The sequence below is a fragment of the Neomonachus schauinslandi genome, chromosome 6 (assembly GCF_002201575.2).
Source record: "Neomonachus schauinslandi chromosome 6, ASM220157v2, whole genome shotgun sequence".
Classification (NCBI taxonomy): domain Eukaryota; kingdom Metazoa; phylum Chordata; class Mammalia; order Carnivora; family Phocidae; genus Neomonachus; species Neomonachus schauinslandi.
In genome coordinates, this window is record NC_058408.1 from 246,077 (window position 1) to 317,481 (window position 71,405).

The 71,405-nt window shown below is 47.3% G+C and overlaps 1 protein-coding gene and 1 pseudogene across 1 annotated transcript; both read right to left on the minus strand.

Annotated features, from left to right (window-relative positions):
- Nucleotides 1-23,113: 23,113 nt before the first annotated feature.
- Nucleotides 23,114-34,991, minus strand: GATAD2B (GATA zinc finger domain containing 2B). The gene is made up of 10 exons (XM_021682029.1): nt 34,624-34,991; nt 30,719-30,848; nt 29,121-29,252; nt 28,712-28,843; nt 28,094-28,264; nt 27,284-27,599; nt 26,115-26,317; nt 25,086-25,196; nt 24,813-24,930; nt 23,114-24,184 (listed from the first exon to the last, which is right to left on the minus strand). Exons 1-10 carry the CDS (start codon nt 34,956-34,958, stop codon nt 24,051-24,053), a joined length of 1,782 nt encoding a protein of 593 aa, XP_021537704.1. The 5' UTR covers nt 34,959-34,991; the 3' UTR covers nt 23,114-24,050.
- Nucleotides 29,799-29,964, minus strand: LOC123325258 (annotated as a pseudogene).
- Nucleotides 34,992-71,405: the final 36,414 nt, after the last annotated feature.

Below are 71,405 nucleotides of genomic sequence, written 5' to 3' on the forward strand. Positions count from 1 at the left end.
TGGAATCACACACATTTTTTTCTCCACAATCCCTGTTTCATTTCACCTAAGTCTGCGATGTCCAATATGGTGGCCACTAGACCTGCCTACAGAGTGCCTGAAATGTGGCTAGTCTAAAGCAAGATGTGCTGTAAGTGTAAAACACACACCAGGTTTCAAAGACTTAGTACCCCCCAATATGCATTTTTTAATTTTATATTCTTATTTGATATTCCTTACATGTTGAAATTGCATTTTGGATGTATTGAGTTAAATAAAACATTAAAATTAAACTTGTTGGGCGCCTGGGTGGCTCAGTCGGTTAAGCAACTGCCTTCGGCTCAGGTCATGGTCCTGGAGTCCCGGGATCGAGTCCTGCATCGGGCTCCCCGCTCAGCGGGGAGTCTGCTTCTCCCTCTGACCCTCCTCCCTCTCATGCTCTCTGTCTCTCATTCTCTCTCTCGCAAATAAATAAAATCTTAAAAAAAAAATTAAAAAAAATTAAACTTGTTTATTTTTACTTCTGTAAATGTGGCTACTAGCAAATTTTAAATTACGTATGAGTCACGTATTTCCAGTGAACAGTGGCTGGCCTAAATCCTGTCCCCAGGCCTCACTCTTCAGACCCACAAATACCAAGCAGAGCGTCAGTGGTACCTGGCTGGTGCACGCCCTTGAGCCACCACTTTGCAAAGACAGCCGGAGGAGAGCATTCTGTCCCCAGGCTCAGGCAGGTGACGGGGACCAGCATCTGTCTTCAAGATGCAGCCTCTGCAGATGTGATCAGCAGTAGAAACGGACAGCTGCAAAAAGGCATGCTTTAAGTCCAAAAGAACTAAGTTGTCCACTTACCACAAGTAAAAATATAAAATCTTAGAAGAATTAGGTTCTTTAAAAAAAAATCCACTGAAATAAATGGGAATGGGATGCTGAGACAGCTTGCAAAGAGGAACCAGGCTAAGCCTCTAGCGCTTCCCTCTCCGGGCGGCCGGAGGGGAGGGCGGTGGACACGGAGCCCCAGCCCGCCCCCGGCCGCGCCCCGGCTGTGGGCGCGGGTGCCGGGGGCTGCCCAGCCAGGGGGTCAAGCATGGATTTTGCATTTTACGCGACTGAAGAGATGAAAGGAGAGTTCAGGACGTGTGAAGACCGCGTGGGATTCCGAGGTCTGCGGCCGCCTTCCTGCACCGAGCCAAGGCGGGCCGTCGTGAAAGACCGCACGGCCCGCACGGCCCAAGACCAGCCTGTGCCGCGGGACGCACCGGGTCACCGCCCGCGCTCGGCGCTGGGCTCCCGGCCCGGGGCCCCCTCCCACGCTCCGCTCGGGAAAGGCCGGAAGCGCCGGCGGCGCGGCCACTTCCGGGCGCCCCGGGCCTGCAGGCTGCCTGGGCGCGCTCGCGTCTCGGCGCAAGCGCGAACTGGCGCCCACGGCTGGCCGCCAGGCACGTGCCCGGGCTCGAGGGAGGTGGAGCAGGCCTGACAAGTGGGAGGAGTCCTCTGGCGTGGGCGGGGCGAGCCGCGGGCGCCTTCCGACCAAGAATGGCGCCTGCGCATTGGTGCCGGTGCTGCTTAGGCTCCCTATGAAACTCCAGGAGGAGAGGGCGGTGGGGGCGACGTATCCGCAGTTCTCTTCTTTGGGCCTCTAGGGACAAAAGCGGGGAGAAATGTTGACTTGGGGGGCGCCTGGGTGGCTCAGTGGGTTGAGCCTCTGACTCTTGGCTTTGGCTCAGGTCCTGATCTCAGGGTCATGGGATGGAGCCTCCCGTGGGGCTCCGTGCTCAGTGCCAGGTCTGCTTGTCCTCCCCCTCACGTGTGTGTTCTCTCTCTCTCTCAAATAAGTAAAATCTTTTTAAAAGTTTTTGGGGGGCGCTTGGGTGGCTCAGTCGGTTAAGCGACTGCCTTCGGCTCAGGTCATGATCCTGGAGTCCCGGGATCAAGTCCCGCATCGGGCTCCCTGCTCGGCGGGGAGTCTGCTTCATCCTCTGACCCTCCTCCCTCTCATGTGCTCTCTCTCTCTCATTCTCTCTGTCTCAAATAAATAAATAAAATCTTTAAAAAAAAAAACAAAAAACCCCAAAACATAATTAAGGTTAAAAGACTTGAAGAAAAAAAAAAAACAAAAAACCTGCCAATCAGTCAGTTAAGCGTCTGCCTTCCGCTCAGGTCATGATCCCGGGGTCCTCGGATCGAGCCCCGCATCGGGCTCCCTGCTCAGCGGGAAGCCTGCTTCTCCCTCTCCCACTCCCCCTGCTTGTGTTCCCTCTCTCGCTGTGTCTCTCTCTGTCAAATAAATAAAATCTTTAAAAAAAATAAAAGTATTGGGGCACCTGGGTGGCTCAGTCGTTAAGCGTCTGCCTTCGGCTCAGGTCATGATCCCACGGTCCTGGGATCGAGCCCCGCATCGGGCTCCCTGCTCATCAGGGAGTCTGCTTCTCCCTCTCCCTCTGCTGCTCCCCCTGCTTGTGCTCTCTCTCTCTCTGACAAATAAATAAAACCTTAAAAAAAAAAAAAAAGATTTCCATGCTACTGCGGAAAGTCCCTTGACAATCCTCTTTGTCATTCCCCATACTCTTGTGGATTATTCTAATTGTCTTAGCATCTATAAGACCAAAAAAGGGGGTGGGTGCCTGGGTGGCTCAGTCGTTAAGCATCTGCCTTCGGCTCAGGTCATGATCCCGGGGTCCTGGGATCGAGCCCCGCATCGGGCTCCCCGCTCAGCGGGAAGCCTGCTTCTCCCTCTCCCACTCCCCCTGCTTGTGTTCCCTCTCTTGCTGTGTCTCTCTCTGTCAAATAAATAAAGTCTTTTAAAAAAAAATTAAAAATTAAAAAAATAGGGCGCCTGGGTAGCTCAGATGGTTGAGCGTCTGCCTTCGGCTCAGGTCATGATCCCAGAGTCCTGGGATTGAGTCCCGCATCGGGCTCTCTGCTCCTTGGGAGCCTGCTTCTCCCTCTGCCTCTCTCTCTCTCTCTGTCTCTCATGAATAAATAAATAAAAATCTTTAAAAAAATAAAATTAAAAAAATTAAAAGTTTGTATTTTTAAAAAGATACATGTAAGTATACAGGTGTGGAATAAGATGATGTCTGAAATTGATTTAGAAATGCTTCAGCAAAGCAAGAGGGAAGACAAGGTAAGATGCACCCAACAGATGGGAACAGACCCTGCGAAGCCCCAGTGACTGATTAGTGAGGCCCAGGGAGGTGGGAGTGCCTGCGACTGGGTCCTGCAGACCCTTGGAAGGAACTTCGCAGAGTTGGGACATTACCCTGAGGGTGTGGAGAGCCCAGAGGGAGAGGGACTCTTCCTGAGAGACAAGTGTCAGCCCACAGGCTCAGGCTGCACTGGGGGTGGGGTGGGGGGGGGGTTGTGCAAAACTGTAAGAAGGCAGCTTTCCACTTCAGTCCGCACTGGGGAGTGGCGTTGCAGTCCAAAAAAGGAAAGTTCTGGGATTGAGTTTTCTTTCTTTTTTTTAAAAGATTTTATTTATTTGACAGAGAGAGACACAGTGAGAGAGGAAACACAAGCAGGGGGAGTGGGAGAGGGAGAAGCAGACTTCCCTCCAAGCAGGGAGCCCGACGTGGGGCTCGACATGGGGCTCGACGTGGGGCTCGACCCCAGGACCCTGGGACCATGACCTGAGCCGAAGGCAGACGCTTAACGACTGAGCCACCCAGGCGCCCCTGGGATTGAGTTTTCAAGGCTGGTTGGCTCTCCTTCCATCTTCCCCTTATCAGACATCCTGTGCTCCAGGCTTTGGGCTTATGGCAGCAACACACAGAGTCCCTGACCTCATGGAACTCACACGCTGGTGGCAGAGAGGAAAAACCAAACCAGATGTGAAATGAAACAGAATAGACAGCAATCCTGCTGAGTTCTGTTTGCTGCTGTAACAAATGGCTTGGAACAGGGCAGGGTATTGTCCTGCAGCCTGGACGTCAGACACAGGTTTCCCAGGGCTAAGATCAGGGTGTCAGCAGGGCTGTGTTCCCTTCCGGATGCTCAGGGGTCAATCTATTCCTAGTCTTCTCCAGCTTCTAGAGGTCACCCGCATGCGCTGGCTCCCTCCCCACTTTCCTCTGCAAAGTCAGCCACCTTAGGTTAGGTCCTTCTCGAATCACACCACTCTGACTATTTTCCCTGACTGCCACCAGCCTCTTCTATGTTTAACGACCCTTGCAATTACCTTGTGCCCATCTGAAGAACCAGGATAATGTGATCATCTCCTTACTTTAAGGTCAGGTGATGAGTCACCTTTATTTCATTCGCAACCTGAATTCCCCCTTGCCATGTCACCTAACATATTCATTAGTTCCAGGGATTAGGACATGGATCTCTTCAGGGCCCATTCCTGTACCTGCCACAGATGGGGAGGCAGAGAAAGAAGGGCAGGAAAAGGGGTGTGGGGAGAGACAGAGGTCCTGGCTGAGAGGAGAGAAGAGGAGACAAGGTGCCAATGCCCTGGAGGCCTCCTCAGAGGGTTTCACCTGCTGCAGAGACCTTCCAGGGAAGTTTTTCCAGGGTTGGGCAGTTGTTAACTGTTGGGGAGGGAGGAAAATAGGGGCAGCTCTGGCCAATCAATCCTGCCAACATTTCCTAAACGTGGAGGGTGTTGGGACTCTATCCCTGAGACAGCACCTCCCAACCCGGGGCAAATACAAACGCGGGTGGATGTGAGCACATCTCCTTGGTGGGGCGGGGGTTGGAGGAAGGTCTCATCAAATTCTCAAAGGGGCTGGGACCAATAAAAAGTTAGCTCTTGGGGCGCCTGGGTGGCTCAGTGGTTAAGCGTCTGCCTTCGGCTCAGGTCATGATCCCGGGGTCCTGGGATGAGTCCCGCATCGGGCTCCTTGCTCAGCAGGGAGCCTGCTTCTTCCTCTGCCTCTGACCCTCCCCTGCTCCCCACTCGTACTTTCTCTCTGTCTCTCAAATAAAATCTTTTTTTTTTTAAGATTTTTATTTATTTATTTGACAGAGAGAGAGAGAGACAGCGAGAGAGGGAACACAAGCAGGGGGAGTGGGAGAGGGAGAAGCAGGCTTCCCGCTGAGCAGGGAGCCCCAGACACCTAACGACTGAGCCACCCAGGCGCCTCTCTCAAAATCTTAAAAAAAAAAAAAAAAAGTTAAGTCTTATCTTAAGGGGTATAAAAAGAAGTGCTTAGAATGTAAAATGGTGGGACGCCTGAGTGGCTCAGATGGTTAAGCGTCTGCCTTCGGCTCAGGTCATGATCCCAGGGTCTTGGGATCGAGCCCCGCATCGAGCCCCGCATCGGGCTCCCTGCTCCTCCAGAAGCTTGCTTCTCCCCCCGCCGCCAACTTCCCCTGCTTGCGTTCCCTCTCTCGCTGTGTCTCTCTCTGTCAAATAAATAAATAAAATCTTTAAAAAAAAAAAAAAAGAATGTAAAATGCCGCAGCCACTTTGGAAAATGGTTTAGCAGTTCCTCAAAATGCAGAGTTTATGACCCAGAAATTCCATCCCTAGGTATATACCTAAGAGCGTGGAAAGCATATCTTCATGCAAAAACTTACACACTAATGTTCACAGCACCATTAGTAATAATAGCCAAAAAGTGGGAACACCCCAAGTATGCATGTGGTGAGCGGATAAACAAGCTGCAGTGTCCGCATATGATGGACTCTTCAGCCAGGAAGTGCTATTACAGTCATAGGTAGAGGAGCAGTGAGAAAAGCCAGACACAAAAGACCACAGGAAGTAGATTAGTGGTTGCCTGGGGCAAGGGGTGCAGATGGGGAGGGAATGTTAATGGGTACGTCTCTTTTGGGAGTGATGAAAATATTCTTTTTTAAAAAAAGATTTTATTTTTATTTATTTGATACAGAGAGAGAAAGAGCACAATCAGGGGGAGCGGCAGGCAGAGGGAGAAGCAGGCTTCCCGCCGAGCAGGGAGCCCGATGAGGGGCTCAGTCCCAGGACCCCGGGATCACGACCGGAGCTAAAGGCAGACGCTCAACAACTGAGCCACCCAGGCGCCCCTGATGAAAATATTCTAAAAAGATTACAGTGGTAGTCATGAGTCTCCGTAAAAATAGTGACACTTTGTGCCGCTGACGCAGGTGAACTTCATGGTATATAATTATATCTCAGTCAAACAATTATTTTTTTTAAGATTTTATTTATTTATTTGACACAGAGAGAGAGAGAGAGCACAAGCAGGGAGATCGGCAGGCAGAGGGAGAGGGAGGCTCCCCGCTGACACAGGGTTCGATCCCAGGACCCCACGATCATGAACTGAGCAGAAGGCAGATCCTTAACTGACTGAGCCACCCAGGCGCCCCTCAGTCAAACAAGTCTTAAGAAGAAGGGGAGAGGCACCTGGTCGGCTCCATCGCATAGCAGCAGCTCTTGGTCTGAGGGTCGTGAGTTCAAGCCCCATGCTGGGGATAGAGCTGACTTAGCAGATGATAGATGATAGACAGACAGATGATAGATAGATAGATATAGATAGATAGATAGATAGATATAGATAGATGATAGACAGATATAGATAGATAGATATAGATAGATGATAAATATAGATAGATGATAGATAGATAGATGATGATAGATAGATAGATAGATGATAGGAGAAGGGGAAGGAGGAGACGAAGAGGTGGTTGCTTGGCACTTGAAGTCCATGGTCCTCCCACACTCCTCACTGACTCTGAAGGCAGGTGTCCTCCTTCCTAGGTGGGCAATCTCGGAGGTGAGGGATGCCAGCCCAAGGCAAGATGGCTGGTTACTGACTTGTACCCAGGTCTTCTGCACTGGTCGTTTTTTGTTCTGTGGGCCCTGCCGGAGGGTGAAGTCAGAGGCAAAGAGGTGGGTGCTGCAGAGGGGCATCTTCTCTAGGTGCAAGGAAGCAAGGGAGTGAGGGAGACCCGAAGGAGGAGAGGCCCTGAGCAAACACTCACTGCTCACCAGGCCACACTCTGTCCCCAGCCTCACCTCAAGTAACCCTCCCAGGCATGAGGAGAAGCTGTTTCTATCACATATCAGTCCCCGTTTTATTGAAGGACACACAGCTGGTAAGTGATTTGGACCATGTCTGTCTCCCTGACGTCTGAGTGAGAAGTCTGCCCGCTCCCGCTCCCCACCAAGGGGCAGGAGCCACAGGAAGGCTCTGGGACAGAGATGCAGGGCTGGGTGAGGAAGGCCTTGGGGGGAGGCTGCAAGCTCTCTTGCTACCAGACAGTCCCTTTTCAGGGGTAGCCCAGGCCTCGGAGGCTGGTCTAGGAGAGGAGAGCCAGAGAGGAGGCTGAGCAAGTCGGTGAAGTCTGTGGATGGGGGCCTGTGCAGGAAAGGGGACCAGCTTGAGCTGGGAAGGGCAGCTCCCATACCAGAGGAAGCCGAAGGGAGAGAGGCAGGGGAGGGGGCTCAGGGCCAGAAGGGCTGGAGCTTCTGGGGTTGAGTTCTGCCCCAACATGATTCACTCACCGCTGTTTCTTCTCCTTAACCTCTCTCACAGAGACTCCCTTGCACCCCGTCACCCCTCACCTCCATCATCTTTCCAGAAGCTCTGCTCTTTGGGGGAGGCTGCAGTTTAGGGGAGGGAGGTCTTGCAGAGTCAAAATCAGCCCCTTTCTGAGTCCCAGCTCCTTTGGCAGAAGGGTAGCCCCATTTTTTGCATGTTTTAAATGGTCAGATGGGCAAGGAGAGGGGGTCTGGGCCTCCTTTTTCTCTTTAGAATGGGGCAGTGGAGGCTGCGGCTGGTCACCTCCTGGCGCCTGATGGCCTCAATCCATCGTTCCCACAAGAATAGACACAACAGCTTTGGAAAGTTACATGGTGACCAGAGAGGGTGGGGGTGTGACCACACTGATGGGATGAGCCCCCCATGCTGGGCCCTGGCTCAGCACCTGGGATAGCACTCTGCTGGGAGGGTGAGGTCTTGCACCCTTCCCTGGACCCCCAAATCAGACTCCAAGCCACTCCTGTTTGGACACTGGGTCCCAGAGATGGCTTTGAGGGGCAGATACCTCAGCTCCCTGGAACTCCAGTCTCATTCAGCAAAGTTGGGGAGGGAAAAGGGGGTGTCTAATGGGCTGGGAGAAGGTTCTGGAGGCTGGGAAAGGGGCGGGCTTGACTTACCCAAATTTTCCCTTCTGTCATTGGCCCCTGCCTCCTCTCCTTTCCCTGCCCCAATTGTCTGGGTGTCTGGGTCCTGGCCCCAGGGGGAGGAGATAGTACAGATGGGAGTGGGGTGGGGGTGCAGGCTGAAAACAAGGAGACCCAGCTCCAGGGAGGACCTACCAAGGACAGCAGCCTCCAGCTTTTACCCCAGACCTGGGGGTTGTGGGGTGGGGGGAGCAGATCCCAGGCTTCCAAAGCAAGGCCAGAGCCCCCTCAGTGTGCCCCCTGGGGTGGGGGTGGGGGATGCCCACAGCCCAGAGGCCCCCAGGCTGAAGACAGAAGACCAGGGCTATTTGGGGAGTAGCCAGGGGCTGAGGGTCTGGAAGTGCTCCTGCTGTGGCTCCAAGGCTGGGGTTAGGGGAGAAGGGAGATGAGGGCTCTGGGAGAGTGGGGGGCGCCGAGGGACAGCTGAGGTGCAGAAACCCTGGAGGGTGTCGGTGGAGGGGGGGCAAGCTGGAAGGACAGATGCGTGCAGGGAGGAGCTGTGTGGAGGGAGGGCCTCTGGGGAGTGGGGACTTTGGCTCCAGGGCTGGGGTGGCCAGGTGGAAGGAGAGCTGGGGGTCCTGCTGGTGAGTGGTTGGGAGGGGCTGTCAGACAGAAGGTCTTGGAGAGGCAGGGACCAAGAGGTTTCCCCACAGAGGTCCCTGAGGGTATCGAGGTTGGCTGAGTCCTGGGCCTGCAGGCTCTGGCCCCTTAAAGGCCACCGTCTGCCTGTCCATCCACCCGCGAGTCTGCTGGGTGGGTTGCAGCCCAGCCTTGCAGGCTGTTATGTTTGAGGGTGTGTATGATAAGGGGCCCATGCATGTGGGTTCAGAGCTCTGCTCCTGTGGTTCTGAGGTCCTGACATTGGTGTCTGTTACCCTGTTCTTGTGTACTTGTGACTTTGAATCTGGAGGGAAATCTGTATGTGACGTGTGTGCGCTGTCCATGGAAGTATGTATCTGGGATGGAACCCACCTGTGTCTAGAACATGGAGTGGCCTATGAGGTTGGGATTCCAGTCCAAGTGTGTGTCTATGAACGTGTGAGTGTATGTGTGTTCCTTCTTTATTTGGGGGCCAGGGTCCTGGCAGTGGGAGGGGGAGGGGAGGAGGAGGGGCCAGGGGAGGGGAAGAGTCAGGAGTCCTGGGAAGCTGACCCTGCTGGGAGACAGGCAGATGGGGTGGCAGGAGTGGGGGGAGAGGCGACCCCCTTGTGCCCCAGGGAGCACAATGCCCGCGCCGGGGCCCCTGACCTCAGCATTGTGCCTGTCCCACCCGCTCTGCGTTGCCAGGGCCGGATGAAAGAGGCCATCTATCATGGCAGCCTGCCAGGCCTGGCTTTTACCGCCAGCTGGGCAGTGGCTGGCCTGGTCCCGCTTCTCCAGACGGCCAGGCCCTGCTCCCCTCCCCTGCTGCCCCAAGGCCCCCAGCGGAAGTCCGACGTCCTCTCCCTTCACCCAGGCTGGGAGGCAGTCAAAACTAAGAGGAGGCAGTGGGCCCCAGGAGGCCACCATGCCCAGGCCTCTCCCGCGGTCCCCTCAGGCCACACCGCAGGCTCGGAGCTGGCCTTCGTGCGGGAGCAACCTGCTGCCCTGCCAGGGGAGGGTGAGTCGCCCCTGTCCATTTCCCGGCAGCGGGATGGGCTGGTCCAGTGCCGTCCCGATGTCAGAGGGCCCCCCGCTTCTGGCCGTCCTGCCCCCATGTTGGAGCCCCCTTCCCGAGCCCACGGGTACCCCTGCGTGGCCCAGAACCATCATGGCGGCTGGGGAGCCGACGGGCCGGGTACAGCGGGCAAGTAAGTGATGGGACAGTGCAGGGGCATCCAAGGGGCACAGAGTTGCCCAGAGTGGGTCCAGGCAGCACCGACTTAGCTGTTAGATCCAGTATGCCCAGTGCCTAGGGCCCAGAGTACTTGCGGGGGCCCAGCAAAATGTTTTATTCTAAGTATCTTTTAAACCAGAAGAAAAAAAATGAACATAATAGCGAATGTATAATAATGATGAATATAATATTGAATATATAAACATGGATTATATTTGTTTTTATGCCATTGCAATTATAAAATATAATTATGTATATGTGTATATATACATATATATATTTTTTTTTTTTTAAGTAAGCTTTCCTCCCAGCATAGGGCTTGAACTCACAACCCTGAAATAAGAGTCATAGGCTCTACAGACTGAGCCAGCCAGGCACTCCTATAAAAAACAATTTTAAATTATTTTTTTAAAGATTTATTTATTTAGGGCGCCTGGGTGGCTCAGTTGGTTAAGCGACCGCCTTCGGCTCAGGTCATGGTCCTGGAGTCCCGGGATCGAGTCCCGCATCGGGCTCCCTGCTTGGCAGGGAGTCTGCTTCTCCCTCTGACCCTCCTCCCTCTCGTGCTCTCTGTCTCTCATTCTCTCTGTCTCAAATAAATAAATAAAATCTTAAAAAAAAATTATTTATTTATTTTAGAGAGAGAGAGAGTGCGTGTGTGCATGAGTGGGGGGAGGGGCAGAGAGAGAGAGAGAGAGAGGAAGAGAGAATCTCCAGCAGACTCCCCACTGAGCACAGAGCTCACCCTAAGATCGTGACCTGAGCTGAAACCAAGAGTGGGACACTTAACCAATTGAGCCACCGAGTCACCCACAATTTTATTTTATTTTTTTAAATACTTAAAAAAAAAGATTTTATTTATTTATCTGACAGAGAGAGACACAGCGAGAGAGGGAACACAAGCAGGGGGAGTGGGAGAGGGAGAAGCAGGCTTCCCATGGAGCAGGGAACCCGGTGCGGGGCTCGATCCCAGGGCCCTGGGATCATGACCTGAGCCTAAGGCAGATGCTTAACGACTGAGCCACCCAGGTGCCCGCCCCCCCCCCCATTTTAAGTGTTTTTTATGGAGAAAGGCAAAGTGCTCACGGCTCACGAAAATCACAGACAGGCGACTGCAGGGGTGAAGAGTGGAGAGGTCAGCAGGAGCTGGGGCTCTGGGATATAGTTGCTGGGGCAGAGCCCAGGGCTGGTTCTGTGGGTGGTCCCCCTGCCCTGGTCTGTCCCACTTCTGCCCACATCCAGAATCCATTGAGGTGGAGTGGAGTGGCGTCACCGGCTTCTAGTGCCTGATCCGGGGGGGTGCCAGAACCCTCCATTTCTGGGCGTGTGTGGCCCGCCGCAGCCAAGATGCCCAGCTGAGGCCGAGCTGTACACAAGGGCCAGGGGTCAGAGTGTGCACTGGGCGGAGAGGAGGGGCTGGGTGCTGGGAGTGGGTGTGGCTGGCGGTGCAGGTAGAGTTTGGAGCAGAGACGTTCTGAGCTGCTCCCATCGGCTGTGCTGGGGTTGGGAGCAGAGCAGTAAGCAGATGATACGGGTTTGGTCAGTCGTGGGCTTCCAGAGCTTCCACCCTCCCAGGGCAGGGCTTGAACTCAGCCTTGGGCTCTGGCAAGGGATGGGCAGCGGCTTCAGGGGTGAGCTCTCCGAGCCTGAGTGTTGGAGGGGGAGCAGAGAGACGCCGCGGTCAGGGAGGTCGGAAGGGTGGCAGTCCCTGCACTTCCTGGTGCAGAAGGGCGGGGATGTGGGCAGTTGCCGGGCCGCAGAGCACGCAGAGTTCAGGGTAACAAAGACATGACGTAGGCAAGCCCATCATGGCAAAGGGGTTGGACTTGACCCAGAGGACTGTGGGAGCCCTTGATGGGTTTGGAGTGGGGGATTTGGAGTCAGCCTCTGTCTCAGCTGGGAGTGCAGGCTTGGGGGCGCTTCTGCACTTACATGGAAGTGTGTGTGCTCCTTGGGGTGAAGACGAAACACCCAGATGACCCCAAATGCAGGCCGAGGGGCTGTGAGGGCTGAAGCAGAGCCCAGAGGACAAGCCTGAGGCCATTCGGATCCCACAGCCTGAAGCCAGGTCAGCCCTGGTGCCCCTGGCGGAGGGCCTACCGGTTTGTCCACTAGGGGGCCCCACAGTACAACTAACGACGGCCCTGGGGCGGCACCGGGCGCATCTGCGTCCACGTCCAAAACACCGCTCATGTCACCAAAGGATGTATAATTTTTAAGTGGAAGACTGAGAGGGGCAGGTCTCTGATCCAGAGCTATTTAGAAACTGAAAGCACGGGGTGGGCAAGGGCAGGGGAAGGCCCGGCGGTGTGTGTGGGGGGGTTCTTCCCGCCTCCCATTTCCTGCTGGTCAAGCATCTGGGGCAGGAGGGCGGGGCAGGGTACCATGCCTCCAGATGCTCGGTGCTCCGAGCCAGTGCCGGCCGTCGGGGCAGAGGCAGGAAGCTTCCAGGACGTCAGCAGGAGGAGGCACCTGTTGGGAAAGTTCAGGAAAGGAGCTGGAGTCAGTGTGGACCCTTCCCCAGGGGCAGGAGCTGAGGACCGAGGCCCCAGACTATTCCCTGCTGCTCACACACTCCCCTGGGGCAGGCCTTGCACTTGAGAGGCAGCAGGGGGAGGGGGCTTCCCAAACTTCCAGCTCAGAGCGGCGGGAGGGTGTGCTGCCCGCTGTGGACCCTTCCAGGACCCAGTCTCAGCCCCTTTCCGGCTAGTCCCTCTGCCATCGGACAAGTTACTTTCCCTCTCTGACGCTGGTTTTCTCTCCTCTGTAAGCTTGGAGAAATAAAAGCACTTGCCTCACAGTCTGCAATGAGGATTAGATGTGGGCAGGGGTCACAGCACAAGTCTTGGCAGGTGCAAGGGCTCAGGCGGGGGCTGCAGTGTCTCCTGGGGTCCGGGCTCTGCCTCCACGAACAGCGTGACCAGAAGGAGCACAGCCTCCGTGGCCAAGGCCAGGACATTGGATGGTCTCGCCTGAACGAGAGATCGTGAGAGGCAATTTGAGGGGTGCCTGGCCTGGAATAGGTCCTCGATATCTAGTTGTGGGATAGATGGATGAAGGAAAGAAAGGAGGGAAGGAGGGAGGAGGAAAGGAGGGAGGGAAAGAGAGGGAGGAAGAAAGGGAAAACTATTCTAGGTCTCAAGGAGTATTTAAAGGTGTGTAAGACTTTATACCAGTTCTTGAGACTCAACTTTCACTTTAGAGAGACAAAATTTTGTATGAGACTTTTTCTTTTCTTTTAAGATTTTATTTATTTGACAGAGAGAGACACAGCGAGAGAGAGAACACAAGCAGGGGGAGTGGGAGAGGGAGAAGCAGGCTTCCCGCGGAGCAGGGAGCCCGATGCGGGGCTCGATCCCAGGACCCTGGGATCATGACCTGAGCCGAAGGCAGACGCTTAACGACTGAGCCACACAGACGCCCCGTGTATGAGACTTTCTTAAGAAAGGACATTTATGAAAGGGTTTAAGATATGTTACAAAGTTGCATAAATTAAAAAGTACAAAATAGGAATGGGGTGACCAGGTGAGGGAAAACAAAGGTGCATTTTCTGCAAGTTCGTAGCCATGTTCCAGGGTGAGGACGGGGCTCACAGCAGCCCCCACTGATTTGCTGAATCACCTAATAAAATGGCAGAGGGTGGTATAAAGACATGGTTTAAACCCAAATGGCAGTGAGTTTCAAACATGTTTACATCCCTCCTGAGCAGTTGGGACATCACTGAGTTCTCAGGAGGGCCTGGCTTGCTTCCTGAGGGAGGGTCTCCTGCCAGCCCGGGGAGAGCCATCTGGGGCTGGTGGGGGGGGGAGGCGCGCTTAGCCGTCCCTCTCCCCCCCACCTGTTGAACCTCAGCGCTGGTTTTCCCAGCACAATACCTGGGCGAGCCGTCTTCTCTATCCATGAACCAGGAACGAGGCCCAGCTGCCCAGCACCGCTCTGAGGCCTGGTCCCTCGAGGGCTGGGAGCAGCAGGGTGGACTGGGCACAGAGTGGTCCAGTTCTGCTTCACTCCCTGCTTGCTGTTTGCACCTCACAGTGGGATCCCCACGGCTGCTGCAGGAGCCTCAGATCCTGTCCGGGCCTCAGGACCTGACGCCCGCTGCGCATCAGACGGTGGCTGGAGTGCGTTGACCCTGGCCACCCACAGCCGCTCATCTCCCGAAGCTGCTGGGTATGCAGCCGCCCCCCCCAGAGCCCTCAGCCCTTGGCCCTCTCCCAGCCCTGACCCCCGGCCTCTCCGCAGATGGCCGCTCCATCGGTGGGGGGCTTATCCAAGTCCTGGGCACCGGGAACCTCATGATTTCTGAAGGGTCTGTCCAGCACTGGGGCATCTATGTCTGTGCTGCCAATCGGCCGGGCACCTGTGTCCAGCGCATGGCACAGAGCGTCCTGCTGGTGAGTCCTGAGGCCGGGAGGGGAGGGCCCTGGGCTCCCTCTCCCCGCATGGGAACCTGCGTGGGGGAGAGGGAGGGCAGGAGGGGACAAGACGCAGGGCCTTACGGTGCCGTCCACCCCTTGGCCCAGCACTGCCCTCCCCTCTGCCTCCCCGCCACCCCCCACCCCCGGTTTGTCCAGTGGCCACGGTCCTTGTTCAAGCCTCCAGGCAGCACTGCCATGTTCACCTGCGTGGCCCGGGGCGTCCCTGATGGGAAGGTGCTGAGTCCTGGGGAAAACACTCGGCTGGCCCACGACAACACGTGCCCCAGGTTCCTGTGTCCCACCCCCGCGCAAAGTGGGTGCCTTAGCCACCCCAGGCACGTGTGCCCACCTACACCAAACACCAAACACACTACCTCCCTCTAAAGTCCCCACAAAGCCCCGGCAAGTGCACCCCCAGGCAGCTCCGCTGTAGGTAAGACCCACACACAGGGGGCGGGTCCTGCTCCTGGACAGGTCTGCGGTGTCTGAGAGAGAAAGTCCCCTCCTTAGGGCCACCTAACCGGGGCAGGGGGCTTGGCAGGAAGGAGCCCCTGGCTGCCATGTCTTTCCCTAGCACATTGATGCTGGCGGGGCTCTCAGAGGAGGACAAGGCCATCTACCAATGCGTGGCCGGGAACAGCGCAGGCTCCCATCTGGCTGTGACAGGGGACCCAGGGCAACCCCCTGCCCCAAGGGGGCTGCAGGGGATGGCCCTCTCCATCTCTGTCATTCCAGTGTCCTGGGAACCACCTGCCCCCCAACAGGGACATTATTGGCTATGTGCCGAACCTCCGGCCTGTGGGAGGTGGGGTGTGGGTGGCAGCCAGGAATCCCTGGCGACCCCTGCGCCTGATGGGTGGTACCCCTGGGCAAGTTCCTTCCACTCCTTGCGATCCCCAGACCTGGCTGGGCCCTTGCTGGGCTTCTGGGTCTGTGGCTCCCTGGTGTCTCCTCATGCCCGGTGCCCCTTCTCATCCTAGCTCCAATTTCTGCAGCCCCTTCCCTGCTCTCGGTGGAGACCTGGCTGGCCCAGCCAGGCACCAGGAGGGGCTTCATGCCCCCTTTGTGGAGTGGGGGCTGTTTGTGTTGAGGAAGAGGGGTGCTAAGCTGCCAAGCCGCTCTGCTCCTCAGAGACAGCTGGCCCAGAGCTCCACGAGGCCGTGGGCGAAGGCAGCTTTGAGTATGTCTCCTCCAGCCTGGAGCCCACCACAACCGACTCCACCCACGTGCGGGCCTCCTCAGCGGAGGGTGCCAGCCGGGACTCCGCCTCCAGGGACGCCTCCACCATGGGCCGCGGTGGGTGGCAGCCTCCCCAGCCCCGCAGACCGGCTCATACCATGTCCTCTGCAGCTTCCGCCGCCCTAGGCTTCTCCACCGACGTGCTCAGTGGCACTGGCGTGCAGGCCTCCCAGCGGCTGCCACCCAGCCAGGGGCCCATCCACGGCCTCAAACCCTTCCCCCACCTGCTTGTTTCGAGGGACCCCTGCTCCTGCCTCACAGTGTCACCCTTTCCTCTGCACAGACCTGGGTGAGGCCCTGACCCTTCTTCGGCCCCCTGGCCCCCTTCTCCGTGTCCTTCGCCAGGCACTGAGCTTTGCAGCCCAGAAAAGCCTGCGGCCTTCCCCGCGTCCTGCTCCCTGTGTGAGATCCAGCTCCAGGCATTCAGTGGCTACGGGCAGGGTCCCAGCAGCTGTCTCCTTGCGTGAGGTGGGGTCCAGTGAGAGGGTGGCAGGCCGGGGCACAGCAGGCCCCTCCCATAGGACCCACGGAGGTCAGTCTTCAGGGAGGCGGAGGGGCTGGGCTTTGACGGACGGCACTGTGTCCAGAGTTCAAGGCTGGGTGCTCCTGCAGTCGGGATGGGAGCCCCCCGCTGCCTGGGGCTGTGGTGTCCCCGCGGGCCTTGCGGCCCTGCTGCCCACAGCACCTGCAAAGCTGCTAGGAGACCATCCGCATACTGTGGCCGGGGGCCGCAGAGCAGAGAGGCAGAGCAGAGAGGCAGAGCCGGCCGCCCCTCCCAGAGCTGCGGAGCAGGGCCGGCCTGGTGGGCAGAGAGCGTGCCCCGCCCAGGCAGAGGACAGGGGGCAGAAGCGGGCCAGAGCCAGGCGGCTGCCACCTGCGCCCTCTGCCCACGGGGAGTGTGCTAAGCCGGAGGGAGGCCCCAGGCAGGTCCCTATCCGGGCAGCCTGCTCTGCAGACAGGGTCCCAAGGGTGCTCCTCGGCACTGCCTCCGCCTGCCTCCGACCGCACTGGGGACCGCTGAGGCCAGGCTCCAGGGAGAGAAGACTGCACTCATCCTGCAGGTGAGGGGGGTTCACCGGAGAGGCGTGGGTGGGGCAAGTGGTGTGCTTGAGGCCCGGCGCTGAGGCCTGACCGTGGCTGGGACAGCGTCCCTTAGCCTAGGGCTCTCCAAGCAGGCTCCCCCCCGATGGCACCAACTGGCCCACCAGAGAATACCTCACCTGTCCCGTCACCCTAGAGTCTGGAAAGAACCCCGGGTCCCTCCGCTCCTCTCCACGGAAGTGCAGGCCTGACCACAGAGGGAGAGAAGACCGTGTGGTTTCTTTGTTCCTCTCTCCTCCTCAGGAAATGTCATTCTCCCCAACACACTAAAGAGCCTCAGATTAAACCAAGCTCAGCTGGGAGTCATCCCTGACACTTACACCTGCCTCATAACCCCATCCAGGATATGCTCTTGATCCAAATATGAACCTACCCAAAGATGTATAGTTTTAGGGGTCTCTCCTAGGCGGGGAGCAGGGCAAGGGGCTCACCTCTACCTCATGGCCAGAACCCCTAGTCTGATATCGGCCTCCTTGTGCCCAAGCTGAGCTCTGCCCCAGGGACAGGCAGCCTGCACTTCTCATAGTCTTGAGTGGGCAGGTGGGCAAAGGGAGCTCCCTGCCCCTTTGTCCCAACACCACGAACGTCCTGAACATCTGAGCTGACGGGAGCTGCTTCTCTGAGCAACCGAACAGCCATCTCCCTCTTTCCAGATCCACAGCCCTGGCCCCGCTGTGGGCGGCAGAGCACTCCTCCCCGTTTGATTTCTATTTTTGAGAGGAGACAGCGGCTGGCGTTGGGCCTGTGGTGGCTGTGAATCCTTCGTGGAGAGAGCAGAGAGGCTGTGGAGCACCCCACCCCTCGGTGCCCCTCGAATGCAGGTGTTGAAGAGCACGTCCTCCTCCCCTCCGCTCTCTGCCCGCCTGTGGCACCCAGGGCCCCGCTGTCCCGCCTCACCCAGCCCTACCACACCCCGAAGCCAAAGCCCCAGAATGGCCCTCCATGGCTATCCTGTACGGTACCGAAGGAGGGAGGATCTTGGAGGAAGGAAAACCCAGGGTTTAGAGGAGGACCCTGAACCCTGCCTCTCTCTGTGCCCCTGCAGAATGCAGAATGATGGCAAGACCTCGGCAAGGCTGGTCCTGCCGCGGCGCGTCTGCGCCTTCTGCAGAAGGGACGGGCCGGTTTAGACCAGACGTGTGGCAGGGGACCCAGGGGTTAAGAACAGCCCCAAACTTTCTCCGCATCCCCGCCAATACCTGTCGTTTCCTGACTTGTTAGTTTTAGCCATTCTGACTGGTTTGAGGTGGGATCTCACGGTGGGTTTCATTTGCATTTCCCTGATGCCGAGTCTCACGTGGAGCACTTTTTCATGTGTCTGTAGGCCATTTGTATGTGTTCTTCGGAGAAATGTCTGTTCATGTCTTCTGCCCAATTCCTTGACTGGATTATTTGTTCTTTGGGTGTTGAGTGCGGTGTGAAATTTAAGAAACAAAACAGGATCACAGGGGAAGGGAGGCAAAAATAAAACAAGACGAAATCAGAGAGAGGGAGACAAACCATGAGAGACTCTTAACTGTAGGGAACCAAACGGAGGGCTGCTGGAGGGGAGGGGGTGGGGGGTACGGTCCCTGGGTGATGGGCATTAAGGAGGACACGGGATGGGATGCGCACCGGGTGTTGTACATTAAGTGATGAATCACTGAACTCTAGCTCTGAAACTAATAATACATAGTATGTTAATTGGATTTAAATTTAAGTGCATAGTTAAAAGAAAAAAAACCAAATAGCCCCAAACTTCAACATCCTGTCCTCTGGGTGGACCTGACCGAAGTGCTCTGTTGGAAATAAAAAGCCAAATGGAAAAAAATTAGGATCTGGTCAATATTCTGGGTTGGAAGGAGAACTCGGGGGACGCTGTGTGTCGATGAGGGAGCTGCCGCAGGGCAGTGTAGGTGCTCCGAAGGTCGCCACCCCGGAAACCAGCACATTACGGAGGGTCCAGTGACCAGGAGAGATGGGAGCAGTATGATGGGAAGGACCAAGGACAGCTGGGGACCCAGCCTCCTTCCCAACAGTGTCAGACCCTCCGTCACCAGGTCAGTGGCTTCTAGAACACCAGCTCCACATGAAGGTGTCAATAACCACTGGCAGGAAAGGGGGCACCCAGAGCTACCCCGTCCCTGTAGGGGGCACAGGCAGAGCTCCTCCCCCAATCACCCCTGGAACGCCCCCGCCAAACTGCCGCCCCCATGCCTGCCAGGACTAAAGCACGAGCCACAGGGAAGTTTAGAAACCATTCCTTTCTTTATTAAACATAGCTTGCAAGTGATAAATATTACAAAGTTTTTTCTTTTAATCCTTTCTCCAAAAATTAGCTTATTACTTGAATCTGTTACTGCTGAAATGCTCAGCAGCATCTGAAACAGATGGGAGTGTATTTGCCTTTTTGAAAACCAGTTTCCGTTGGTCTTGGTTTTTTCATTTCAATTTCCAAACACAATGCAGAAAATCAGAATGAGTTAAAAAAAGGAAACTTAGGGCCTGTGCAAAAGGGTCTTGCCCCCCCACCCCCACTCAGAGAGGCCCGTCCCGCCCCAGCCCCGCTCCCGCCCCAACCCCTCTGCCCCAGCCTTCGCCAGGCCTCGGCCACCTTCCCAGATGCTCTCCAGGCTTCCCCGGCCGGGAGCCTGGAGTGTGGGAGCCTCAGCCAGGCTGTGGGGAGCCCCCACAAGGGCTGGCGTGAGTTCTGAAGGGCACAGGAACTGGGGTGCATCTGAGCTCCGCTACGCTGTCGCCAAGAAGATGGGCAAGTTCTGCACCCTGCAGCCCACAAGGGTGTGCGTGACTAGACCGCCAGCCGGGCACCACCGCTCAAGCACCCCGGGGAGCCCTGTGGGTCTGAGGGCAAAGCAGTCACAGGCCTCCTGATGTCCAGACATCACTCTGCCGCCTCTCCCAAAACCAAAGTAATGGCAGGGGCCTGGCAGCCCTCATGGGCCCGGTCGCACACACTGCACCTCAACACGTAGGTGTCCTCCCTGCATCTTCAGCCCCACACCTTCCCCACCTCAAGCTGTTGTTTTGCAGGTGAGGAAGGAAGCATAAGGTCGAATTTTACACGTGGTGGCCAGGTGATCGCCCCTGTCACTTCGCAAGTAAGAAAACGGAGACCCGGAAGATGAACTCTACCGAAGGTCACAAAGCAAGTTAGTGGGAGAGCCTGGGGCCAGACCCCCGGTCTCCCGGACGGTGCTGCCACCCCCACCCCGCGTGCTGCAGCACTCCACTCTCCACGGCCCAGACCAGGAGCTCTGGCTTTCACGGGGAACCACCTCACCCCAATTTACGAAGCCGAAAACCGTGTGCAGATACACGTGGCTCCGTCCGTGAGGCTTTCTTAGGATGACTTGTTAAAATCCTTTCCTTCTATCACCCCTGATGATCTACTCTCAAAGACCCGTGGAACTAGGTTCTTTTTTGGGGGGGCGGGGTGGGGGAGATCCCTTGCATAAGAAAGCTTGACACTGAATTTTGTTATATAGGTATATTGTATATATGCTGATGCAATCAGAGGAAAAAAAACAGTGCAAATACAGTTACAATTCATAATAATACTTGGTTTCAATGCCCCCGGGAACTGCCCCATTCCTCGGCTACCTCCCGACCCCCCAGCACTTCCCCACAGTATCCACCTAATGCTGGGGTGTAGGGAGGGGGGCAGGTTCGGGTAGGGAGTGGGCTCTGCCAAGGCAGTGCTGGTGACCCGGAGGGCTACTCCAGGGCGGGAGGCAAGGCACAAATTAGGGGTGGGTGGTGGGGGAGGTGGCATCTCTAAGGAGGGATGGGGCTGGAGCAGCCGCCAGTCTCAGTGTGCTGGGCCCGGCCCACTCCCCGCCCCACCCTCCACAGCCCTGCCTCCCTACCCCCGCCCCTTCCCCAGAAACCCTTTTGCACGGATCATACACAAACGGCACATTACAAAATGACGTAACACAGTTTCACAATATCCATGGCGAGGGCTTTTTTTTCTCTTTTTCAGGTTTTTTTTTTTTTCTACACAATGTACAATTCCTTTTAAATGGATCAAGAAATAGCTTATATACACGAATGAGTCCTTGTTATAACATCTCGGCAGCAAGTATCATAAGCTAATGAAGGTCTTGTTGGAGGGCAGGGGAGCCTAGGGCCGGGTGGGGTGGGGTGTGGAGAGGAGGGTTAGGGGGAAGGAGTGCTTGGGGAAAGGGACAAAAGTAAAATACCAAGAAGCATCTTTACAAAGCGGCTCTAGAGCTAAGTCCTTTTAAAGGGGAAAGGAAAGGTAACCAAAGCAGGAAAACATTTATCTTTGTGTCTTAAAAAAAAAATTGTCTACCATACATACATCCAAAAATGTGGAAAAATACTTATTCCAGGGATGGAGAAAGTCCAGATGCTGTGGTCAAATGACAAAAATAGAAAATGAAAATTAAAAATTAAAAAAAAAATTGACAAATGAGGACCTCTGTCCCTCAGCTTTACCCAAGCTTTCCTGCTCATCTACTCGTTTCGGGCGTCTAGGGAGTAAGCCACTGTCCATAAACAACTACTTGGAGAACCTCTGGATACGGAGGAAGCCAGGAAGAACCAGGGGGGTCCTGACTCTAGTCGTCCCCTGAGCTTCAGAGCTCTGGGGGAGAGGATAACTCTGAACAGAGTGTCTTTCCTCCCATCTTTAGGCATGAGGTTTAGTGTCTACAGGCCCAGCCGGGGGATGGAGAGCAACAAGAGACTCGGAGGGACACGAGGTGGTCAGTGATGAAAACCTAGAGAAATAAGGAAGACAGAAGGATGGGGGTGGGGAGCAAGGGAGGAGGTGGAAGGCTAATAATTCACCATGATTAAGGAAAACTCACCCCCATCACGAATCCCAGGGAAGGGTATGAAAATGGGGAGGAGGGATAAGAAATCAAACCTCAGCGATTGAGCAAAGGGTCACGGAGCTATACTAGTCAATAAGCAGCCTCTATGCAACTGAGCCTGAGGGGACAGAAGCAGGGAAGGCTCCCCCTGTCCTCCGTCCACCCCCATTACCTCAGCACCCTGGCAGGCACTCGGCTGGGCATTCCTTCCCCATTACTCCCCTCTTGTCTACACATCCTACTTCCAAACCCCATTCAAAGGTGGCCTGGCTCCCAGGGAGGAGGCTCAGCTCAGGGCAGGGACGGCCCCAACCAGACGGTATTGCACATTCTCTGTTCCTTACTTTTAATCTCAAGTGACAGGCTTGGGCACCTGGTACCTCCGAGCTGGGGGAGGGGAGACATAACAGAAATGGCACTTCATCATGGTGGGCGGGGTGGAAGAGGCTAGACAGACATGCCACAAGGCAAGATGACTTGGGCGGGGGGGGGGGGGGGGAGGAGGAGAAGCTTCCAAATTTGTGGAAGAGAGAAAAGCAAAACCAAACGATTTATCCAGTGCTTTCAAAGCACAGAGGGTAAAGAAAAGATGTAAGAATATATCTTTATATATATATATATAATTTTAAAATAATCCCAGACCCAGTTTCATAACCCCCCTCCCTCTCCCACCACTTACAGTCAGGGGTACCATATTCCCCCTGGAAAATACTCCGAACAGCCCCATCATTATCTGTTACTAGCATCTAGCTTCAGATCACTTCACCACTGGGGGAGCCCAGACACAGGGTGTATCTCTGCTCCTTTATTAAGTGCTCAATGAATTTGGGGGAAGGGAGGAAAGAAAAAACCCAGGGAGGCCCGCAGGGCTCTGGGGTACGGAGAGGGGGTTACTGAGCCTGATCCCAACTCCTTCTCCACCCCCCCCAACCCCCAAACTTTATGGGGAGGGTGTGCAGTTTGTGTGTGTGTGTGAATTTTAAAAGTGCCTTCTTACTTTAAAAAAGTTATTTGATTTCCAACATAAAAGTGGGAGAATTTTTCCAGGTGGCTTTCAAGGGCAAACTCCAGTCTTCACAGCTCTCTGCTCTGAGTAACCCTTCCCCTCTTCCCCGCACTCTGGCAGCTTCTAGAGCTGCACAGGCAGGTGAGTGAACATTACAGGAGAGCAGGAACCCCCACCCTGAAGGGGCTTCCCTTACCTCAAACCAGCCTGGTCCCCGCCCCCCGTCCCCAGGGTGTGGGCAGATAGATGGGGTGCTAACCTCCCCTGACCCCAGAACAGCAACATTGCACAATTCAGTTCATTCTCTACACTAGTAGCGCTTAAGAAAAAGCTGAAAACAACACAAAGGAAAATTAAGAGAGTTCTGGGGGTTGGGGGGGCGACAACAGCTACTTTGCACAGAGGTGCAGAGCTGGTTTTAACGAGAGGTGTCTGGTTCTGGGCAGTTGGTGCTGCACTCAGTGCCGGACTCCAGGCTGGTCAGGCCTCCCTGCCCTCCCCTCCTGGCACCTGGCACCCAGGGTGGAGGGAAAGACAGATGGGGTCTCACCTGCTGGCAGACAAAGCCCTCCGTCTCTCCGCCCCCACCCCCAGTCCATCTCTTCCCTCCTCTGTCTCACTTCTAGGACACGGTTACAACGGGGCTGCGCTTCCCTCTTGCCAGGAGCAGATCAGGATTAAAAAGGCAGGGGGGAGGGGCAGAATTTTACAAAGAAAATAAGATGAAATAATTTTGGGCTAGTTGACCTGGAAGAGACTTCCACCTCCACTGGGACCAGGAGAGCATCCAGGAGGCCAAGACCAGCCTCCGTTCCTCTTGGCTTGTCCTCATATGTCCCTGTCCCCTTCTCTGTGGATTAAAGCTTCTCCCTCCAGGATCTTTCCCCTCATTCTCAGAGCCCAACTTCAGCTGAACACTGCCTCCCAGACTGTCCAGACCAGAGACACCCAGGGCTGACGTCCTGTTTGATGCCAACACCCCACCCCAGGTTAAGTGCATTAAAAATTTCTGCCCCCAACACTCCCAGTCCTGTCCCGTTGGGGAGCCCCCTGCAATGCTCCTGTCATTTATCTGAATATCATCTGTGTTTAAAAAAAAAAAAAAAAAAAAAGACAAAAGAGAAAAAGAAAAATATTGAGGGAAAATAAAAAGGTTTAACCGTCCACTGAACAAAGGGAGGACACACAACATCATTAAAAATGACAATAATTATAGCATAAAAACTTCAGAAACACGCGTCAGAGGGCTTAGATGTCTCCCCAGGACCTCACTCCGACCTCCACCGGAGGCGAGGAGCACCTCACTGTGAGTGGAAACCGCAGAGAAGATGAGGCAGCAGGACCGCAGCGGTGAGAGAGGGAGGGGGGCGGCGGGGCCGGCGCGTCCTGTGGGCCTCTAGGGCGGTGTCTGCTGTCTGTGTCTCTGCGTCTCTGTTCTCCGTGGTGGGCACCGGCACAGGCACTGCATGCGACGGAAGTTGGGGGCGATGGGAGAGGAGGGGTGAAGGGTTCGAGGCTGGGCAGCGCGAGTGGACGGGCGTTATTTCTGCCCGCTGATGGACTGCGCTATAGACCGGGGAGGGATCATGTCTAAAAGGTACTCCCGCTGCCGGTCTGCCAAACTGGGAGCTTTGTGTCCTCCAATGCCGGTGTTCAAGTATGCGATGTTGACACCTGGACCCAGGAGACAAAAGCAGGGTGGGTGGGTGGGGGGCAGGCGTTAGAAGAGGCGGAACCCTCTGGACTGCGCCAGCCAGGGGCGCAGAGCTGGAGCTGGGGAGGAGGCAGCAGACGCCGTGTGCACCTGTCCAGACTCAGCCAAGCTCTATGTCAGCGGTCAACTGCCCCTCTGCACCCCAGCTTTAGGGAACGAGGTCTTCTTGACACTTCGGTCCTATCAGGAGTGTAATAAGCACAGTCTTGATGGGATGGGACAGTCAGAGGGAACAGTGGTGAGAGGGCATTAACCAAGGCAAAGAGATGCACTCACGGAATCTGCTCTGGGTTTGGGGCTGCCGACTGTGAAGAAGCATCCCTCCATCATTCAAACAGCACCCTGCTCTTCTCGCCAAGAGATCAGCAACCACACGCCCACCAACAGGGCGCACCAGACAGCGAACCGGTAATGGCAGGGACTGGGCCATTTCCACTACCAAAACCCTAGTGTGCTGTGTCTTGAATGTATTATGAATTTAGCCAACACTTGCCAAATAACAGAGTGAAGGGAGGGGGTCTAAAGAGAGAGCAGAAACAGAAGAAGCAGCTGTTCGCCCAGGGAGCTGGTCCCATCAGCCCTTCTTACCTGGCATCCCGAGGAGGCCACCGGGCACAGAGAGCTGGGGCGCCTGCGCAAAGTTGGAAAGCATGGAACGGGCAGAGGTGGGTATGCCACGCTGGAGGCTGCTCTGGGGCTGGGGAGCCTGCAACGGCGAGCAGACGGCGGATCACAATGTTGCCGCCACCGAAGGGACAAGGGGGAGGGAAGGGTATGGGAGCCCAGAAGTGCAGAATGACTTCCCACCGAAAAAGGACAAGATGGGACCAACGGCTGACGAGCCGTCCCAGAGAACCTCACCTGCCGAAGCGTATGATGTCTCATTATGGTGTCTTGTTTACTGACACTGGACACGGCTGGAGCCGCAGTGGGGGAGAGGGCTGCCTGCTGCTGGAGTCGCTGTTCAATTTCCTGTCGGGAGTCATCAGGTCAACTTGGCAGGACAGTACTCCATTTCCTACCCAGAAAACCTAGAGGTCTTCTTATCTCTAACGTTGCCAGCGAGGAGGAGGGATATGGAAAAGGCAAGAGTTGGGTGGGGTAGGTGCGCTAAGATCTCTGGGCACAAGCAGCCAACACTGCTTCGCTGATTCGGGGCTCCGTCTGTCCAGAAAAGCTGGTGCTCAGACGCGGGCAGGAGAGGTCTGGGTGGTGGCAACCAGCTGACTGAAGCGCTGAATGCCGACGAGTTTACTGAGGTTTTAGTTTTGACTCTTGTCTACCCATTTTCCAGAAGATCCGTGATGCTACCCAAAGGGGTCTGATGAGTGGTGGGGTGGAGACGGGATAGAGGAGAAGGATCCAAGCCTCCCAACACATCTTCCCCTCTCCCAGGTGTTCTCACTCCGCTAACACTACAGGGCAGGTCTGCTCACTCCGCGCCACTCCTCTTCCCTGGGCCATGTCACAGTTCACTCCCTCCACTGTCATTCCCTTGCCAAACACGGACTAGAGAGATTCTGTCTCTCCAAGAGGTTCAGGTATAAATCCCTCCCGCCAAAATCCATTTGATTGAGGAGGAAATGAAGTTGAGTGAATGGAGGGACTTCTTTGGTGCCACTAGGGATGGAAAGCCACATCTCAGCCTTCTGTCCCTCCCCACCCCGGACCACTCTGTCGTTGCGCTCTTGCCCAACCAGAAACAGACAAATGGAAATGGGAAGACAGAACGGTAAGCAGACAAACAGGGAACCTGGGCCTTGAGGCACCAGGAGCCTAGGTCGTCGGGGACTGTGGGGATCACATAGACAACTCCACTAAACTAGAAAGAACCACCTTTTGGGAAAACCCAACCTGAGCAGGTGGCTGGTGAGAAGTCAGAATTCTTACCTGTTCCTGCTGTAGGGCTTTAACAAAAGCATTTTTCAGCCGGTTGGTGTGTTCAGCCTTCAGAGCCTTCTTCTGATTGGAGGTCATACACTGCTCACACAGAATCTTACCATTCTTCTCCTGCTTCCAGTGGGGGGTGAAATCTGTGCGGCACTGGGCACAGACAAAGGGTTCAACCCGCAGGAGTGAAGCACAGCTCTTGCCTAGATGCCAACAAAAAGAATCATCAGGGCTTTCACATTTCCCCACCTCCTGTTTCTTCATCAAATCAATTTTTCAGAAGGTTATTCTGCTGAAGTAAGGAGACTCTACAATTTAGAAAATACTTTTATTTCATTCAATTGTAACAACGTCACCTTAGGGAACTCAGAGCACAGCACCCCGTTTACAGACAAGGAAGCCAAGTCTGAGAAGCGTGGCTGCTCATGACAAAGCTGGCCCAAGAACCCCTGCTCCCTGACTTCCTCGTCCACCAGCGAGACGGAAACCTGCTTCATTCAGATCAGAGGACACCGGATCCATCCAACTCCGCCAACACTTTTGCTTCACAGCATCTTTTTACGTCAGACTGCACGTATCCCCAGCCCAGACAGTCACAATTTTTAGTTATCAGTGTCTGAATCACTCACTTTGTGATCTGTTTAGAGCCAATACTTTCAGGCACTTTCCTCTACTGTCAGGTGTCCCCCTAAGTCCCCATGTTTGGAAATTCAGGCTTAGTAACTTCTGTTAGTGTTAATACTTCACAGTTTGGTTCAGGGCTGGTTCACAGCTTTTATGTGGTCATAGTCATGTCCTTCAGTAAGTCTACTTTCTCAACTCTAAGTACTCAAACGGCAGGGACTGAACATAATAACGTAGCACAATGCAACATAAACACGGACATTAACAAGTGTTCTAGTCGCCAAATTACGCACACATCATGCTAGGCACCACTGAAAAGAACTGAACAATATACTGCAAAAACTATACAACATACAGAAAATACAATAAAAATATGAGGCCTAAGCCACACACACACACGAAAAGCGTTTCTGCTATGTTGCTCCCGAACAGCCTCTGAATAACGAAGGAGGGGTGGTTTGGCAAGAGTAAGGAGAGGTTCCTTGTCAATCAGGCTTGGCAGCCTCTTGCTCAGGTACAAGACTGGCCAGAGGAAGTAGCCTCACCTTGGCTGTCGATGACACTCTGTACAACTTCTTCCAAGCCCACCATGTAGATGAACTCGCTGTTGGCCGCACTAGGCAGGAAGTGAAGCAAGGGAGCGGGAGGTTTAGGGGGTGGAATCTCCAGGAGTGTCTTTTCCAGCTGTTTGCGAAGAGCCAATTTGGCTGCAGCCTGGGAGTTGGCAGCATCGGTCATGGCGCTGGGGCTAGGAAGTGGTGAGGACACTCTGTTCACGGTCCCTGGCTGGATGTGGGAGGCAAGGTTCATATAGATGGCAGAGGATGCTGTGCGCTGGCAGGGAACAGAAGAACTCGACTGCTGGAATGCAGGGAGCACAGGGGTCAGTGACGGGATGTGGGAGCAAGGACCAAGTCTTGCTTTCATGGCGGAGAACATTATCTGAGCCGCGTCTGCACTGCCTAGCTTTCCCAAAACTCAGGAAAAGACAGGAGGTGTCCAACCTCAATGAAAAGAGCTCCAGCACACAGGAAAGGAGCATGACAGTGGCTAGGACTGACGACTGCTGAAGGGAGAACAAGGGGATGCTCTCTGTCCTCTGTCCTTACGCCTCTTCTTCCCCGGGCCCCTGCCTTCTTCCAGGCAGGTGTCAGGCTCACCGCTGCCCTGCTGTACAGACCCCCTTTGTCCACTCCTGTCCTCAGGGAACTCCCCAGTGCTGTCAATTCAAGCTCCACCAAAACTACCCTGGGTTGTCCTACAGCTTCTCTCTGTCGAAACCCCTAAATACTATGGTCCTTTCAACAGGGAGAGCAATGAGAGACTTCTCTGTTTCCACATGAGGGCTCTCTTACCGGCTGGTAGTTGATGGCAGGATTCATGTTGGGTGTTGTGGTGCGTACAAGGCCTGGCTTGGGTGGGCCCCGCTGACCCTGTAGCTGGGCTGGGTTTGGTGCAATAACACGCTGAGACATCAACATATGTGGGAGGGTGGTAGTGGTCGCTGAACGGATGACACTGTGACCCTGAAGGGGGAGAAGAGGAAAAGAAGGAGTCACAGCTGGTAAAATGCCCCACCAAAATGCTAATGAGGTAACACTGTAACACACAGCTGAGTGGAAACACAGAGTTGGTAATTTTGTCTAATGATCTACGGAATAAATGTACCATCAGTGTAAATCCTGATCAGTGGTAGGAATTCCCTTATACCTTGGTATAAGCTATCTAACCCTAGATGGAAAAGGGCTAAGCTAGAAACATCCAGATAAGAAAAACCACAATGGGAAGATAAGGATTATTCACCCTACTATGCCGCCTAGTACCACACACCAAGTCATGCCAGGAGGGACCCAGGACTGAGTAAAAGCATCCCCACTATGGCCAGGTTCTTCTAGAATTGTCACAAAAGTCCCAAACCAGAGATGGGATAGATAGGGCTCTCCGACACAAAGACCCCAAGGCGGGTCACATACCTGTAATGTTCTCAGACTCTGTGGTTCAACCCCTTGGGCTCCAGGCCGGGAGGGAAGCTTGGACAGGCCCTGCTGTCCCCCATGGGCAGGAGACGGCTGAACAATGGATGCTGCATTCTGCACAACTGGGGTCTGAGAGAGAGAAAAGACAATGAAACAGAGGCAGAAATCTGGAACACTCCCAGACTTTTAAAATTCCTTGTTGGAGTAAAGCTTCTGTTGACCAAATAAAAAAGGAGAAAAATGGAATCAAGGCTTTCTTGATTAAAGCCTAAGATTAAAAAAAAAAAAAAAATCACTATTCTTAGAAACTAAAAACCACGGAACCAGAGAAGAACGGGCCACCCAACTGAACCTACCTGGGGGAGTCCATTCTCAAACCCAGACCCGTATTACTAGGGCGTGATACCTTCTGGACCACGTTCTCTTTCTGTAGCTGGCTCTGCCTCAGTTTCTTTAACAGCACCAGCCGGGCTTCCTCCAATCGCAGCTCATCCCTCAGCTGCTTGATGAGTTGCTGCCGTTCCTCCACACCTTTCCCCTAAGGAGACAGGAGGGCTAGCTATGGGAGCAGGCACCCAGCCAGAGTCCCTTCCGGCAAGATGATCTTTTCTTCTCGGTCTGAAATCATCTTCCACACCAAGCAGAAGCAGCCCTGGGACTGGTATTTTTGTGTCCCTGGATTCCAGCACAGTACTTGGTATTCAGCAGGTGCTCAAAAAATGCTTACAGAATCAAAGGAGAGACCACATATAAATCATAATCAACCAGATTTCTGGCAAAATAGAAGAATGGCCACAGGAAGACACTGCTTTCCTTTTTTAAAAAATACTTAATTTATTTATTTGACAGACAGAGACACAGCGAGGGAGGGAACACAAGCAGGGGGAGTGGGAGAGGGAGAAGCAGGCTTCCCGCGGAGCAGGGAGCCCGATGCGGGGCTCGCATTACAGGACCCCGGGATCATGACCTGAGCCGAAGGCAGACGCTTAACGGCTGAGCCACCCAGGCACCCGACACTGCTTTCCTTTAAAATAATGTTTCTGGATCTTCTTAAGCCAAGTTTCTTCTAGATATACATCAAAACTGAGGAATCCCTTCATATTATGAGAACCAGGATAGAGTTGTTCCAGGCAAGAGTTTATGTGACTTACGAAGTTTTGTTTTCATATTTTCCAAAGATAAGTTATACTGAATAAGCTTTGTCAAACTATCTTCTACACTTGATCTTAGCCAAAAGGCCGAGAAGCGATTGTCAAACTATCTTCACTCCGCTCTAATTCCCTGTAAAAGTGCATGCCCTTGGGGTGCCTGGCTGGCTCAGTAGGTAGGTGGGACATGTAACTCTTGATCTTGGGGGTTGTAGGTTCGAGCCCCATGTTGGGTGTAGAGGTTACTTAAAAATAAAATCTTTAGGGGCGGGGCGTCTGGGTGGGTCGGTCATTAAGCATCTGCCTTCGGCTCAGGTCATGATCCCAGGGTCCTGGGATCAAGCCCCACATCAGGCTCCTTGCTCGGCAGGGAGCCTGCTTCTCCCACTCCCTCTACCTGTCGCTTCCTCTGCTTGTGCTTTCCCTCTGCCAAATAAATAAATAAAATCTTAAAAAAACAATCTTTAGGGGCATCTGGGTGGCTCAGTTGGTTGAGTATCCTACTCTTGATTTCAGCTCAGGTCATGATCTCAGGGTCGTGAGAAAGAGCCCAGTGTTGGGCTCTGCATTCAGTGGGGAATCTGCCTGAGATTCTCTCTCTCCCTCTGCCCCTTCTCCCACTTGTGCTTTCTCTCTCAAATAAAAATAAATAAATCTTTAAAAAATTAAAAAATTAAAAAATTAAAAAATTAAAGGGCATGCCCTTGAGGTTGAGAATCACTTATAAAAAGTTTCATCAATGGGTAATTACTTAGATTAAAAAAGTAAACTATAAAAACACAGAACTGGGACTCTTAAAATAGGAGGAGCAAAAAATGAAGATACTGTTTTTTCTTTCTTCTCGCTCTTTTTTTACCTTAAACATCTCTAGGTTGGCTGCTTTGAGTCTTTCTTCCATTCGGGAGCTGGAACGGGGACTGGAAGCCTCATTATCAGATAAAACAATGATGTCTGGGGAGGGAGTCAGCCTTCCTCGGTCTGGCTCACTAGACAAGAAAAAAATTAAGGTATTTCAACAGTGCAGGTTCACAGAAAAGTTAAAACTTTTTTTCTACTGAACAAAGAAACTCAAGGGAACTTAGGTCTGTCCCAATTCACCCAGGGGATTCAAATCCTAGGATGAAGAAAATACCAAGAGAGAAGTGGTGCTAAAGCCTCAGTCACAGTACTTTCCATCTAATTTCCTTGTGTAGGGACAATACACACACACAGTGACTGGCTTCAGAAATGGGAATAAGAGGTGAGTGTTCTTATCACGTCGATCTGAATCAAAATTCTGAATGTTTCCCCCTATATCTCACTCTCCTTTGGGTTGTCTCATTAGTCACGTAGAGGCTCAAGAAGGAAACCGCTCGCTGGAAGGGCAAAGGCGGGAGAGCTGAGGTATAGACAGTACAGTGCTAACGAGGATCCTAAGCTCACTATACCCATAACAACATGGTCCCGGCTATACGAGGATTTACGGAAGAGGAGGTTTTACGACAACCCTAACGGTAGTCTGTCCTTTCACGAGTTAAGGCAAAAGAAGGTCTGTTGTCAGCTGCTTGAAGGAATGGACAGTGCCAAGTCTACAGCCTTCGGGAGGACTGAAACTCCAAAACGCATCTACTTGCCAGACTTCCACTTAGCATCTTCCTTCAGCAAGAAACTGTCTAGAAACGACTTTGAAATCTAAATCTTCCACACTGGGTCCCTGTATTCCTAATCTTATTTATTAGACAATTGTAGTTTTGGTCTTTTGGGGCTAGCCATAAAAGCATCATACCTGTTTTTCTAAGATGATAAAAAATGGCACTGAATTCTGGAGATTCTAATTGCCTCAGGTTCCCAAATCAATGACCACATCTTCTAACTCTCTGATTTCTTAACTCAAAGATATCTTCCCAGAACCTACTTCCTCGAGATCTTCAGTGTAGTTAGGAATACACAGATCTAAAGCAATTTTGTAGTTGTAACTTAAACATGAAACTCGAATCCCTAACACCCACAGAGCTTTAGCCCTGTGAGCCTCTCTACCATTTCTCTGGGTCTCTTCTCCCAGCTGTTGGGACATAGATACTTTTTGAACAGGGCACCCTGCCTAGATGGGGTGAGCACCCAATTTCTCAACAGGGTAAAACAGAGTTAGTAAAATCAAACAAATTTAGCTGAGAAGATAGAACAGAGGGACAGAGTGACATGTGTGACTATGTTGGGGACTATTCCATTTGTCTGGATTGCCCTACAACCACTGGTCACAGATGGCAAGCTAAGGATGTGAGATTACAGAAAAAGAAGCCAGGAGAGGGAGAAGAGCCCATCTTTCTCTGACCCCAAGTTGCTGGAATGATGGTCAGACCTCACAGTGTTTGATTTTCTGGTGATTTCATTTTTCATTTCTATATTCCTTCATCCCTGTCTCCCATCCCTAACACTAACACAGATGACTAATTTTGAGACCTGGTGGATTTCTAATTCTACTTGGTTTCCCGGTGTTTGTTTACATCAACAGTCCAAAGCTCCTTCCATTCTGGTCCTGGCTGGAATACATGCATCAATATTATCTCTAAGAATTCCTCCTTGCTCAAATGAATGCCACCCATTGCTGATGGACTGCCCAGCAACAAGACAGGTAGAGACATTCCTGGATGGAGACTGTGGAACCGAGCAGCATTTATCAAGGAATTGTATCTGAGAACAACCCTAACTAAATGATATTTTATTCCTGGATATAATCAGACCAGCACAGGCAAGGCAAAACCCAAGTCAAGTCTTGTTTCATTCTTCAGCTGTTTTTTTACATCTGACTTGAGGTTCTGGTCTCATTAATTAAGCTTTCCGGGGACAGAAATTATTTTGCTACTTTCCCAAATATATATATGATTTACATTATTTGGTGTTCTTAAGTATGAAGCTTTACCTGTTGGAGATTACTAAAACCCTGAATTGTTGCTAACCTCACTTACGACCCAGACTGGCACATTCCCAAAAGCTATGTAACTTCTAATCCTCATTCCAGTTGTAAAAACAACTAAATAGAAAATGGCCATGTTTCTCTAGCTTTCCAAAATATAAGCAAGCACTGGTTTCACACACACCTTATTTCATATACATTGTAACCTGCCCAACTGATGGCAAAAAAAAATTTAGGCAATTATGATGTGGCTATCATTGATATCAGGGGCTCTTCATTCTTTCTGCTTTTAAATTGTCTTCTTTTATCCAGATAAAGACACTGTTGTTCTCCTTGCTGAACCATCTATCAATCCCGTTCATTCTTATAAAAAGCTTGGGGCTAAGTGTAAATAACTGTCGGTATATCTGGTGAAAGGGGAGAAGAGTGGAAGGGGCCAATGAGGCCTATTTTTCCATGTAGAATGGGGATCTAGATAGTTTACATTAACCCTCTTTTCCTGGAGACTATTAAAAACAGTTCCCGGTTTCCAGAGGATCAAGTTTCAAAAGTTCATCCCTAAAATAAAATTAAATGCAATGGTAGGGTTTTCAGGGCAGTCTGACTTTTCAACATAGAATTTTTAAAACTTATTTAGTACGATACCAATTAATAGCACTACTGAGATCTCACCAAAATGTATAGCAATGTTTCCATGAAAAATGCCTTTTCAGGGCCAACTTGGGATGTGAGGAATCCATCCAACATTTGTCCCCTTCCTCCTCCCCAGTCAAGTAGGATCATTACTTGCTCCAAAAAGGTGACGGTGGCTATGGGCAGTGGGTTGCTCAGGGGCATGATCTCATTCATCTGCTTTCTTTTTTCCCCAAAGGATCTCAGAATTAATCTATTTTCATAATACTCTGCTGACACTACATATAGCTTCCAAGCTACCCAAGGATTGTTCTCCTCTTTTATGACCAATAGGGAATTTATTTAAAGTTTCCTAAGGGTTTTAAATACTATTACCAAAAAGAATGTTCCCTCATAGGGTGTGGTTTAAAAAAATAATCCTGGGATAGTAAGTAAACATTAAAGCTAGAGAAAGAATCCCAGGTAAGGCTCTAACTGTTCCTTTCTCCTTCAGTCATAGACAAATTCAGCAAGGCCAGCTGAAGGGCAAGTGGACACTAAAGGATCATTCTCATGCCCTATCAGCTATATCTGAACTATTAATAAACTGAATGTTCTTAAAGCTAGGGCTGTCTACACTGTGATTCACTGTTCCGGAAGTCGTCACCCTCAGCCGGTACCTTTCACTGTTTCAAGTACTCAGCCTTGACAGGCACCAGAAAAAAACCCTGTGAAAACGTGTGCGTGTGAGAGTGTACACGCACAAGTGTGTGTATGTTTGTGTATGTAGAGGTTGAAGAGAGTGGCACAAAGCAAGAATGCAGAGAATTAGCACATGAAGACAATTTCCTTGTTCATGAAAGAGAAGCTGGGCCCATGCTTTTGGATGTAACAGAAGTGGGAACTCCGTAACAAACAGATTCTAAAACTCTCAGGGTGACCTGAAGGAAAGTCTGCTGCCTTCCTAAAATGGCCCTAAGAGTGAAGCCCGCATCACCTCACTTCCAGCTCTATGGTGCCTCCTTCATCCAGAAATGACCTTTATCTTAAGGGTGTTAACTGTAAGATTCTCTGTGCTAAGCAGATAGATGAGGCACCAAGTTTCATTTGGAAGTGAGAGGAATTCGTGGTCAAGCCAAATGGCACACATACGTCTTCCTTCAAGAAGCACCTCCTCTCACTGGATTTCATCCCATTTTCACAGGCTTAGTTTAGGAGGAGACCCCACTGCAGGAGGCAGCTGAACAGCGCCGTACCTCCGCCTTGCACTCATATCCACGGGCTCGTCACTGATGTTTTCTTTGCCGGGCCTTCCAGCAGTCCTGTTGTCTCCGTGAGGCCTGAGATTCCCATTGAGCTTCTCTTCATAGCCCTTGACACCACTGCCATCCTGCTTGGTGGGCAACTCGTGTGGCACCTCAAGATTCGCCAGATCCTTCCGTTTAAGCAGTGCCAGCATTTTCAGGCGTTCCATGGCCTCATGCCCCTCCATTTTGAGTCGCTTAGCCAGGACATCATCTCGTTCATCCGCTGGGTCCAAGCTTCGCTTCAACAGGTTCAGGCGAAGAGCATCTTCTGTCATTCTATCCATCCTACGGAAAGGAAAATAAAAGTGAGATCAGAACACAGCCCCTTCAACAGTCTGTAAGGAACTAGGGTGAGTGGAAGAGGCACTCAGAAGAACCATAGGGACACCCGGCTGGCTCAGTCGGTAAAGCCTGCAACTCCTGATCTCAGGGTTGTGAGTTCAAGCCCCACATTATGTGTAGAGCTTACTTCAAAAAATAAAAAGTCATAGATACATGGAAGTTCAAAGGTCACTGAGCTAACCTTCTACCTGTTCCCAGAACACCTACACTAAAGGAGATTTCTCCACTCAACTTCAGCAGTGGAAAGTAAACTTCAACTACTTTCTAGTAATCGAGAAATCTTCCTTACTATAGATTAACTGTATCACCACTACACTCACCTGGATGGTCCATTAAAAGCCTACATCTCTCAGAAAATAAACATTTTTTTTGTGACTGGCTTTTTGTGTCTGTATGCTCAAAGTCAGATGCGTTGGTTTGTTGTTGGTTTTTTTTTTAAAGATTTTGTTTATTTATTTGTCAGAGAGAGCGAGCGAGAGAGGGAACACAAGCAGGGGGAGTGGGAGAGGGAGAAGCAGGCTTCCCACGGAGCAGGGAGCCCGATGTGGGGCTTGATCCCAGGACCCTGGGACCATGACCTGAACCGAAGGCAGACGCCTAATGACTGAGCCACCCAGGCGCCCACAGACTCAATATCTTAAGATACTTGGCTTTAGGGGGAGCCCGGCTGGCTCAGTTGGTAGAGCAGGTGACTCTTGATCTTGGGGTCGTGAGTTCAAGCCCACTGGGCATGGAGCCCACTTAGAAAAAAAAAAGATACTTGGCTTTAATGAAAGACTCAGGTGTTTAGGCTGATAAAAGGTAATACTTTCTCTACTTATGCAGCAAAATTATTAAAGGTAAGAAAATATCATTTTCCATCTCACTTTGATTTTTTATGGTAACAAAATCTAAATGCAGAATTTCTTCCATACTTTTAAATCCAGGGCTGTTTTCCTGGTAGGAAACAGCAATGAGGCACTGGAAAGAACGTTTTTTGAGTCATAGAAACATAGGATCAAACTGCTAATTACTTTTATAAGGTCAAATATTTAATAAGTTACTTTACCTCCCTAAATCTCAATTTTATCTGTGAAAGTGGGGACTCAGAAGATGCTCAACAAAATTTAATTTCTATACCCTAGGGTTATGACTTCTATACCTAAGACATGAGATCAGGGCCAATAATTCACAGACTCAAGTAGGACACAGAACACTACCAATGTTAACTGGTACTCTTGCAAAGAAAAATAGGTTTGTGTTTGAGGCATCTTCCTTCTTGTAGTGAGGAGTAAAATAAGAGCTATTTGATCCTTTCCTGGGACCAAAAAAAAAAAAAAAATCCAACAAAAGGAAACAGACATTTTGGAGATCAGAAAAAAAGAAGCCAGATCTCTGAATTTTTGGGTAATGTTTCTTCTTTTCTTTCTTTTTAAAGATTTTATTTATTTATTTGAGAGAGGGCAAGCACAAGTGGGGGGTGGGGGAGGGGCAGAGAGCAAGGGAGAAGCAGACTCCCAGCCAAGCAGGAAGCCCGATGCGGGACTCGATCCCAGGAACCTGAGATCATGACCTGAGCCAAAGGCAGATGCTTAACCGACTGAGCCACCCTGGCGTCCCTGGGCAATAGTTCTTAATTCTTTTTTTAAAAAGATTAGCTTTACTGAGATGTTAATTCACAGATCACATAATCCACCTATTTAAAGCACACACTTTGGGGTGCCTGGATGGCTAAGCTGTTTTAAGTGGCCAACTTTTGATTTTGGCTCAGGTCCTGATCTCAGGGTCCTGGATGGAGCCCCACATTGGGCTCCACGCTCAGAGGGAAGTCTGCTTGAGGATTCTCTTCTCTCCCTTTCTCCCTCCCATGTCTCGTGTATGGGTGCTCTCAAATAAATGTTTAAAAAAAGTGCGCATTTTAATGGTTTTTTCTGTATTCAGAGAACTGTAATCATCACCACAATCAATATTAGAACATTATCATCTACCCCCTAAAAAACCCATACCCATTAGCAGTCTCTCTGCTCACATCTCTGTCCTCAACTAATTTAGTTTCTGTCTCTAAATTTGCTAATTTTGACTTTTTTTTTTTTTTGAGAAGGAGGGGGAGAGACAGAGCAAGTGTGTGCGAGAGGGGGAAGGGGCAGGGAGAGAATTTTTTTTTTTTAAGATTTTATTTATTTATTTATTTGACAGAGAGAGATAGAGACAATGAGAGAGGGAACACAAGCAGGGGGAGTGGGAGAGGGAGAAGCAGGCTCCCCACTGAGCAGGGAGCCCAATGTGGAGCTCAATCCCAGGACCCTGGGACCGTGACCTGAGCCGAAGGCAGACGCTCAACGATCTGAGCCACCCAGGCGCCCCTGGAAGGCAGACGCTTAATGACTGAGCTACCAAGGCACCCCACAGGGAGAGAATCTTAAGCAGACCCCACGCCCAGCGCAGAGGGAGATGTGAGGCTTGATCTCATGACCCTGGAGATCACGACCTGAACCGAAATCAAGAGTTGGATGCTTAACTGACTGAGCCACCCAGGCACCTCTGGACTTTTCACATAAATGGAACCATATAATATGTCTGGGTTTTTGGGAGGATGGGTTAGCCTGGTGGTGGGTATTGAGGAGGGCACATTCTGCATGGAGCACTGGGTGTTATGCACAAACAATGAATCATGGAACACTTCATCTAAAACTAATGATGTAATGTATGGGGATTAACATAAGAATAAAAAAAAAAAGAAAAAAAATATGTGTGGGTTTGTGACTGGTTTTCACTGAGCATCATGTTTTTAAGGTTCATTCATGTTTGTAGCCTGTTACTACTTTGCACCTTTTTATGTCCAAATGATATTCCATTTGTATAGATGTATTTTGTTTATCCATTTATCAACTGATGGACATTTGTTTTCTCCCCTACTTTTTGCTATTATGAACAATGCTGCTATGAACTTTTGTGTGCAAGTTTTTGTATGAACATGTTTTCAGTTCTCCTGTGTAAAGACCTGGGAGCGAACTGCTGGGCTGCATGGTAGCCCTTTGTTCAACACTTAGAAAAAGTGTTGGGCTGCTTTCCAAAGGGGCCCTACCATCTTACGTCACCACCAGCAGCACATAAGGTTCCAACTTCTCCATATCCTCTTAGTTTTAACAGCTTCAGATAGGAGACGTATTATAGAATATACAAACAGTCTTTAGCTACAGGTCCCCCTAAAGATCTGGTATTTTGATTTATGTTATTTCTGAAGTGGTTTACTTCTGAAAAATACCCACGAGGTGGAAACTGGAAAGCTGAATGCTACAGAACATCAAAAGTGAAGTCCCAACTCCACAGTAACAGTGTTCCAGGGAACTTGATCAACATCTCATATTGATGGGCACCTGGATGGCTCAGTCAGTTAAGCATCTGCCTTCGGCTCAGGTCATGATCCCAGGGTCCTGGGATTGAGTCCCAAATCAGGCGCTCTGCTCAGTGGGGAGTCTGCTTCTCCCTCTCCCTCTCAAATAAATAAATAAATAAAATCTTTAAAAAAACAAAACATCTCATACTGAGAGATCCATTGGGAAGTTGCAGGTGGGAAAAGTCTGTTACTCAACTGATCATACACCTAGATGCAAAAAATACTCCAGAAAAGTACACAGCAAGATACATAAATGCAAATTAATATGGCACAGTGTTCCAAGTTTTGGGGCAAATTATATTCATGAGCACTGAAAATATATAACAAAGCAACAAAACTTCAATAACCTAGAGTTGAAGGGAGTCTGGGACGCCATCATCATCCCGGCTTCTCATATGGTTATACAAACAATTGAACACTGCTCAAATACCTCCCCCCCCCATTATACGCCAATGAAATAAACAGATACACTAGAAGTTGGGAGAAACCAGAAACATACTTTTTTTTAAACATATATATATATTTTTAAAGATTTTATTTGACAGAGAGAAACACAGTGAGAGAGGGAACACAAGCAGGGGGAGTGGGAGAGGGAGAAGCAGGCTTCCCGTGGAGCAGGGAGCCCGATGCGGGGCTCGATCCCAGGACCCTGGGTCCGTGACCTGAGCTGAAAGGAGAAGCTTAACGACTGAGCCACCCAGGTGCCCCGGAAACAGATATTTGAATGTCTAAGGTAAGTAATCTTTCCCAAGAGATGCCTTGAGAACTCTGACCAAATTTTCCTTGCTTTTTACTGATCTAGCCATTCTGCCTCAAAATCCAATAAAACATGGATGAATCTTGAAAATAACATGCAAAGTGAAGTAAGTCACACGCAGAAGGACAAATATTTTATGGTTCCACTTACATGAGGTACCTAGAATAGGCAAATTCACAGAGACAGAAAGTAGGTTAGAGGCTACCCGTGACTGCAAGTGGAGACAGGGCAGTGAGGAGCTATTATTTAATGGGAACAGAATCTCTGGGATGAAGAAAAAGTTCTTGGTGGCACCTGGGTGGCTCAGTCAGCTAAGCGTCTGCCTTCGGCTCAGGTCATGATCTCGGGGTCCTGGGATCAAGTCCCACATCAGGGGCCTGCTTCTCCCTCTCCCTGCCACTCCCCGTGCTTGTGCTCTGTGTCAAGTAAATAAATAAAATCTCTAAAAAAAAAAAACACACACACACAAACATAGACTTAAAATTATACTCCAATAAAGCTGTGAAAACAGGGGCACCTGGGTGGCTTGGTCGTTAAGCATCTGCCTTCAGCTCAGGTCATGATCCCAGGGTCCTGGGATCGAGCCCCACATCGGGCTCCCTGCTCGGTGGGAAGCCTGCTTCTCCCTCTCCCTCTGCCTGCCTACTTGTGCTCTGTCTCTGTGTCAAATAAATAAAATCTTAAAGGGCGCCTGGGTGGCTCAGTTGGTTAAGCGACTGCCTTCGGCTCAGGTCATGATCCTGGAGTCCCAGGATCGAGTCCCGCATCGGGCTCCCTGCTCGGCAGGGAGTCTGCTTCTCCCTCTCCCACTCCCCGTTTGTGTTCCCTCTCTCGCTGTGTCTTTCTCTGTCAAATAAATAAATAAAATCTTTAAAAATAAATAAATAAATAAAATAAAATCTTAAAAAAAAAAAGCTGTGAAAATAATACTCAATGTAAATTTATCACATAAAAATTCTTCTCCAAAAAAGCAAAACAAAAATTCTGCAAAATCAGGGTGCCTGGCTGGCTCCGTCAGTAGAGCATGTGTTGCTTCATCAATCTCAGGGTCGTGAGTTCAAGCCCCATATTCAGTGTGGAGCCCGCTTAAAATAAAACTTTAAAAATTCTATAAAATAAGTGTTGTATTTTGCGTTTTTAAAAGATTGAGAGAGCGAGCGAGCGAGCGAGAGAGCATGTGCTGGGGAGGGAGAGCTGAGCAGGGAGCCCGAAGTGGGGCTGGGCTCATCCCCTGGGATCATGACCTGAGCCAAAGGCAGATGCTTAACGGACTGAGCCACCCAGGTGCCCCATGTGTTCTCATTTAAATCTCCTCAACAAATTACTAAGTGGTCTTATCCCTACATTACAGATGGGAAAATGTTAAATCAAGTATCCTAGGACGATAGACAGTGAACCTGGGATTCCTATGCAGGACTAGCTCACTTCAGAAGTCTGTTATACAGATTGATGTATCAAAGCTGGATAATCTTAGGAAGCAGTGTTGGGTATTCATGAATGTGCACATCCATCCATCCCCCACAAATATTAAGTATACTATATGCCAAGTTCACGGTTAGCTGGTAGGAATAAAGATGAAAAAGATTAGGTCACTTTTTTTTTAAAGATTTTATTTATTTATTTGACAGAGAGAGAGACACAGCAAGAGAGGGAACACAAGCAGGGGGAGTGCGAGAGGGAGAAGCAGGCTTCCCGCCGAGCAGGGAGCCCGATGTAGGGCTTGATCTCAGGACCCTGGGATCATGACCTGTGTTGAAGGCAGACACCCAATGAATGAGCCACCAGGCGCCCCTAGGTCACTGTCTTTTAACAATTTCATTCTGATAGGAGAAGATGTGCATGTAACTAAAATAAGTACTTGTTCACGTGAACCCATCTTCTCTGCCTTCTTATAGCCTGCTTCTTTCACTTACACTTCAATGAAGAGAACTGAATTCATCCACAGACAAAAGCTAGAAGCTTGGGAATCTTCCCTGACTTTTCGTGACTTCAATCTTGGTCACCAGGTCCTATCCGGTCCTATATTCTCCTCTTCTGAATGTGACTGTGAGATGACGCAGTCCTGGCCCGGTGCTCCCGGAAGTACCGACACATGAGGGGAGGCAGGCAGCCGGCAGATGAAGTGGATACCGCAAAGCAGCATGGACACAGGACTAGTCACAGAGCCGTGCCACACACCAAACTGCCCCGAGGCCAGTTTCTGGATTCCAGTTCCACAGGCCAATACACTCCCTTAATGTGTAAGCCAGTTTGAGCTAGGGTTTCTGTTACCTAAACTGAAAATATCTTAACGGAAAACTCAGAAGTGCCAATGTGAAATCAAGGTGGATATATCCAATAAACAGGTGGATACATGGCAAACAAACTAAAGAGCCAGCGCTCAGGCCAGAGCTGGAGATCTATTGGAACAGAAGAGGAGGTAATGGAAGTAATGTATGGGCAATAAGTCAAACTGCCCAGAAAAAAATAGAGTCACAAGAAAAGAGGGTCAAGCATAGAACCTTGGGCAATACCTACATTTAAGGGTTGGTTGGTCAGAGGAAACTAAGAAATGGCCAGAGAGCTGGGGGAAAACTAGGAAAACGACATATCAACAAACTAAAGGAGCATTCCAAGAGAGTAGTTAATTATGTCTAACAATTATAGCAGAAAAATGCCCGGCTTTAAATCTGCTGTTGGACGGCTGTAACAATAAGAATGGCCTGGTAGTAGCGCAGCTCCAGACCCATGCTCGTCAGGTTTTCATCTCACTGTCAAAACCCCAAACCAGAATCCAGGTCTGCAGCAAAGACTGAGAGGATCCTGAGAGAAAAGAAGACAGAGGGATGGGGAGGATGAGCAAACTAAATTAACATCTACCGAACGCCTGCTCTTCACCAGGCAATGTACAAGGCTCTTTATATTCGCTTTCCCAATTAGTCACATCAGAGGATTAACAGAAAAATTTTAGTTGTCAGTTAAGTTAGAAAACCCCAATTTTCCGAGCACCTGGCCGGCTTGGTTGGTAGAGCATGGGACTCTTGATCTTGGGGTTGTGAGTTTGAGCCCCATGCTGGGTGTCAAACCTACTCAAAAAAAAAAAAAAAAGAAAGAAAGAAAGAAAAACACCAATTTTCAAAAATGATGGAATTTAAGCCTATAGTTATATAAAAGCAAAACGGTACTCCTTTAAAAAAAAATTAAATTCAAGTTAGTTAACATATAGTGTAGTACTGGTTTCAAGAGTAGAATTCAGTGATTCATCACTTAACGTACAACACCCAGTGCTCATCACAGCAAGTGCTCTCCTCAATGCCCATCACCCATCTAGGCCATCCCCCCACCCGCCTCCCCTCTAGCAACCCTCAGTTTGTTCTCTATATTTAAGAGTCTCTTTTGGTTTGCCTCCCTGTTTTTATCTTTTTTTTTTTAAAGATTTTATTTATTTATTTGACAGAGAGAGAGACAGCAAGAGGGAACACAAGCAGGGGGAGTGGGAGAGGGAGAAGCAGGCTTCCCGCGGAGCAGGGAGCCCGATGCAGGGCTCGATCCCAGGACCCTGGGACCATGACCGGAGCCGAAGGCAGATGCTTAACGACTGAGCCACCCAGGCGCCCCTCTGTTTTTATCGTATTTTTCCTTCCCTTCCCCTATGATCCTCTGTTTTGTTTCTTAAATTCCACATATGAGTGAAATCATATGGTATTTGTCTTTCTCTGACTTATTTCACTTAGCATAGTACACTCTAGTTCCATCCACATCACTGCAAATGGCAAGATTTTATTCTTTCTGATGGCTGAGTAATATTCCATTGTATATATATACCACAACTTTATCCATTCATCTGTTGATGCACATCTGGGCTCTTTCCATATTTTGACTATTGAGGACACTGTTGCTCTAAACACTGGGGTGCAGGTGCCCCCTTCAAATCACTATGTTTGTATCCTTTGGATATATTCCTAGTAGTGCAATTGCTGGGTTGTAGGGTAGCTCTATTTTTAACTTCTGAGGAACCTCCATATGTTTTCCACACTGGCTGCACCAGCTTGCATTCCCACCAACAGTGTAGGAGGTTCCCCTTTCTCCGCATCCTCACCAACATCTGTTGTTTCCTGACTTGTTAGTTTTAGCCATTCTGACTGGTTTGAGGTGGTATCTCATAGTGGTTTTGATTTCCCTGATGATGAGTGATGTTGAGCATCTTTTCATGGGTCTGTCGGCCATTTGTATGTCTTCTTTGAAAAAGTTGTCTACTCATGTCTTTTGCCCATTTCTTGACTGGATTTGTTTTTTGGATGTTGAGTTTGATTAGTTCTTTATAGATCTTGGATACCAGCCCTTTATCAGAGAGGTCACTTGCAAATACCTTCTTCCATTCTGTAGGTTGTCTTTTGGTTTTGTTGATTGTTTCCTTTGCTCTGCAGGAGTTTTGTTTTTTGTTTTTTTTTAAAGATTTTATTTATTTGACAGAGAGAGACACAGCGAGAGAGGGAACACAAGCAGGGGGAGTGGGAGAGGGAGAAGCAGGCTTCCCGCCGAGCAGGGAGCCCGAAGCGGGGCTCGATCCCAGGACCCTGGGACCATGACCTGAGCCGAAGGCAGACGCTTAACGACTGAGCCACCCAGGCGCCCCTGTAGGAGCTTTTTATCTTGATGAAGTCCCAATAGTTCATTTTTGCTTTTGTTTCCCTTGCCTTTAGAGACGTGTCTAGCAAGAAGTTGCTGCAGCTGAGGTCGAAGAGGTTGTTGCCTGTGTTCTCCTCTAGGATTTTGATGGATTCCTGTCTCACACTTAGGTCTTCCATCCACTTTGAATTTATTTTTGTGTATGGTATAGGAAAGTGGTCCAGTTTCATTCTTCTGCATGTGGCTGTCCAATTTTCCCAACACCAATTGTTGAAGAGACTGTCTTTTTTTCATTGGATATTCTTTCCTGCTTTGTTGAAGATCAGTTACTTAACTGATCTTAAAAAATAAAAAATAAGTTGTTTTGGGACACCTGGCTGGCTCAGTCGGAGGAGCACTGAACTCTTGATCTTGGGGCCATGCATTTGAGCCCCACACTGGGTGTGGAGCTTGTTTTTTGTTTAAGTACTTCATACATATTATATATAATACACACATGAGATATATATTCATATAAATACATAAAATATATATATCCTTCTTATAAATTCTAATACTTTTTAAAATTTAAAGACTTTTGGGGTGTCTGGGTGGCTCAGTCGGTTAAGCCTCCAACTCTTGATTTCAGCTCAGGTCATGATCTCGGGGTCCTGGGATCAAGCCCGGTGTCAGGCTCCCCACTCAACAGGGAGTCTGCTTGTCTCCCTCCCTCTGCCCCGCCAACGCATGTGCACGCTCTAAGTATATCTAAAAAAAAAAAAAAAGTTAAATTTAAAGACTTTTTTTTTTTTAGTAACCTCTACACCCAATGTGGTGCTTGAACTCACAACCCCGAGATCAAGAGTCGTATTTCAGGTACCCCCAAATCCAAAGACTTTTAAATGAATATTAGTAAGTGAGCAAAAAATACCTTCATTTCTTATTGTTTCCAGTATTTTTTCTGATTTCTCGCTCTCTGACCTATCTTCCAAGTGGTCACAACATGGAGTTAAGGAGAATTTTACTGTACACATGAAGAAAGTACATGTTCTCTTTATTATAAAATATTTCAAGCAAGGAAATATATAGAGAGGATAATAAACAAAGGTCAAATCTTAACATTTTGCTTCTATTTTATTTTTTGATTTAACTTTTTGAGGTAATTGTAGATTCATATGAAGTTTCAAGAAATCATGCAGGAAAGATTCCATGTACCCTTTACCTAGTTTCCTCCAATGGTAACACTGAACTATTATATGGCACCATGACCAGGATATCAACATTGATACAATCTACAGATCTTGGGACTCCTGGGTGGCTCAGTCCATTAAGCGCCTGCCTTTGGCTCAGGCGTCCTGGGCCATTGAGCCTTTGGCTCAATCCCAGGGTCCTGGGATTGAGCTCCACATCGGGCTCCCTGCTGTGTGGGGAGCCTGCTTCTCCCTCTCCCTTTGCCACTCCCCTGCTTGTGCTCGCTTTTTCTCTCAAATAAGTAAAATCTTAAAAAAAAAAAATCTACAGATCTTTCCCAGTTTTACTTGGACATATCTGTGCTTATTTAGTTATATACAATGTTATCACATTTGTAGGTGCATGTATCCACCATAGTCAAGATAGAGAACATTTCCGTCACCTCAAGGATCCCTCATGTTGCCCTTTTATAAACATATCTACCCTCTTACTGCCCTCCCCCAAACTACATCCCAAACCCTGGTGATCAATCTGTTTTCCATATCTAAAATTTTATCTTTATTTATTTAAAGATTTTATTTATTTATTTGACAGAGAGAGAGAGATAGTGAGAGAGGGAACACAAGCAGGGGGAGTGGGAGAGGGAGAAGCAGGCTTCCTGCTGAGCAGGGAGCCCAACATGGGGCTCGATCCCAGGGCCCTCGGCTCATGACCTGAGCTGAAGGCAGACGCTTAATGACTGAGCCACCCAGGCGCCTCCCCCCACCGACTTTTAAAAAAGATTTATTTTGAGAGAGAGCGAGCGCGAGTAAGACAGCATGAGCAGGAGGGGCGGAAGGATAGGGAGAGAGAGAATCCCAAGCAGAACCCACACTGAGTGCGGAGCCTGATGCAGGGTTTGATCCCAGGACCCCCAGATCATGACCTGTGCCAAAACCAAGAGTGAGACGCTTAAACTGACTGAGCCACCCAGGCAACCCTGGGGTTGGCTTTTTTAAAATGGCTTTTAGTAGAATTCCCTTGAGATTCATCCGAATTGTTGCATGTACTAATAGTCTGTTCCTTTATATTGCCAACTAGTAGTCCATGGAATGAATGTACCCTATTTATCCCTTTGCTGAAGGACAACTGAGTTGTTTCTAGTTTTTGTTTTTGTTTTTTTTTTTGCCATGACAAATAAAGCTGCTATGAACATTCACATACAAGTTTCTACATAAACTTAAGTTTTCATTTCTCTGGGATAAGTGCTTAAGAGTGTGAATGCTGAGTAATACAGCAAATTATGTTTAGTTTTGTAAGAAACCGCCAATCTGTTTTCCAGTGTTTTTTGTGATTGTCTGCCCCCGTCATCTAATCCCATAGCAATGTTTGAGAAGTCCAGTTTCTTCATCTCCTCACTGGCATTTGTTGGTGTGATTATTTTTAATTTAAGCCATTCTGAGAGGTGTGTAGTGATATTTCACTATAGTTTTCATTTGCATTTCCCTAATGGCTAGTGATGTTGAATATCTTTCTATGTGTTTATTTGCCATCTGTAAATCCTCTTTTGTGAAAACCCTCTGTTCATGTCTTCTGGCCGTGTTCTAACTGGATTGTTTTTACTGTTTAGTTTTGAGAATTTTTCACACATTTAGACCCCAGTCATTTGTCATATATGTGGCTTCATAACTTATTTTTAGTGAAACTAAACACTACAGATACAAAGCACTCTGTATAACTGCATCCCCAAACCATTCCCTATCTATCTCCTCCTCCTCTCCCCAGAGAAAGGCATTATTAGGATGGATTTGTTATCATTTCCATGCATACTGTTGTAAGATTATTCCATATATATCTTTAAATAATATATAGCATAGTTTGTATATTTTTTATAAATTATAGCTTAAAAGTAGCTCTTGTACATATCCTCTTCCATTTGCCTTTCAATGTTCATTTTTTTAATATTTAAAATTTATCCAAGTAAATGTATGAAGCTCTAGTTCATTTGTTTTAACTGCTGTGTAGAACTCCATTGCAAAAAGACACAATTTAGTAATCCACTCTCCAGTTCAACATTAAGCATCAATTTGTTGATGTGTAATGCTGCAAAGTCTACTTTTGGCCAAGATGGTGTTAACAGGGCTGGATTTACCCTCCCACCTGAAATAACAACCCCCCAGACAAAAATACATGAAATGAGGTTTTCAAGACACTGGACATCAGGCAACAAAGGCAGTGATCCCACAGGAACAGGAAATAAACAAGGTAAGCTCGACAACTGCCCTCATTTATTGTCTTGAGAGAATTTCTAGGACAAGGTGTGGGCAGGGGGGATTGAGGCAGAGCCAGGCAGACTTGTGAGCAGAAGAGATGGAGAGGAAGTACAGTGAAAGGACAGGGTACCACAGAGGTGAGAGCTGCAGAGATACCGATCACAAAAAACACAGTAAGTGTTGAGGAGCACGTAGAAAAACTGGAATCTTCACACACTGCTGGTGGGAATGGAAAATGGTACAATCAGTGTGGAAAAGAGCCTGGCAGTTCCTCACAAAGTTAAACACAGAGTTACTATATGACCCACCAATTCCACTGTTAGGCATATACCCATGAGAATTGAAAACATTATTTCCACACAAAAATTTGTACACTAGGAGTGCCTGGGTGGCTCAGTCATTAAGCATCTGCCTTCGGCTCAGATCATGATCCCAGGGTCCTGGGATCGAGCCCCGCATCGGGTTCCCTGCTCGGCGGGAAGCCTGCTTCTCCCTCTCCCACTCCCCCTGCTTGTGTTCCCTCTCTCGCTGTGTCTCTGTCAAATAAATAAATAAAATCTTTAAAGAAATAAAACCCCCCCACATTTATTTTTTAAAAAATCTGTACACCAATGGTCACCACAGCATTATTCTTAATAGCCAAAAAGTGGAAACAACCTAAATGTCCATCAACTGATGAATCAACAAAATGTCGTGTATCTGTACAATGGAATATTATATGGTCACAAAAAGGAATGAAGTACTGGTAAGAATTACAACACAGATGAACCTTAAAAACATTACCTAAGTGAAGGAAGTTAGTCACAAAAGGCCATCTATTGTATGATTCCACTTATGTGAAAAGTCCAGAATAGGCAAGTCAATGGAAACAGAAAGTAGACTAGTGGTTGCCTAGAGCTGAAGAGAAGGTCAAAATGAGAATGTTTGCTGATGGGTCAGAGGTTTCTTTCTTTTTTTTTTTTAAGATTTTTTATTTATTCGGGGTGGGGAAGATTTTTTATTTATTTGAGAGTGAGAGAGTGAGCATGAGTGGGGGCAGGGGGAAAGGGAGAAGAAGCAGACTTCCTGCTGAGCAGAGCCCAACATAGGACTCAATTTCAGGACCCAGAGATCATGACCTGAGCCAAAGGCAGATGTTTAACCATCTGAGCCACAAGGCACCCCAGAGGTTTCTTTTTGGGGTGATGAAAATGTTCTAATCTTAAGAGTGTGTGGATAGTTGCACAACTCTGTGAATATACTAAAACCATTAAACTGTACACTCTTTCTTTTTTTAATATTTTATTTATTTATTTGACAGAGAGAGACAGCGAGAGAGGGAACACAAGCAGGGGGACAGGGAGAAGCAGACTCCCCGTGGAGCAGGGACGCCGATGTGGGGCTCGATCCCAGGACCCCGGGATCATAACCCGAGCTGAAGGTAGACGCTTAATGACTGAGCCACCCAGGTGCCCCAAACTGTACACTCTTAATAGGTGAATTCTGTGGTATGTAAAATATATCTCAATAAAGATGTTAAAACACACTGGATGATATTGACAGATTAGTTATTACAGAAAAAAAAGATTAATGAACCAGAAGACCTAGTAATAAAAATTACCTCAAATTAAAAATAGAATATGGGCGCCCGGGTGGCTCAGTTGGTTAAGCGACTGCCTTCGGCTCAGGTCATGATCCTGGAGTCCCGGGATCGAGTCCCGCATCGGGCTCTCTGCTCGGCAGGGAGTCTGCTTCTCCCTCTGACCCTCCCTCCCTCTCATGCTCTCTGTCTCAAATAAATAAATAAAATCTTAAAAAAAAAAAAAAATAGAATAAAGAAGAAGAACATGAGGGGGCTGGGGAACTTTTTTTTTTTAAAGAGAATAATTTTTTAAAGATTTTATTAATTTATTTGATACAGAGAGAGAGAGAGTGCACAAGCAGGGGGAGTGGCAGAGGGAGAGTGAGAAGCAGGCTCCCCACAGAGCAGGGACCCCAATGCGGGGCTCCATCCCAGGACCCCGGGATCATGACCTGAGCCGATGGCAGATGCTTAACTGACTGAGCCACCCAGGCGCCCTAAAGCTGGGGAACAACTTTAAGCAGCCTAATATTCAGATAACCGGAGTCCCTCAAAGAGAGGAGATGGGAGTGGACAGAAAAAACATATGAATAAATAATGACCAAAAGTGAATAAACAATGAAAACTATAAACCTACAAATCCAAGAATCTCCATAAACCCCAAGCACAAGGAACATGAAGAAAACTATACTAAGGGACATAATTAAATTGCTTAGAACTACTACAAAAACTTAAAAGTAGCTAGGATTGGGGCAAGGGGAAGACAGATTATGTAAAAATAAGGATAATACCAGATTTCTTGTTGGAAACAAGGCAAAACAGAAGAAAGTGGATGAAAAAACCTGACAACCTAAAATACCATACCCCCCCCCCAAATATCTTTTAAAAACAAGGGCGCCCAGCTGGCTCAGTCAGTAGAGCATATGACTTGATCTCGGGGTCATGAGTTCAAAGCCCCACGCTGGGGGAATAGATTGTACTTAAAATTAAAAAAAATCTTTTAAGGGCGCCTGGGTGGCTCAGTTGGTTAAGCGACTGCCTTTGGCTCAGGTCATGATCCTGGAGTCCCTGGATCGAGTCCCGCATCGGGCTCCCTGCTTGGCGGAGAATCTGCTTCTCCTTCTGACCCTCTCCCCTCTCATGTGCTCTCTCTCATTCTCTCTCTCTCAAATAAATAAATAAAATCTTTTACAAAAAAAAAAAAAATCTTTTAAGGGGCGCCTGGGTGGCTCAGTCGTTAAGCGTCTGCCTTTGGCTCAGGTCATGGTCCCAGGGTCCTGGGATCGAACCCCGCATCGGGCTCCCTGCTCCGCGGGAAGCCTGCTTCTCCCTCTCCCACTCCCCTGCTTGTGTTCCCTCTCTCGCTGTGTCTCTCTCTGTCAAAGGAATAAATAAAATCTTAAAAAAATAAAATAAAAAATAAAAAAATTTTTTTTTCTAAGTAGGCTTTTTAAAAAATTTTTTTTCTAAGTAGGCTCCACACCCAGTGGAGCCCAACGTGGGGCTTGACTCACAACCCTGAGATCAAGATCTCAGCTGAGATCAAGAGCCAGACGCTTACCCAACTGAGTCACCCAGGTGTGCCTATATCTTCTTCTTTTTAAAAATTTACTTTTATCTTAAAAGTTCCTCTAATTATGGCCTCAAAGCTTATTTTGTCTGCTGGAACATCCTTTTCCATTCTTAATTTCTGTGCTTTTTTTTTTCTTTAAGATTTTATTTATTTGAGAGGGGAGGGTCAGAGGGAGAAGCAGAATTCCCGCTGAGCAGGGAGCCCGATGTGGGACTCCATCCCAGGACCCTGGGATTGTGACCCGAGCCGAAGGCAGACACCCAACGACTGAGCCACCCAGGCGCCCCTCTAATGTGTTGTTTTATTGCTCCTTTCAAGATTCGCTATTTTCTCCTGAAGTTGAAGACTGATATATTTAGCAATTCTGCAAAATTCTCAGCCATTATCTCATCTCTTTGAGCATTATTACCATCTCATTTTTTCCTATTCTATCCTAGAACCCCTATGAGATATATCTTGGGCCATCTTACTCTGGTCTCCACATCTCAATCTTTTTGTTATATTTTCCATTTCTTTCTATCTCTATGCTGCATTCTGTGTAATTTCCTCCCGTTGCTGCTCCTTATTCTCTCTTTAGCTATGTTGAATATGATATTTAACAAACATATCTTCTGAGGCTTTTTAAAAAGATTTTATTTATTCATTTGAGAGAGAGACAGCACAAGCAGAGGGAGAGGCAGAAGCAGACTTCCCCACCGAGCTGGGAGCCCGATGTGGGACTTGATCCCAGGACCCTGGGATCATGACCTGAGCCGAAGGCAGACGCTTAACCAACTCAGCCACCCAGGAGCCCCACATCTTCCGAGTTTTTAATTTCACTGATCTACTGCAGAACACATCAACTCTGGATACACATCAGAATCATCTAAGGAACTGTAAAAAAAAAAAAAAAAAACAAACAAAAAACCAAACTGATACCAGGTCCCACTTACTCCTAAACATTCTGATTAGTTGGTCTGCCACAGGATTCAAGCATCTGTACTTTAACAAATGCCCTAGTTGTTTGCATTATTCAGCCAGTGTTGAGAATCATTCCATCTTCATACCAACTTGGTGTGCTAGTTCCACCTTGGGAAAATTTTCCCATGACCTTTTTTTTTTTTTTTAAGATTTTATTTATTTATTTGACAGAGACACAGCGTGAGAGGGAACACAAGCCGGGGGGCGTGGGGGGAGAGGGAGAAGCAGGCTTCCCGCTGAGCAGGGAGCCCATTGTGGGGCTTGATCCCAGGACTCTGGGCTTGTGACCCAAGCCAAAGGCAGACGCTTAACGACTGAGCCACCCAGGCGCTCCTCCCATGACCTCTTGTCCTATTCCATTTACTGCCTCATTTCCCTGTACAGTCTATAGCAAAATTCCTCAAAAGTGTTCTCTCTACTGTCTCTACTTTCTCTCCTCCTCTCTTTTCTCTCAGAACTACTTCAGTTCAGATTTTGTTCCCATCAACATGATAAATAAAATCTTGAAAAAAAGAAAAAAGATCCACTCACTTAGTAACTTTCAAATATGTAATACAGTATTTTTAAGATTTTATTTATTTATTTGCCAGAGAGAGGGAGAGCACAAGCAGGGGGAGCGGCAGAGGGAGAAGCAGGCTCCTCACTAAAAGAAACTATCTTTTCCAAGTCACTAGTTAACTTGATGCTACCAAATCCAATAGTTTTTCTCCTAAACTTTTTTTTTAAAGGAGATTAGATCTTTTTTTTTTTTTTTTAAGATTTTATTTATTTGACAGAGACAGAGATAGCGAGAGCAGGAACACAAGTAGGGGGAGTGGGAGAGGGAGAAGCAGATTTCCCGCCGAGCAGGGAGCCCGATGCGGGGCTCGATCCCAGGACCCTGGGATCATGACCTGAGCCGAAGGCAGACGCTTAACGACTGAGCCACTCAGGTGCCCTCTCCTAAACTTTTTTTAAAAATCAATCCTCATTTTACTTGAACTTTCAGCAGTATTTAACCAAATCAGTATTCCTTCCTTTTTATTTTTATTTTTTTTTGAGAGAGAGAGAGGGAGCACACACAAGTTGGGGGTGGTGGTGTGCAGAGCAAGAACGAAAATCTCAAGCAGATTCCGTGCCCAGCACAGCACCCGACACAAGGCTCAATCTCACAACCCTGAGATCACGACCTGAGCCAAACCGAGAGTTGGATGCTTAGCCAACTAAAGCCACCCAGACACTCCCAATATTCCTTCCCTCTTAAGTGCTTTCTACGCTTGGCCTTCAGGACTTCATGTATCTGGGTTCTCATCCTACATTCAGGACCAGTTATACTTGCCCTTTTTCTTTTTAATTGAGATATAGTTGACATATAGCATATTAGTTTCAAATCTACATAATGACCTTTCATTTGTACATGTTGTGAAATAATGACCACAGTAAGTCTTACTATCCATCACCATACAGTTAAATTTTTTCTTGTGATGACAACTTTTAAGATCCACTCGCTTAGGGGCGCCTGGGTGGCTCAGCTGGTTAAGCGTCTGCCTTCGGCTCAGGTCATGATCCCAGGGTCCTGGGATCGAGCCCCGCATCGGGCTCCCTGGTCTGCGGGAGGCCTGCTTCTCCCTGTCCCACTCCCCCGGCTTGTGTTCCCTCTCTCGCTGTGTCTCTCTCTGTCAAATAAAATCTTTAAAAAAAAATAAATTAATTAAATAAAATAAAATGTTAAGCTCCTTGGGAGGTTTTTTTTGTTTTGTTTTGTTTTTTTTTCTATTTCACTCAGTGCCTGGCCTGCTAAGTAGAAGACCATATTCTGCAGTTTTAGATATTCTCTTTGGTTCTTTTTTCAAATCTGTCTCCCCCAAATTATTTTTTCTATTCTTTCAAAATCTTTGTACTTAGTAGTTTAAATATACTTAATTTTATAAGCTATAATCAAGAGATTTATTATCTGAAGTTTCAGTTCCTACTGATTTTTATAACAGTGATTTATTTATTTATTTATTTTTAAAGATTTTATTTATTTATTTGAGAGAGAATGAGATAGAGAGAGAGCATGAGAGGGGGGAGGGTCAGAGGGAGAAGCAGACTCCGTGCCGAGCAGGGAGCCCGATGCGGGACTTGATCCCGGGACTCCAGGATCATGACCTGAGCCGAAGGCAGTCGCTTAACCAACTGAGCCACCCAGGCGCCCCTATAACAGTGATTCTTATTCATGGTAAATGAATTGTTTCTTGTACTTTTTGTCATTTTTTATTGTGAGCCTTGTTTTCATTGGGACTTTATCTGTAGGAATCCTGTGTGATTTGGATTGTGGACCTGTTCCTCCAGAGTAGTTTTTTATATGCTTCTGCCAGTTACCCCAAGGGAATAAAGGGTTCTGAATAATTTCTTATATTTCTCGGCTTGGTTTTCTCCAGATGAAAATAATTTAAACCTATATGAGTGCAGGCCCATACTTAAATTTTCAGGGCATATTCCCACCCATCCCAAATCAGAACCCAGAGTGTGACAGAAGTTTCCTGGTTTCTCTGAACTAGGGAATGGGATTTTTTTATTAAGGTCATCTCTGCCATGAGAGCAGGAGCCTTATAAGGGGATTCTCATCTCTAATTCTGCTCCAGGCCTAATGCTTTGTCTCTGGACCCCAAGCATTAGAGCATTAAAAAAGCATTAAAAAGCAAGTCTTCTGGTTACTGAGACTAGAAAAGCCCCCAGAACTGTCACGGCATTAAGTCCATACACACTGCTCATTCTCAGTTCCCCTTTCATTTGTTGCCCCTGAGTTTTCCTTATTTCTTTCAGGCTTAGCTATGCATTTAAAAGGAAGTTTGTTTAAAAAAAAAAAAAAAAAAAAGTCTGTCACACTTTACCCAGTATTACTAGGTGTTTCGTAATGGAATTACAAAGGATTTTAAGGTTATATGGTCTGCCATACTCCAGAGTAAAAAATGACAATCTGAAAGTGTAAATTTTATATTTATAATAACTACTTTAGTATCTTTTCAGAGCAGATAGGCCTCCCGGCTTCAATAAACAAAATAACTCCACAGACTGCTAAGTGCAAAGGGAAAAACATACTTTCACAATGGAGAGATCTTGCTGTCACCTTAACCCAGGGATCGAATATGGCAGTGCAAACAGTGAGACTATCAGATATGATACGCCTCCTGCTAGGATACAGTATAAAGTACACAGTATCCTCCACGAAGTATTTTTGCCAAAAACATGTAACCTTCACAATGAAGTCCACTTTACAAGAGATACAGAGAATCAGAAAGCAAGCTAAATGGTACCACATGGAAACAATATGACAAATCCAAAATGCAGATGATGTTACAGGGAGAGACTGGTCTCTTCAAAAGTTGTTATGAAAAAAAGGTACTGTGGTTGTATAGGAAATCGTTTTTATTTTTTTTTAAGATTTTATTTATTTATTTGAGAGAGAGTGAGAGAGAACATGAGAGGGGAGAGGGTCAGAGGGAGAAGCAGACTCCCCACTGAGCAGGGAGCCCGACGTGGGCTCGATCCTAGGACTCCAGGATCATGACCTGAGCTGAAGGCAGTTGCTTAACCAACTGAGCCACCCAGGCGCCCCGGAAATCGTTTTTATTTTTTTGGAGAAGCAACTGTGTAAGTTTTCTATGGTTGTTGTAAGAAACTATTACAAAGTCAGTGGCTTAAATAGTGCAGATTTATTATCCTATAGTCTGGAAGTCAGAAGTTTGAAATGGGTCTTGCTGGGCTAAATTCAGGGCATCGGCAGATAGGTCTTCTACATTCCTTCTGGAGACTTGCCTCTTATAAGCTAGATACTGCTTTCCCCAGCTCATGGCCATTTCTCCCATCTTCAAAGTCGTCAATGACGCCCCCCTCGCCCCCAAACCAAACTGTCATCTTCCTGACTCTCTTCTGCCCTTTTCCATGTTAAGGACCCTTGTGATTACACTGGGCCCACCTGGACAATACAGACTACTATCCTTATTTTAAGGTCAGCTGATTAGCAACCTTAATTCCATCTGCTATCTTAATTCCCCTTAGCCAGGGAAGTGGAAAATATTCACAGGTTCTAGAAATTAGAAAGTGGCTATCTTGGGGGAAGGGGCATTATTCTGCCTAACAGCAAATCTTAAGTACCTAGAAGTCTAAAGCTTACTTTGAAATGGTTCAGAAAAACGACGCATATGCTACATACCAATGAAGCAAATATGGCAAAATGTATTGTTAACTGAAGATGGTAGTTATATAAGCTGTTCGTTGTTCTATTCTTTACGTTTTTACATATATTTAAAGATTTTCTATTTTCTTAAAAATTGAAAAGTTTTTAGACTGTTTTAACTGAAAAGGGGGGGGGGCGAACAGAACAGACTCCTATTTCAAAAGGAGACCTTTCATTTGACCCCAGAGAACAGGAACGTAATGCGGCAGAATGCACACTGTGATGCTGCACTGAGCAGCAGTATGAAGGTGAAGCGTGGGCAGCGCTCCTGAACTACGGATACGGTTACTGTTGGGCTTGTGTGAGGTAACTCTGCCCCCCGTTCTTGGCACAGAGCCACTAAAAGTCTTGTAATTTCCTAAGTGATAAGAACACTAGGAGCATCTTTTGTTCTAATGAGGCGCATCTGGGTGGGTGCTTGGATGGCTCCCAGCTGGGGGCTGGTCACCAGTAAGACCACGGCCTAATTAGAAGCTTGAAACTTTCACTCTCCATCCCCATCCTCCAGACAGGGGAGAGGGGCTGGAAATGGAGTTAATGATCCGTCAAGCCTATGTGACGAAGCCCCCGTAAAATCCAAAAAATATGGGGTGCAGGAGCTTCCAGCTTGGTGGACAGTTAGAGGTATTGGGAGAGGGGCGTGCCCAGACAGAGCATGAAATCTAAGGGCATGCCCTTAGATTCTATGAAATACAAGATTTATGAAATGCCTACTACTTATTTGCATTATTCTAGGTACTAGTCTTTATCCTCCTGGGCTTAACATTCCAGTGGGAAAGAGAAAACAGTAAATAAATAAAACATACGTATGTAAAGTAGGGATAAGTACCTCTAAAAAGGTTAAGCATGAAAATGGGTTAGAGAGAGTCAGGTGGGGGGGACTATTCTTAAAGCAGTAAGGAAAGTTCTAGCTCCTAAATTAAGTGAGGAAGTGAGGTTTGCATGTATCTGAGAGCGAATGTAATGAGTACAGGAAACAGCAAGAATGCTGCTTGAGACAGGTGCCTAATATGTGCAAGAAAAAGCTAAAAAAAAAAAAGTGTAGATGAAACGCCATATCCAAGATGGAGAGCGGTAGGAAATGAGGTAGGAGAGGTAAATCTAGGGACCAAATCAGGTATGGCCTTGAATCAGGAGTATCAGTTAGGATATACAACTAAAAGAAGGAACAAGAGGGATGCCTGGGTGGCTCAGTTGATTAAGCGTCTGCCTTCAGCTCAGGTCATGATCTCAGGGTCCTGGGACTGAGTCCTGCATTGGGCTCCCTACTCATCGGGGGAGCTTCTCCTGCTTCTCCCTCTACTGCTCCCCCTGCTTGTGCTCTCTCTTGAGCTCTCTCTGGCAAATAAATAAATAAAATCTTAAAAAAGAGAGAGAGAGAGAAAGAAGGAACAAGAGAAATACTGATGCACTGGATGTGAAATATGAGAAAAAGAATAGTCAAGGATGACTCCAGATCTTTTATCTCTACAAGTGAGTGAATGATGTCTTCCATGAAAATGGTGAATAGTGGGATGTCTGGAGTGAAAAATGAAAAGTGTAGCTCTCTAACACGGTAAGCCTGAAATGCCTGAGACACAAGCTAGAGCTACGAGGAAATGTTTAGGGTGAAGATGCAAGTTCAGGAGCCCTAAACATACAAACAGAGCGTGAAGTCATGGGGGTAAAACAAAACCATTTAGAAAAAGTGAGAGCAAACAGAGAAGAGTCCAACACTTACGAACTGAGGACAACACCTAGCAAGTAAGATGGGAAGTGGTCTGTGCGATAGAAAGGAAGCCAGGAGCAGGTGTCCTGGAAGCAGAGTGACTTTTCCCCACATAAGTATCTCTAAAGATTTAAGTATCTCCAGAGTCTCTCCATTCTTTCAACTTTCCTGCCACTCTTCAGAATACCATCTTTTCTCTCCTAATCTACAGCAAATACTTTCCATGACCTTGTGGTATCAGCATGTAAGACTCCCCTGCCCCTACCCATTCATCTTTGAGAGAAGTGATCGCAAAAAAAGCAAGAAAAAAGTGTAATCTTACCATCTCAGACTTAGTATCAAAGACTTCCCATTACCTACAACAACAGCACATAGGTCCTTACATCATTTGGTCCCAATTTACCTTTACAAACTTATCTTCTGCCACTCCTCCCCTAAGTATTTTATGGGCCAGGCATATCTACATATTCTCTCAGGCTTCCAAGCTTAACTGTGTGATACTTTCTTTACTTAGGAAATCTTTCAACTCTTACTTTAATACTATACAGACATTTCTTTTATGAATAGAGTGACAGTGTGTACTAGTTTGCATGGAACAGTACCAGTTTATACCCACTGTCCCCTCATAATGATAAAAAGCATCCCTTTTCCTTTTGATACTGTCTCAGTTTAGAGGGTAAATTTAGATGGTCACTCTATGTATGAAAGCTTCCCCGTTCTCCCAGACAGTATTTTTCTTTTCTTTTTTTAAAGATTTTTATTTGAGAGAGAGAGAGAGAGACACAGCGAGAGAGGGAACACAAGCAGGGGGAGTGGGAGAGGGAGAAGCAGGCTTCCCGCAGAGCAGAGAGCCCTACGTGGGGCTCGATCCCAGGACCCTGGGATCATGACCTGAGCCGAAGGCAGATGCTTAACAACTGAGCCACCCAGGCGCCCCCCCCCCCCAGGCAGTATTTTTCTTCCTTAGTGTTCCCAAAACATTTTGAACACCTCACTACCTGTCTCATTACTAAATTACTTGTCCATTTCCCTTAAAAAATTGTGAGACCCCAGAGGTCAGGAACCATATGTATTACTCATTTACTTATCTCTTGCACCTAACCTATACATGACAGGCACTCAAAAATTATTTTGTTGAATGAATTCCTGGCTTCAAGGATCTCTCTTGCAAGCACTCTGAGAGGAGAAGCCAGGTAGAGGAGAGGGAAAGAAAGGGTGTGGGGTTGAACAGAAAGCCCAAGACTAGAAGCCAGTTGAGAGAAGGGGTAATATGCTCCAGGAATAACAGGAAAGGATCCTACAAGGAATACCAGAAACTTTCACTCAAAAGGGTGCCTGACTCCAAAATGTTTCCAATCTATTAGAGAAGTATCTTACTTGCCTTGAAAAGTTCTTATTTTGTTATTATTACAAAGAAACATCACCACGTTATACATTTTTAAAAATGTAAGCATGCTACTGGAGTCCACAGCAAGACTGCTCAAGTCTAGGAAATTTTTAGGGATTTGGAATTTAATCAGTTATGCATATTGCTCACCTTAAAAGTGGCAAATACATACTGAATAGTAAGCTCCTTGCCGTTATCTCTCTACATCCCTGGCTGCTGACAAACTCCCTGTTCAATGATATATTCGATAAATGTTTGTGATGATTAATGTAACTTACACTAGTTTTTTAAGTTTGCAATGTACTTTTTAAAAAGATATTTAAGATTTTATTTACTTACTTGAGAGAGAGAGAGAGAAAGAGGGAAGCAGACTCCCCCCTGAGCAGGGAGCCCAATGTGGGGCTCAATCCCAGGACCCCGAGATCATGACCTGAGCTGAAGGCAGATGCTTAACTGACTGAGCCACCCAGGGGTCCTATTTGAGAGAGAGCGCGCACACACGTGCACATGAGCACAAGCAGGGGAAATGGCAGAGGGAGAGAGAATCGCAAGCAGACTCTGCACTGAGCACAGAGCGCAACATGGGGCTCAATCTCATGACCCTGGGTTCATGACCCGAGCCAAAACCAAGAGTCAGACACTCAACTGACTGAGCCACCCAGGTGCCCCAGTTTTCAATGTACTTTTTACATACATTACATTTTATATGATCCTCCCAACATTCCTATAAGATAGGCAAAGTAGTAAAACTGTCTCAATTTCATAGATGAAGAAATCAGACTTCCTGGGAATTGCAGGAGAGACAAGCTGTTTCCAGCTTGCCAATTTCAACACAAAATCATTTTCATTTCTGAAGAACAACACTATTTGAAGTGTGATCCACGGACTGGTGCTGGCCTGTGAACTGTTAGTTACCACTCTGCAACAAGATAAGGATCAGTTGAGGGTAAGAATTTACAGACTTTCATGTTAATTTGACAGTCATTTTTTGACTGTTGAATCTAACAATAATATACTGGGCTTGCATTCTTGTATACCTTCCCCCCCCCCAAAGATTTTATTCATTTATTTGACAGAGAGAGAGAGAGAGAGATAGAGAGAGAACACAAGCAGGGGGAGTGAGAGAGGGAGAAGCAGGTTCCCCACTGAGCAGGGAGCCTGATGCGGGGCTCGATCCCAGGACTCCGGGATCATGACCTGAGCTGAAGGCAGAAGCTTAACAACTGAGCCACCCAGGCACCCCTCTTGTATACCTTTTATCTTCCTTTTCTAGTAATTCATTTCACTGTATTGGTCCCTGCTGTATAGAAAACAAAACAAAATACCGGTCCTTTCCCGCAGTAGGTTTGGAGAAATATGTCTACAGAAGACAATGAAGACCAAGGTGTGTGTGACCCATGGATAGCACCCAAGACATGTTTCGTTTTGTCATTTTTCTTTGACTTTAAATCAGTGTTTCCCTAAGTATTGTTTTAGACTACCTACACCAGAATTAATACAGACATTTGTTTAAAATGCATTTTTGCAGGCCCATTTCAAAGTAATAAACTGGAATTCCTTGAGCAAAGGATCTGCATTTTATGTTTTCCTGGTGATTATTAGGCACTCTATAATTTAAGAATGACTGCCATAGGGGCACTTGGGTGGCTCAGTCGGTTAAGCATCTGCCTTCAGCTCAGGTCATGATCCCAGGGTCCTGGAACAGGCCAGCGTTATCAGGCTCTCTGCTCAGTGGGGAGCCTGCTTCTCCCTCTCCCTCTGCCCCTTTACCCCCTGCCCCCGCTCTATTAAATAAATAAAACCTTAAAAAAATGATTGCCCTAAACCTTCATAAAAGAAACAGGCAAGTAGCAATCTAGAGTGTATATAATTAAAGGAAGAGGAGTGAGACACATTTTTCCAACCTCCTTCAGAACTTAGCTATAAAACTGTTTTTCTTTGTGCAAAATACAACAAACGTAGGCGTTCTGTAGGAATATTATTAAAATAACACTTAAAAGGAGAAAAAAAAAATCTTTTTCATGTTTTATCCCAGGGCACTAATAACAATGGGCAGAAGGAGAGAGGAGTTTTGAATGGTTGAGATCTTTCACATTGCTCTGAAGAATACCTCCTAGGTACATTTCATACACACATGTTTGGAAGAGCCTCTTCTCAGATAAACCATTTTTCAGGTGATACATTCATCACACAAATCTGAAAACAGTTGGGGGAAGGTGCACTTCAGTAGGAAAAGTAGCAAGGTGTATCTGGGGGCAAAGAGGAAGGCAAAATAGAAGAACAACAGTTGAGTGATGGCTAAATACCAAAACTGTGGGCTAAGAACCACAGAAACAGTATTTCATTTAATTCTCAGCACACTCCTGTGTGGTCTGTATGATCCCCACCCATCCTATGAATGAGGTAACTGAGACTCAGGAAGACTAAACAAACCTGCCGAAGGTCACATGATAAATAGGAGAGTCACCACGAAAACCTAGGTCTAACGGCAATTGGCTGGCCCCACGCTGGGCATAGAGATTAAAGATAATTTTTTTTTAAATTTTTTAAAAGATTTTATTTATTTGACAGAGAAAGAGCACAAGCACGGGGAGCTGCAGACAAAGGGAGAGGGAGAAGCAGACTCCCCACTGAGTAGTGAGTCTGATGCGGAGCTTGATCCCAGGATCTTGGTATCATGACCTGAGCCAAAGGCAGACGCTTAACCAACTGAGCCACCCAGGCGCCCTTAAAGTTAAAGTCTTAAGGGGAAAACAAAACAAAACCCAAACAACAACAAAAAAACTCACAAGGGCGCCTGGGTGGCTCAGTCGGTTAAGCGGCTGCCTTTGGCTCAGGTCATGATCCCAGGGTCCTGGGATCGAGCCCTGCATCGGGCTCCCTGCTCGGAGGGGAGCCTGCTTCTCCCTCTCCCTGCCTCTCTGCCTACTTGTTCTATCTCTCTGTCAAATAAATAAATAAAATCTTTAAAAACAAAAAAAAAGCTCACAAAATCTAGGTCTAATTCCAGTACCCGGGACACACCCCTTCCACCACACCAAGGATGGCAAGTGTAGCCAGCTTCGTATCATTGACGGTCACCTCTAACATTCTGTTCCATCAGTAAAGACTTTTATTCCATTATCATCTTCCACAGATACAACATATGGCAGCACACACGTAAACCACGTATTTACTACACCCACATTCCCGTAAACAGACTAATAAAAGCCAGAGGCCGCTGAATTCATGCCCTGTGAAGGTAACCCACATTTTTGCACTTTGAGGAAACTAGAGCGAGGAGGTGGTCATGACAGGGAAAGAGCAGTGATCTACAAGCCACAGGAAGATCTCACAAGACTTTGGCTTCACAAAAATTTCTCCAGAATATACCCCAGGAATATTCACAGCTCTATATACTAAATTAGTCATTACAGAGAAGGGAGAATGTTGTAAGTTGTAGCCCACCTTGGTATTTATTCCACAAAAAGTAGGCCTACTAAAGCTCCTCCACGACAATTCCTGTACTTTCAAGGGACAAACATAATCACACATGTAAACCCTCCCAACAGTACTTCAGAGATTACAGGCCTGTGCTCTCTACTTGCAACCGTACAGCAGAATGAATGGCCATTTGTCCCCCACCAAACTGGAAGCAGACTGCACGTCAAGGTCCTGCAGGGCAAGGATTCTGTTCTGCACATCTTCAACCTACTCAAATACGAAACAGGCAGCTGAGCTCCTTCCAAGTTACCTAATGCCTCCTATTGCCAATCATTCCCAGCAATTAATTCTGCACTTTCCCAGGATGCAAGCTCTCTATTTCCGTTCCCTAAAGGAACTCACACACATATAAACCAAACTACAAAACAAATTCCTCAATGGGGGTAAGAGCCCCTAAGGGGTAACAAAATGGCTATACAACAGGTTTCATCTTAGGTGCTACAAAGAGTGAAATTATCTCCAAATGTACTGTTTTACTGGATCATTTTAGAGGCTGCTTCCACTCCTAATGGTAGCAATCTCTAGAATCCAGCAATTGGTGAAATAGTAAAGGGTGTGGACAAGGGCTTCAGAAGAGTATGAATCAATGTGGGTATCTGAGCTTTATTAACTATTTCTCATTTGGAGGAGGCGTGGCTAATACTGAACCAAAGCGACCAACCTACTCTCCATACAGGACAGAAACACACAGGACATACCATACCCTAAAGTGCTTATCATACTAACAATATATCTGGCAAGGTTGGAAATAAATCCGGCCAATCAGAGAAAACAACCTGACACAACTCTGGAGACGCTGGGAGATTACCGCCAACACCCCTAAAGCTGCTACAAAAGCCATCAAGCCTGTAAAGAAAGAAGCTGGAGTCCAAAGAAAAGTACAATTCACTTTTATCAACTTCCTGCTGAGCCAAGACTTACTTCTCCAAATTAAAGATGCAAAAATTACATAGATGACACTGAATTAGAATTTGTCTTAAACTCTTCTTAGGGGAATATCATGAATCTGACTACTTAAACTGATCTATGCCGAAAACAAAGGCACATTTAATCCTTTTGCCTAAACTCCACTGTGGTTATTACTTTTAAGATTTTATTTTTAAGTAATCTCCACACCCAACGTGAGGCTCAAACTCACAACCCCAAGATCAAGAGTTGCGTGCTCCTCCAACTGAGCCAGCCAGGCATCCCTTCACTTTGGTTTTTTGACATGGTATGCATTTGCTTATTGTAGGTTTCCTTCCCCACTGATTTTTAAGGTCTATAGAGTGAGGACTTGTCTACTTTGTTCACTGCTACATCACCAGTTCTAGGTTAAGTTCCTGGCACTTAAAAATCATTCAATAATTATTTGTTAAAAGAATAACTGGACCCTTTATGCTGTTTTAGCAGGGGATAGGGGAGGAGCCTAAGACTGAGCAAATGCTAAAGAATTCTAATTTCAAGGGCAGAACAGAGTAATTTCTGCTATTTCAGGATTATTCAGCCCCCTGAACTAGATGAAGATTTCTGGTGGTTATTCTGTGCATAAACATCTTCCCATTTCTAAAGCAAGAAGCCTCAACCCCCATACAATATCCCCATCCTATTCTAGATGGTTAGTGAAGTCTTGGCTTTCCATTTTTAATTTGGTTTTGTGGGCCAGGGAAGTGAGGGCATGAATACACATGCCACTGCCACCCCTGGAAATTATGATCAGGTGCACTATTTGGGTAATTAGCAACCAGGGCATCAAGGGCCCCAGAACAGTGTTTGTGACTACGATTTAGAGTGCAAAAATAATACAGAGCATCACCAACAGAGAAGATCTCAAGGTCCTTAGGTTTCTCAGCTGACTTCCTGCTGTTTCAATTTATGGTATAAATCCGATCAAACTTCTTACAGTATGTTTTATCTTCCATTATTACTTTTACTGCCTGGCCTTCTCTACTCTGCTCTCTTAACCAAGCCACTCTGTCCCAATCTTCAAAAAAAAAAAAAAAAGTCTCACTTCTATATATGTCTGTACCACCCTCCTAAAACACATTCCCTAGTTAATTAAGCCTATTCAAGTATTTACTCTTCCGATGTCTTGATAATATTGTTACTCAATGCCCATCAAAATTATTTCTCTTTTTCCCCACAGTAATAGAAGTACTGGCCACATGACTGTTCAGCTCCACTGTACTTCCTAGCCTCCCTTGCTAGACTCTTGCCAACGGAATAAAAAGGAAGTGATATGTGCCACCAGGTTCCTGGCTAAGAACTATAAAAGGGAGGCAAACTCTCCCATGCTCTTTCCCCTTCCCATTGGCTGCAACCCAGTTTCAACCCTGCAGAGAAGGACAATACCCTGGAAATTGACACCCCTGCTAAGGCATCAGCATCCCTGTGGAATTTGTTGGCTATGCAACTTTCAAGCCCCATCCCACACCTATGAATCACAAATGCTGGGGATGGGGGCTAGGAATTGTGTTTTAACAAGCCCTCCAGGTGACTCTCTCTGTCCACTAAAGCATGAGAACCACTGTCCTAGGGATCAGTACAAAAGTTCATGCAAAAGAAATGGAGTTACTGAACTACCACTTGAAAGAACAGAGCAACAGGAACCACCTGCCTTAGGCAATTACATGAAAGAGATACTTTCTATATTGTTTGAGCCATTGTATTTTTAGATCTTTGCTGCAGCTGTTAAGAGGCACTCCCCTGGTTCTCAAAACTTTTTGACCTCAGGATCCCTTTAAGAGGACACTTGTAAAAATGAAGGACTCCAAAGAGATTTTGTTTATGGGCTACAGCTATCAATAGTCCATATTAGAAATTAAAACAGAATTTTAAAATGTTAATTCGTTAAAAAAATAAATAAGCCCACATTAACATGACAAATCCTTTATAAAAAAATAACTCTTCCCCCCCCCCAAAACCAATATAGTGAGAAGAGTGGCATCATTTTACATTTTTTCCTACAAATCTCATTAATGTCTGGCTTAATTACTCACAGACAGCTGGACTCCCACAGCTGCTCCGCGTTCAATCTGCAGCCCCACCCTGCGCTTACTTGTAATGCTTACTTGTAATGTTTCCTACGTGTCTCCTCCAGTGACAGTTTCTTTCTCTCTTCACCTTCACAGTTTTGAAGAGTACTGGCCAGGTTTTGGTAAAATGTCCCTAAATTTGGGTTTACCTGATGTTTTCTCATTAGACTGAGGTTATATATTTTTGACAAGAATATCACAAAAGCAATGTTGTATCCTATCAGAAGTACACGATGTCAACATGCTGTGGTATGATGTATTAACTGTAATCACTTGACTGAGGTGGTGTTTGACAGGTTTCTCCACTGAAAAGTTACCAAGAGGAGATACTTTTGAGGCTATGCCAAATCTCATTTTCCATTAAACTTCCACCCACTAATTTTAGCATTTATAGACCGTTTTTGCCTGCAACAATTACTAGTATTTGCCTAACGTTTCCATCATTCCTTCTATATTTATTAGAGTTTTACTGTAATAAACAGCTGTCTCCTATTTATTCAAATATTTATTTATAGCAGCAAGGACTTGTGGATATTTATTTTAACCTATGGGTTGTAACCCATTAACTATCATTACTTATTTTGTTCTTCAAATTGTCCCAGATCTGGCTGTTGGAAGCTCCTTCACATCGGCTTACCATTTTTTCTTTTTAAAGCATTTTGTTACTTTCTGGTACCTATGTGATAGTTCAGGTCCATATGATTTTTTTCTGCCCTAGTCATTTCTCCAAGGAACTAGTTTTTTGGGTTTTTTTTTTTAAGATTTATTTTTATTTGGAGGGGGGAGAGTGCGAAAAAGTGGGGGGAGGGGCAGAGGGAGAGTCTTTGAAGCAGCCAGCACCCCCCACCCCCAGTGCAGCTCAAAACTCACGACCCCGGGATCAGTCTCACAACCCCGGAATCAGTCTCACAACCCAGGATCACAACGTGAACCGAAACTAAGAGTTGGACGCTTAACCAACTGCACCACCCTGGTGCCATGGAACTCTAGCTTCTTTTTGGAGAACGGCACTTAGAAACCGAGATCTGGCGTCAAGTGTGCTCACTGCCACAGTGGTGTCACGGCTTCTGAGTCCTCTCGGGAAAATGAAATACATGTACATATATTAAAACTTGTGAGTTCATACTGACACCAGAGAAGGATATTCTTTTTTTTAAGATTTTATTTATTTATTTGACAGAGAGAGGCACAGCGAGAGAGGGAACACAAGCAGGGGGAATGGGAGAGGGAGAAGCAGGCTTCCCGCCGAGCAGGGAGCCCAATGCGGGGGCTCGATCCCAGGACCCTGAGATCATGACCTGAGCCGAAGGCAGATGCTTAACGACTGAGCCACCCAGGCGCCCCCAGAGAAGGGTATTCTAACAATCTTTTCAAATGATCAGAATTGTGGATATCTTTATCTTTGATATACTCAAAACTCAATACAGGGGCGCCTCGGTGGCTCAGTTGGTCAAGCGTCTCTTGATTTCAGCTCAGGTCATGAGATCAAGCCCCCCCCCACTGGGCTTTGTGCTCAGCAGGGAGTCTGCTTGAGGATTCTCTCTCCCCCTCTCCCTCTGTTCCTCTCCCTGCTTGTGCACACGCTTGCTCTCTAAAATAAATAAATCTTCTAAAAAAAACCCTCAATACATGTGGGCAAAGTACTTGAACAAGAAGATATATTAATGGCCAATAAGCACATGAAATGATGCTCAACATCATTAGTCATTAGAAAAATGCAAATCAAAACCACAATGAGATATCAAGTCACGCCCATTAGGATGGCTATAATCAAAAAGATAGAAAATAGTTTATTGGTGAGTATGTAGAGAAACTGGAATCCTAGTACAGTACATTGCTGGTGGGAATGTAAAATGGTACAGCTGCTTTGGAAAATGGCTTGATGATTCTTCAGAAAGTTAGAATTATCAAAAACATAGATTATCATATGACTCAGGAACATCATTTATAGGTAAATACCCAAAAGAACTGAAAAGACGGATTCAAGTGAAACTTATGCAAAAATGTATATAGCAGTACTATTTGCAATAGCCAAATGTCCATCAACTGATGGCGGATAAGCAAAATACAGTATATTCCTATAGTGGAATATTACACATAAAAAGGAATAAAGTACTGTGGTGTCTGGGTGGCTCAGTCGGGCGTCTGACTCTTGATCTCAGCTCAGGTCTTGATCTCAGGGTTGTGAGTTCAATACCTGGTACAACATGAATGAACCCTGAAAACATGCTAAGTAAAAGGAGCCAGACACAAAAGGTCACATACTGTATGACTTCATGCATATAAAATTTCCAGAATAGAGAAATCCATCAAGATAGAGAGATTAGTGGTTGTCAGATGCTGAGGGAAGGAGAAATGGGTGGTGACGGCTGAGTGGGTATAGTTTCCTTTTCGGATGATGGAATTGTTTTGGGATTTGATTTAGATGGTAGTTGCACAACACTGCAAATCTACTAAATGCTACTGAATCGTACAAATTAAAATGGTTAATTCTATGTTATGTGACTTTCACCTCAATTAAAAAAAAAAGCACAGTAATTTCTAAGGGTTACTTGCAACGTGAAATCTGAAATCTTATCAATGGAACTCTTTACACTGTTACATTAAAATCCATTGGTCTATCGGGCGCCTGGGTGGCTCAGTTGGTTGGGCGACTGCCTTCAGCTCAGGTCATGATCCTGGAGTCCCGGGATCGAGTCCCGCATCGGGCTCCCTGCTCAGCGGGGAGTCTGCTTCTCCCTCTCCCGCTCCCGCTCCCCCCTCTCGTGCTCACTCTCTCTCTCAAATAAATAAATAAAATCTTAAAAAAAAAAAAATCCATTGGTCTATCTTATCTTACACTTGGAATGGATCTTTCACCCAAACGTGATTTTGTTACATCATGCACTGGTCATTAGGAAAATTCTGGTCCACTAAATCATGTAGATTTCAAGTGTCCACACATTTCATTATACAATAAATAAAATAATCACACTGGTTAATGTCACCACTAATCACATCAGAAAAGTAAGTTCTGGGAAGCTGTCAAACTCATGGTTTAATTTTTATTCATTTTATTTTAATATTATCACTGGGCACAATCAGTTGTTTTCCCAAATCTAAAGACCATGGTTTGTTGATTATTCTTTCATCAAGCAGAAACAATGTTCTATGGAGAAAGCAGCTAGTCAGCTTGCAACTCAATCATACTTTTCCTTGAGACAACCACTGTACCACTGTACCCCAATGTAGCAGAAGTGCTTTATGAGTACTTCCCACTTTATCACACAAAATATTCAAAAGCCATGATCTGAAAGGTCAAGATAAAATAAAACTCATTTTCACTCCTTCATCAGAACATTCTTTTTTTTTTTTTTTAAAGATTTTATTTATTTATTTGAGAGAGAGAGAATGAGAGACAGAGAGCATGAGAAGGAGGAAGGTCAGAGGGAGAAGCACACCCCCTGCCGAGCAGGGAGCCCGATGCGGGACTCGATCCCGGGACTCCAGGACCATGACCTGAGCCGAAGGCAGTCGCTTAACCAACTGAGCCACCCAGGCGCCCTCATCAGAACATTCTTAAGTGAAATTGGATTTTTTTCAAAATTTTACTTTAATTTTTTAAAAAGATTTACTTATTTATTTGTCAGAAGGAGAGCGAGCATGAGCGAGAGAGCACAACAGGGGGAGGGGCAGAGGCAGAGGGATAAGCAGGCTGCCGCCGAGAAAGGAGCCTGATGCGGGACTCGATCCCAGAACCCTGGGATCATGACTTGAGCTGAAGGCAGATGCTTAACTTACTGAGCCACCCAGGTGTCCTGATCTTTTTTTCTCTTTTTTAACTCCAAGTTTAAACTGTGCAATGGTGAAGAATACAATGACTATTGGTATAGTCTGGTGCCACTGCTCTGATTCATGCTACGGCACCAGCAGCTTTACTCACCATTGCTTCTGGATCATCAGTGCAAATGTCAACACAGTGAAAAAGAAAAAAAAAAATGCCTTTCTATTATAAAGTAGTTTTGATCTCAAGACTCCCTGAAACACTCTCAGGAATCCCCAGGAGTCCACAGACCACACTTTGAAAACTGCTAGCCTACTCCAACTAATACACTTGTTTAATAAAGTAACCTACCAATTCATATTATTTTCCACATTTTTTAACGTAATCTCTACCCCCAACGCGGGATTCAAACTCACAACCCTAAGATCAAGAGTTGCATGCTCCACCAACTAAGTCAGCCAGGTGACTGTTTTCCAGGTTAAATGCAAACTACTTGTAGTAAACCTTTCTTCTTTGTACTTCTCTTTAATACCCACCATATGAAATGCCCCAATAGACTACATAAGTACTATTATTGCCTAACCAACTCTAAATGGTTGGTTTAGGTTGGTTCAGGTTGGTTCTAGGTTGGTTTAGGTTGGTTCACCTTAACTCGTATCAGTTATGTCAACAGACCTTCTTTCTACTACTCCCCAGGCTACAAAATCCCATACCTAAAACCTTCTCCTTCTGGTCCATTTAAATTTAGTCTATTTTAATTACCTCTCTTTTGATTTCTAGAACTTTCTTACTGGCTCACTTTTCTACTGAAAAAAGACTCTTGATCTAGGCCAGGGGTCTGCAAGCTTTTTCTGTCAAGGGCCAGACAATAAATATTTTAGGCTTTGTGGGCCATCTACTCAATTCTGTTGTTGTAAGGAATTGGGTGTGGCTGTGTTCCAATAAAACTTTATTTACAAAAACAGGCACTGGCTGTACTTTGCTGACTTCCCATCTAAACTCTTCCAACATAGGTCAATAAATCCAGTCTTAGTGGAAAGATATGCCAAAAGTAAAAAATGGAGGCAGCCACAGACTGACTAAAAGGAACTAGTAAGAGCACTGAAAATAGCAGTAAACAAACCCACTAGATAGAATATTAGTAACAGTTGCTAAAATGCACCGAGTTCTTATTATTGCTAAGTACTAAAGTGCCTAGAACCAAAGTGTTTTACAATACATTATCTCATTTAAGTCCTTTACAGGAGGGTTTTAATAATTTAAATAATTCTCCTTTTACAGAAGAGAAAACAGATAAACTACATAACATTCCAAGGTCTCACAGTCTAAATGAGACTTAAATGACTAAGCCTAATTCAAACACAGAGGTCTTTCTTACTTCTAGGTCCATGTGGTATCCATCTTTATTGCAATTCTTGGTTTTTTGATCCAAACTAGTAAGACAGTTATTCCTAGGTAAGAATGGACAGGCTATTGTTGTTCACTTGCTCTTACTGTGTCTCTTCTGTTTCACGGAGTTTCCCACACAAACGTAGCTCAATCATCGAATGGAAGAACCTAGGTGGTCGTGTTTTAGGTAACATAGTGTTTAGTAATGTACACCAGAGACCATAAAGGCCTCTATGCTTAACTCTTGACAACTTAGGGTATGCTGCCTAAAAACTTAATGAATAGGAGGTAAGCAATCCTCCCCCACTGTCATCTTATAATAAGTCCTTATAATAAATCAGCACAAAAATAATATATTATTATGCTAATACATATAATAAATCAGCACAAACGTTCTGACACAAAGAAAATCCTGCCAGACGTCATTTAAAACAAGGGATAGTAGGGGCGCCTGGGTGGCTCAGTCGGTTAGGCATCTGCCTTCGGCTCAGGTCATGATCTGAGGGTCCCGGGATCGAGCCCCGCATCGGGCTCCCTGCTTGGCAGGGAGTCTTCTGCTCCCTCTCCCTCTGCATCTCTCTCTGTCAAGTAAATAAATAAAATCTTTAAAAAATAATAATAAAATAAAACAAGGGATAGTAGAATGAAGGAGACACAGGTGGTCAAAGGACAGATTTCACACATCCTTCAAAATGGCTCTTCAGCCACTCCTAAAACAACAACTAGGGCCTAATGAGAAGTAATAAAAAGCCTGTCCATTAATAAAGTGTCTTAACTTATGCTTCACTGGTTATAACTATCTAATCATAAGATTATCCCTACTAATCTGCTTCCAAGCACCAAGAGAAAAGTTAGAAATAAAAGGTTGCAAAAGATCTTTTTTGAAACCTACTGGTCCAAAAAGCAAGCATCAGAATACACACAGAATCTTAAATTAGAGAGGGTGGTAAGGGGAGAAATAAACCTTACATCCTCAGTTCTTTATATTTAATATAAACCAATGTAAGAGGGAAACCTACTACTGCACATACACACATGTAAAATGGCTACTTCCCATGGAGAACATTATCAAGTAATCGTATAAAAATGGCATCAACTAAAAAAGTTAATTATTACTTCCACGAACTAGGGAATCTCACAACTCTGACTGAATCTTTAGTCTCTAGGTCTGAGCTAAGTTGGTCTAA

What these genes read in the sequence shown, in the direction of transcription:
- GATAD2B (XM_021682029.1), bottom strand. Translation starts at nt 34,958, where the DNA reads ATGGATAGAATGACAGAAGATGCTCTTCGCCTGAACCTGTTGAAGCGA. An exon ending in GATATGAGTGCAAGGCGGAG is followed by an intron (nt 30,849 to 34,623) that starts GTACGGCGCTGT and finishes TTTCTTGTCTAG; the next exon opens with TGAGCCAGACCGAGGAAGGC. An exon ending in GAGTGTCATCGACAGCCAAG is followed by an intron (nt 26,318 to 27,283) that starts GTGAGGCTACTT and finishes GTTGGCATCTAG; the next exon opens with GCAAGAGCTGTGCTTCACTC.